The sequence below is a fragment of the Ranitomeya imitator genome, chromosome 9 (assembly GCF_032444005.1).
Source record: "Ranitomeya imitator isolate aRanImi1 chromosome 9, aRanImi1.pri, whole genome shotgun sequence".
Classification (NCBI taxonomy): Eukaryota; Metazoa; Chordata; class Amphibia; order Anura; family Dendrobatidae; genus Ranitomeya; species Ranitomeya imitator.
The window spans coordinates 139,793,010-139,853,957 of record NC_091290.1 but is presented as its reverse complement, the minus strand read 5'-3'; the positions used below and the strand labels follow the sequence as shown (position 1 = coordinate 139,853,957).

Sequence of the window (60,948 nt, the reverse complement as noted above, 5' to 3'; positions counted from 1 at the left end):
CAACCCAATTTAGAAATGACCCAGTGATGATAAACTGATCATCCAAAGTCCAGCAGCAAAACTCCCTGAAATCAACTGCTACAGCTCCTCCGCAGGAGAATAAAGGTATTACATGGTATGCACTTAAATATGTGACTGTGTGAGTCCAACAGAATGGAATTTTGATCTTTGTCATGGCTGTCTGCTCAGACAAACAAGTTTGGCCACACAATATGATTCTTCATAGCACATATGCATTGAGTGGTGACCATTGTACAAGTGCATGGCACCCCAAGACATGGCACAAATCTTCACCTACTTTTACAAGCCTTGGCGTCCTACGAAATACAAAGATGCACACGGTATGACGCTGGTGGTTGAAAATTATGCTTTAATTGAGGAAATAAAAGTTCAATTTATACAAGATGGAAGGCCGGAAAAAAAAAAGTCCTCTCAGTTAGAATATACAGTGGCTCACTTGACTGGAGGAGAACGGCGCCATTTGGGGGGTATCTTGTGTTCTTTCCCCAGGCTGGGAAGAGGTTAATTAACATAATATATCAAAAATGCATCCGGTTCCTCACATTAGCCGCCAAATCAAAGCCGTAAGTCTCTGCGATGTTGAGTTTCCTGGGATGACTCGCCCTGCCTGACGTGTTCCATTCCGTATTTCTCTATATTGCTAGACCTTCAAGTACATTTTCTCCACATATTTGCTTGTAAACAAAGATGCAGGGAAGCTTGGACTTGGAAAAAAAGCTCATTGCATTTTGAGGGACTTTTCGTTGTCGGTCACCAGGGCGTCGTTGCAGTGGACCAGGTCTTCTTCTGGAAGGTCTGGTTGAGGGTAGACAACGTAGCAAACTTTCTGTCCACAGTATGTCATCTTTTCTGAAACAAAAACAGAAAGAACACGTTTATGGTGTGAATGTGGTGGATCTTGTTGATCAAGGATGTCTCTACAGAGAAATTTGCCCTTACTTCCAAAGGGGTCCAAGGGGTCTCAAACTGGTCACGTCAACACAGGAAACAATTCTAGAGGTGGACTTTAGAATAGACCTTATAATTAATAATCCCCTCTTGTCCTGCTCAAAACGCCACAAACCTTTTATCAAGAACAGACCATATGGATTGCCCCCCAACCTATTTTCACCTAAGACGATGTACCCCTCTGGCTCGTATCCAAAGGAAGCCTTGCTTTGGTTTCACAATCCGTGAAGAATGAGTCCAACCTGATTTGTGCCCATGGCCATTATTTTTTTCCACTAATAATCCATAAAATACATTTTTAATTATTGAGGTCCTCTACTAATCATGAGATGGAAGGTTTACGTCTCAGAAGCTAGCTGTAGATCTGAAGCCTCTGTCACTCCAGTTCTACTCCCCGCCCAGTGCCACCTCCTCCTGCTTAACTGATGGCTCCTTTGCCTAAAGTCACACAGCATAGAGGCTGTAAGTCAGGGTAAGGGCTTGTTTCCACATGCGAGAAACATGTCCGTGTCTCGCATGTGGAAACGAAGTTCTGGCGCCGGCACTCCGAAGCAGAGCGTGCGGCCGCATAGCAACACATGCAGCCGCACGCTCCACTCCGGAGTGCCGGCGCCAGAACTTCGTTTCCACATGCGAGACACGGACGTGTTTCTCGCATGTGGAAACAAGTCCTAAAGGAAGCAATGGTGGGTGGGAAATAGAGCTGTAGTGAACAAGGCTTCAGATCTACCATAGCTCTTCAGCTTCATTTGCATATCAATTCAAATGCTGATTTCTCAGTAACGGAGGAACGGACTAACCATGTAAAGGTATTACAGGACTTGTCTTTAAAAGAGCTACATGCACATATAAGTAGTTTGGGATGATGAAATCATGCAGACAGGTAACCTTTAATGCTACCATCAAGCGTTATGGTAACAAATGATCGTACAGTATTGCTATTTGTTTCTTTTGCCATTTTTTGTGGGTACAAGACCCACTCTTCAACCCTGGTGGGTGTACAGGACCTCCATTAAGTGCACAATGACTTACCAATAAATCTATCTACACACTTTGGTTTATTCTTCCAGTAAACTGCCAGGAAGAAGACTGGCACACCCGTTAAAATAATGATGAGTCCGACGCCACACACTACTGGTTCTGAATAAAAGCTGAATATCAGTAGGAACGCCCAGAAACATAGATAAGTGATGGGAATCAGCAGATTCACCTGAAATAAAACAGAAAATGATAACATAATGGTATTTTTTAACGTATATCCATATTTTTACTAAAGTTCCCCTTTAAATAAAAAAACCCTGCAGAATCAATGCGATCCCAGTGTCATACTGAGTGTGCTGCAAAATCTGCCAGAGCTAGAAATAAGTATATTACTTAATAATGCATACTGTCATCTGCCAGTCCTGACCGGGTCAGCATCATTACCAGCGCCAGTAGCATCATGTGCATATTAGGAGGCGATGAGAGGCCTGAAAACAATGCAAATCTATGATTATGATGTATACACCCATATTTCTGTATAGGATTCCTTCATAATTACATTTTATACATGCAACAAGATGACTTATTTTTTTTTCCCAAAACTGCAGTAAAAACATTTTTTTTCCTGCAAATTCCAAAATTGAATCACAGAAAAAAATGCAATATGGTTGCGTAGTGTAAACGTACCATTATCATTAGACTTCTAGTTACAGCATCATACAATATCTGATCACTTCACACGACCCAGATTAAATTTATGCAATATTAATCTAAAAGTGTGTGCACATGGAGACTTTTAATGAAGTTTTTGGCATCAATGCAACACTATAATCCACATTAAAAAAAACACGTAAAATCTGCTTGCTAGGGTATTTTCATGCAGAAATTTTGGGGGCGAGGATATTGAAGTGGATCCACGTCAAAATCCACATCAGTGAGTATTTGAAAAGGTTTTATGTGGATTTCGTAGTTGATTCTCTTCAATATCCACACTTTAAAAATATCTGCGTCAATGTTTTTTTTCCTGTGAGTTTTTTCCACTTCTAAATCATGGCAAATATTTTTTTGGTCGTATTTATTTGTAGGTTTTGATGTTTTTTTCTGGAAATAAATTTTCATTGCTCCAAAAAACATACCCTACTATATTGTAATTAAAAATGCACCGAAAACCGAACTGAAAAAAATGTAAAAAAAATGAATGAAAACAGCATCAAATACTGAGTGTTCTTACAAAACAGAGCCAAAAACCATGTGTTTTTGAGATGTATTTTAAATTGTGGATTTTTCAGCCACAAACTCTAAATAAGAAAATTCCATGTGCCCCTGCACACTGGGTGGTAAAGTTGCTAAGGAGGAAACTTGCAGATGCCAAGCAATGGCGTGTCTCGTGTATCAGTGGACTCCATCCAAGAGAGTACGTCTGCATGACCACTTCAGATAAAAGGTACAATGCCAAAAGGACACTCTTGGGTATCAGTTGGGTCCATAGTGGCGTGTTCAAACATTCATTTTTTTTTGGGGGGGGGAGTTGCATCAATGAGAAAAACTGACTTTTTTGTCCATGTCTCCGTATTTACCATCAGCGTAGTATCCGTTTTATTCCCGGACCTATTGGATTGCATTGATGATAGGCAACACGGATCCAAACTTGACATGCCTCTGATTTTTGAGGAGATACTCGGTACACAAAAAAGAGTAATGGGCATGTGAACAGCTCCATAATCTATACAGAGTATGTGTTCTTTCCCTGAACGTGTAAGTGAAAAACAGATGTCTGAATGAAGTCTAAGGCAGTGGGAACATAGTCATAGCTAGATGATGCAATCATATCTTGTAGAATGGAGTAAAAATATTTGAGCTGCCTTGGTCTAGTTAGATTCTCCATGGCAGCCGGATCAGGGAAATCTTCACTTCTACACCTGGCATGCTGGGTGCCTCTAACATCATGTCACGGGAGAGCTAGTAATGAGGCCTCATGTGATGTCATGGCGTGCGTTGAGACGTGACATCATGATGTCTGGGGGCTTAGCAACGAGGCCTTATGTAATTTCATGACATCCGTTAAGATGTGACATCATGATGCCATGCGAGGTCTAATGTGATGTCATGATGTGCGGTGAGACGTGACATCATGATGTTGGGGAGCTTAGTAACGAGGCCTCATGTGACGTCATGACGTGCGTTAAGACATGACATAATGATGTCATGGGAGGTCATGTCATGAGAGGTCTAGTAACGAGGCCTCATGTAATGTCATGATGTGCATTGAGACATGACATCATGATGTAGGGGAGCTTAGTAATGAGGCCTCATGTGATGTCATGACGTGCGTTAAGACGTGACATAATGATGTCATGGGAGGTCTAGTAATGAGGCCTCATGTGATGTCATGACGTGCATTGAGACGTGACATCATAATGTCATGGGAGGCCTAGTAACAAGGCCTCGTGTAATGTCATGACGTGCATTGAGACATATCATCATGATGTTGGGGGTTTAGTAACGAGGCCTCAAGTGACATCATGACGTGCATTTATGATGTCATGGGAGGCCTAGTAGCAAGGTCTCATGTGATGTCATGACGTGCATTGAGACGTGACATCATAATGTCATGGGAGGCCTAGTAACAAGGCCTCATGCGATGTCATGACGTGCATTGAGACATGACATCATGATGTAGGGGGCTTAGTAATGAGGCCTCATGTGATGTCATGACGCACATTGAGACATGACATCATGATGTAGGGGGGCTTAATAATGAGCCTTATGTGATGTCATGACGTGTGTTGAGACGTGACATCATGATGTCATGGGAGTCCTAGTAGCGAGGCCTCATGTGATGTCATGATGTAATGGGAGGCCTATTAATGAGACCTCATTTGATGTTGTGACGTGCATTGAGATGTGAATTCATGTCAGAGGGGCCTTGTTCCCCAGAGACGCTCAGGAAAGAGAACTGCAGGAGTGAAGACGACCCAGCCAAGGAGGACCGTATTGGACGTCGCACCATTTTATCTAATATGTTTTCTTCCAAAAATGCAATAATGATAGACGACCGGAGAGCGACACATGGTGTTTATCTGCGGAGCTCTTACCTTAATCGGTCGGAACATTTTGGGTTTCTTGAAGCGAAGAACAATTAGCCCCATAATTGTTACTCCATAGCAGAGGTAGTTAATAAAAGACACGTAGTTTATCAGGGTGTACGTATCGCCGACCAGCATGATGATAATTGTCGCTCCGCACTAAGGAAAAAAAACACGGGGTTATCAGGAATGTCCCAACCGGAAAAACTATGCAATTTTTTTACCCCACAAAAACAGTTTCTACATTTGGCGAGATTTGCGCCAAATTTATTCTGAGGTGCCCGTCTCGTAATAAACTCTGCAAATTTGTAATTTATTAATGATTTTACGCATTTTTAGTCATTCATAAAAGTTTAAAATGATGGAAAGTGGCGCAGCGTGAGAATGGGGCGTCTGAAAAATTAAAAAGTGAGATGAAAAGTTGGTGCAAATAGGGTAAATGTGAGTATATGTTCTGCTCATGTAAAAAACACAAACAGAACATGCATAGGAAACATGGAGGTAACTTGCGCAATGTTAATAAAAGACTTTTTCTTTGAGATAAATCTGGTGTATTTTGAACTATCTTAAAAGGGGCTAATTAAATCTCTGCTTATGTGATCACATTTGCACAATTATTTTATTTCCACATAATAAATTTAGCATAGATTGCACTTCCCTTGCTCCATAGCAACCAGAAGTAGGGTCAGTGGCCCATAGCAACCAATCAGAGTTCATTTTACATCTCCAAACCTGCAGTGGGAGAATGAGACCAGTGATCTGATTGGTTGCTATGGATTCAGTGTACAGGATGAACCTGACAGGTGAGCAGCACAGGTGGAGAGCTGCTGCCATTACACACAGTCCTGTCAGGAGCTCCAGTCACAGAAAGAGCAGCAAGAGTACGAGACTGCAAACGTGAGGTGAAGAGAAAAACTAAAATAATAATCTACTTGTGGTCAGTGTCCGCTGCGGGAAAAGCTTCTGTCTGCAGGTGTCGTGCAATGTTCTGTGTCATGAAGGAAATGCTGCGGCCATAGTTACCTATATCTATATATATGGTTGACACTGTGGCCCATGTTATATATATATATATATATATATATATATATGAGGTGGATGTTGCTTTCCTCGTCGTATATATGAGGTGGACGCTGCTTTCCTCGTCGTCTATATGAGGGGGACGTTGCTTTCCTCGTATATATGAGGTGGACGCTGCTTTCCTCATCGTATGTATGAGGGGGACGCTGCTTTCTTCGTCGTATATATGAGGTGGACGTTGCTTTCCTCGTATATATGAGGTGGACGTTGCTTTCCTCGTATATATGAGGTGGACGCTGCTTTCCTCGTATATATGAGGGGGATGCTGCTTTCCTCGTATATATGAGGCGGACGCTGCTGTCTTCGTCGTCTATATGAGGGGGACGCTGCTTTCCTCGTATATATGAGGTGGACGCTGCTTTCCTCGTATATATGAGGTGGACCTTGCTTTCCTCATCGTATATATGAGGCGGACGCTGCTTTCCTCGCCGTATATATATGAGGCGGACGCTGCTTTCCTCGTCGTATATATGAGGCGGACGCTGCTTTCCTCGTCGTATATATGCGGTGGACGCTGCTTTCCTCGTCGTATATATGAGGTGGACGCTGCTGTCTTCGTCGTCTATATGAGGGGGACGCTGCTTTCTTCATCGTATATATGAGGTGGACGTTGCTTTCTTCATCATATATATGAGGTGGACGTTGCTTTCCTCGTCGTATATATGAGGGGGACGCTGCTTTCCTCGTCGTATATATGAGGTGGACGCTGCTTTCTTCATCGTATATATGAGGTGGACGTTGCTTTCTTCATCATATATATGAGGTGGACGTTGCTTTCCTCGTCGTATATATGAGGCGGACGCTGCTTTCCTCGTCGTATATATGAGGCGGACGCTGCTTTCCTCGTCGTATATATGAGGTGGACGCTGCTTTCCTCGTCGTCTATATGAGGGGGACGCTGCTTTCCTCATCGTATATATGAGGGGGACGCTGCTTTCTTCGTCGTATATATGAGGTGGACGTTGCTTTCCTCGTATATATGAGGGGGACGCTGCTTTCCTCGTATATATGAGGCGGACGCTGCTGTCTTCGTTGTCTATATGAGGGGGACGCTGCTTTCTTCGTCGTATATATGAGGAGGACGCTGCTTTCTTTGTCGTCTATATGAAGGGGACGCTGCGGCCATCGTTGTCTATATGAGGGGGACGCTGCTTTCCTCGCCGTATATATGAGGTGGACGCTGCTTTCCTCATATATATGAGGGGGACGTTGCTTTCCTCATCGTATATATGAGGTGGACGCTGCTTTCCTCGCCGTATATATGGGGCGGACCCTGCTTTCCTCGTCGTATATATGAGGCGGACGCTGCTTTCCTCGTCGTATATGTGAGGCGGACGCTGCTGTCTTCGTCGTCTATATGAGGGGGACGCTGCTTTCTTCGTCTTATATATGAGGTGGACGCTGCTTTCCTCGTATATATGAGGGGGATGCTGCTTTCCTCGTATATATGAGGCGGACGCTGCTGTCTTCGTCGTCTATATGAGGGGGACGCTGATTTCTTCGTCGTAAATATGAGGAGGATGCTGCTTTCATTGTCGTCTATATGAAGGGGACGCTGCGGCCATCGTTGTCTATATGAGGGGGATGCTGCTTTCCTCGTCGTATATATGAGGGGGACGCTGCTTTCCTCGTCGTATATATGAGGTGGACGCTGCTTTCCTCGTCGTATATATGAGGAGGACGCTGCTTTCCTCGTATATATGAGGTGGACGCTGCTTTCCTCGTCGTATATATGAGGAGGACGCTGCTTTCCTCGTCGTATATATGAGGCGGACGCTGCTTTCCTCGTCGTATATATGAGGCGGACGCTGCTTTCCTCGTCGTATATATGAGGTGGACGCTGCTTTCCTCGTCGTATATATGAGGTGGACGCTGCTTTCCTCGCCGTATATATGAGGTGGACGCTGCTTTCCTCATCGTATATATGAGGTGGACGCTGCTTTCCTCGTCGTATATATGAGGTGGACGCTGCTTTCCTCGTATATATGAGGTGGACGCTGCTTTCCTCGTATATATGAGGTGGACGCTGCTTTCCTCGTATATATGAGGTGGACGTTGCTTTCTTCATCATATATATGAGGTGGACGTTGCTTTCCTCGTCGTATATATGAGGCGGACGCTGCTTTCCTCGTCGTATATATGAGGCGGACGCTGCTTTCCTCGTCGTATATATGAGGTGGACGCTGCTTTCCTCGTCGTATATATGAGGCGGACGCTGCTTTCCTCGTCGTATATATGCGGTGGACGCTGCTTTCCTCGTCGTATATATGAGGTGGACGCTGCTGTCTTCGTCGTCTATATGAGGGGGACGCTGCTTTCTTCATCGTATATATGAGGTGGACGTTGCTTTCTTCATCGTATATATGAGGTGGACGTTGCTTTCCTCGTCGTATATATGAGGCGGACGCTGCTTTCCTCGTCGTATATATGAGGTGGACGTTGCTTTCCTCGTCGTATATATGAGGCGGACGCTGCTTTCCTCGTCGTATATATGAGGCGGACGCTGCTTTCCTCGTCGTATATATGAGGTGGACGCTGCTTTCCTCGTCGTCTATATGAGGGGGACGCTGCTTTCCTCATCGTATATATGAGGGGGACGCTGCTTTCTTCGTCGTATATATGAGGTGGACGTTGCTTTCCTCGTATATATGAGGGGGACGCTGCTTTCCTCGTATATATGAGGCGGACGCTGCTGTCTTCGTTGTCTATATGAGGGGGACGCTGCTTTCTTCGTCGTATATATGAGGAGGACGCTGCTTTCTTTGTCGTCTATATGAAGGGGACGCTGCGGCCATCGTTGTCTATATGAGGGGGACGCTGCTTTCCTCGCCGTATATATGAGGTGGACGCTGCTTTCCTCATATATATGAGGGGGACGTTGCTTTCCTCATCGTATATATGAGGTGGACGCTGCTTTCCTCGCCGTATATATGGGGCGGACCCTGCTTTCCTCGTCGTATATATGAGGCGGACGCTGCTTTCCTCGTCGTATATGTGAGGCGGACGCTGCTGTCTTCGTCGTCTATATGAGGGGGACGCTGCTTTCTTCGTCTTATATATGAGGTGGACGCTGCTTTCCTCGTATATATGAGGGGGATGCTGCTTTCCTCGTATATATGAGGCGGACGCTGCTGTCTTCGTCGTCTATATGAGGGGGACGCTGATTTCTTCGTCGTAAATATGAGGAGGATGCTGCTTTCATTGTCGTCTATATGAAGGGGACGCTGCGGCCATCGTTGTCTATATGAGGGGGATGCTGCTTTCCTCGTCGTATATATGAGGGGGACGCTGCTTTCCTCGTCGTATATATGAGGTGGACGCTGCTTTCCTCGTCGTATATATGAGGAGGACGCTGCTTTCCTCGTATATATGAGGTGGACGCTGCTTTCCTCGTCGTATATATGAGGAGGACGCTGCTTTCCTCGTCGTATATATGAGGCGGACGCTGCTTTCCTCGTCGTATATATGAGGCGGACGCTGCTTTCCTCGTCGTATATATGAGGTGGACGCTGCTTTCCTCGTCGTATATATGAGGCGGACGCTGCTTTCCTCGTCGTATATATGCGGTGGACGCTGCTTTCCTCGTCGTATATATGAGGTGGACGCTGCTGTCTTCGTCGTCTATATGAGGGGGACGCTGCTTTCTTCATCGTATATATGAGGTGGACGTTGCTTTCTTCATCATATATATGAGGTGGACGTTGCTTTCCTCGTCGTATATATGAGGGGGACGCTGCTTTCCTCGTCGTATATATGAGGTGGACGCTGCTTTCTTCATCGTATATATGAGGTGGACGTTGCTTTCTTCATCATATATATGAGGTGGACGTTGCTTTCCTCGTCGTATATATGAGGCGGACGCTGCTTTCCTCGTCGTATATATGAGGCGGACGCTGCTTTCCTCGTCGTATATATGAGGTGGACGCTGCTTTCCTCGTCGTCTATATGAGGGGGACGCTGCTTTCCTCATCGTATATATGAGGGGGACGCTGCTTTCTTCGTCGTATATATGAGGTGGACGTTGCTTTCCTCGTATATATGAGGGGGACGCTGCTTTCCTCGTATATATGAGGCGGACGCTGCTGTCTTCGTTGTCTATATGAGGGGGACGCTGCTTTCTTCGTCGTATATATGAGGAGGACGCTGCTTTCTTTGTCGTCTATATGAAGGGGACGCTGCGGCCATCGTTGTCTATATGAGGGGGACGCTGCTTTCCTCGCCGTATATATGAGGTGGACGCTGCTTTCCTCATATATATGAGGGGGACGTTGCTTTCCTCATCGTATATATGAGGTGGACGCTGCTTTCCTCGCCGTATATATGGGGCGGACCCTGCTTTCCTCGTCGTATATATGAGGCGGACGCTGCTTTCCTCGTCGTATATGTGAGGCGGACGCTGCTGTCTTCGTCGTCTATATGAGGGGGACGCTGCTTTCTTCGTCTTATATATGAGGTGGACGCTGCTTTCCTCGTATATATGAGGGGGATGCTGCTTTCCTCGTATATATGAGGCGGACGCTGCTGTCTTCGTCGTCTATATGAGGGGGACGCTGATTTCTTCGTCGTAAATATGAGGAGGATGCTGCTTTCATTGTCGTCTATATGAAGGGGACGCTGCGGCCATCGTTGTCTATATGAGGGGGATGCTGCTTTCCTCGTCGTATATATGAGGGGGACGCTGCTTTCCTCGTCGTATATATGAGGTGGACGCTGCTTTCCTCGTCGTATATATGAGGAGGACGCTGCTTTCCTCGTATATATGAGGTGGACGCTGCTTTCCTCGTCGTATATATGAGGAGGACGCTGCTTTCCTCGTCGTATATATGAGGCGGACGCTGCTTTCCTCGTCGTATATATGAGGCGGACGCTGCTTTCCTCGTCGTATATATGAGGTGGACGCTGCTTTCCTCGTCGTATATATGAGGTGGACGCTGCTTTCCTCGCCGTATATATGAGGTGGACGCTGCTTTCCTCATCGTATATATGAGGTGGACGCTGCTTTCCTCGTCGTATATATGAGGTGGACGCTGCTTTCCTCGTATATATGAGGTGGACGCTGCTTTCCTCGTATATATGAGGTGGACGCTGCTTTCCTCGTATATATGAGGTGGACGTTGCTTTCTTCATCATATATATGAGGTGGACGTTGCTTTCCTCGTCGTATATATGAGGCGGACGCTGCTTTCCTCGTCGTATATATGAGGCGGACGCTGCTTTCCTCGTCGTATATATGAGGTGGACGCTGCTTTCCTCGTCGTATATATGAGGCGGACGCTGCTTTCCTCGTCGTATATATGCGGTGGACGCTGCTTTCCTCGTCGTATATATGAGGTGGACGCTGCTGTCTTCGTCGTCTATATGAGGGGGACGCTGCTTTCTTCATCGTATATATGAGGTGGACGTTGCTTTCTTCATCGTATATATGAGGTGGACGTTGCTTTCCTCGTCGTATATATGAGGCGGACGCTGCTTTCCTCGTCGTATATATGAGGTGGACGTTGCTTTCCTCGTCGTATATATGAGGCGGACGCTGCTTTCCTCGTCGTATATATGAGGCGGACGCTGCTTTCCTCGTCGTATATATGAGGTGGACGCTGCTTTCCTCGTCGTCTATATGAGGGGGACGCTGCTTTCCTCATCGTATATATGAGGGGGACGCTGCTTTCTTCGTCGTATATATGAGGTGGACGTTGCTTTCCTCGTATATATGAGGGGGACGCTGCTTTCCTCGTATATATGAGGCGGACGCTGCTGTCTTCGTTGTCTATATGAGGGGGACGCTGCTTTCTTCGTCGTATATATGAGGAGGACGCTGCTTTCTTTGTCGTCTATATGAAGGGGACGCTGCGGCCATCGTTGTCTATATGAGGGGGACGCTGCTTTCCTCGCCGTATATATGAGGTGGACGCTGCTTTCCTCATATATATGAGGGGGACGTTGCTTTCCTCATCGTATATATGAGGTGGACGCTGCTTTCCTCGCCGTATATATGGGGCGGACCCTGCTTTCCTCGTCGTATATATGAGGCGGACGCTGCTTTCCTCGTCGTATATGTGAGGCGGACGCTGCTGTCTTCGTCGTCTATATGAGGGGGACGCTGCTTTCTTCGTCTTATATATGAGGTGGACGCTGCTTTCCTCGTATATATGAGGGGGATGCTGCTTTCCTCGTATATATGAGGCGGACGCTGCTGTCTTCGTCGTCTATATGAGGGGGACGCTGATTTCTTCGTCGTAAATATGAGGAGGATGCTGCTTTCATTGTCGTCTATATGAAGGGGACGCTGCGGCCATCGTTGTCTATATGAGGGGGATGCTGCTTTCCTCGTCGTATATATGAGGGGGACGCTGCTTTCCTCGTCGTATATATGAGGTGGACGCTGCTTTCCTCGTCGTATATATGAGGAGGACGCTGCTTTCCTCGTATATATGAGGTGGACGCTGCTTTCCTCGTCGTATATATGAGGAGGACGCTGCTTTCCTCGTCGTATATATGAGGCGGACGCTGCTTTCCTCGTCGTATATATGAGGCGGACGCTGCTTTCCTCGTCGTATATATGAGGTGGACGCTGCTTTCCTCGTCGTATATATGAGGTGGACGCTGCTTTCCTCGCCGTATATATGAGGTGGACGCTGCTTTCCTCATCGTATATATGAGGTGGACGCTGCTTTCCTCGTCGTATATATGAGGTGGACGCTGCTTTCCTCGTATATATGAGGTGGACGCTGCTTTCCTCGTATATATGAGGTGGACGCTGCTTTCCTCGTATATATGAGGTGGACGTTGCTTTCTTCATCATATATATGAGGTGGACGTTGCTTTCCTCGTCGTATATATGAGGCGGACGCTGCTTTCCTCGTCGTATATATGAGGCGGACGCTGCTTTCCTCGTCGTATATATGAGGTGGACGCTGCTTTCCTCGTCGTATATATGAGGCGGACGCTGCTTTCCTCGTCGTATATATGCGGTGGACGCTGCTTTCCTCGTCGTATATATGAGGTGGACGCTGCTGTCTTCGTCGTCTATATGAGGGGGACGCTGCTTTCTTCATCGTATATATGAGGTGGACGTTGCTTTCTTCATCGTATATATGAGGTGGACGTTGCTTTCCTCGTCGTATATATGAGGCGGACGCTGCTTTCCTCGTCGTATATATGAGGTGGACGTTGCTTTCCTCGTCGTATATATGAGGCGGACGCTGCTTTCCTCGTCGTATATATGAGGCGGACGCTGCTTTCCTCGTCGTATATATGAGGTGGACGCTGCTTTCCTCGTCGTCTATATGAGGGGGACGCTGCTTTCCTCATCGTATATATGAGGGGGACGCTGCTTTCTTCGTCGTATATATGAGGTGGACGTTGCTTTCCTCGTATATATGAGGGGGACGCTGCTTTCCTCGTATATATGAGGCGGACGCTGCTGTCTTCGTTGTCTATATGAGGGGGACGCTGCTTTCTTCGTCGTATATATGAGGAGGACGCTGCTTTCTTTGTCGTCTATATGAAGGGGACGCTGCGGCCATCGTTGTCTATATGAGGGGGACGCTGCTTTCCTCGCCGTATATATGAGGTGGACGCTGCTTTCCTCATATATATGAGGGGGACGTTGCTTTCCTCATCGTATATATGAGGTGGACGCTGCTTTCCTCGCCGTATATATGGGGCGGACCCTGCTTTCCTCGTCGTATATATGAGGCGGACGCTGCTTTCCTCGTCGTATATGTGAGGCGGACGCTGCTGTCTTCGTCGTCTATATGAGGGGGACGCTGCTTTCTTCGTCGTATATATGAGGTGGACGTTGCTTTCCTCGTATATATGAGGGGGACGCTGCTTTCCTCGCCGTATATATGAGGTGGACGCTGCATTCCTCGTCGTATATATGAGGTGGACGCTGCTTTCCTCGTATATATGAGGTGGACGCTGCTTTCCTCGTATATATGAGGTGGACCTTGCTTTCCTCATCGTATATATGAGGCGGACGCTGCTTTCCTCGCCGTATATATGAGGCGGACGCTGCTTTCCTCGTCGTATATATGAGGCGGACGCTGCTTTCCTCGTCGTATATATGAGGCGGACGCTGCTTTCCTCGTCGTATATATGCGGTGGACGCTGCTTTCCTCGTCGTATATATGAGGTGGACGCTGCTGTCTTCGTCGTCTATATGAGGGGGACGCTGCTTTCTTCATCGTATATATGAGGTGGACGTTGCTTTCCTTGTATATATGAGGGGGACGCTGCTTTCCTCGTATATATGAGGGGGACGCTGCTTTCTTCGTCGTATATATGAGGAGGATGCTGCTTTCATTGTCGTCTATATGAAGGGGACGCTGCGGCCATCGTTGTCTATATGAGGGGGACGATGTGGCCATCGTTGTCTATATGAGGGGGACGCTGTGGCCCTCGTCGTATATATGAGGTGGACGCTGCTGTCTTCGTCGTCTATATGAGGGGGACGCTGCTTTCTTCATCGTATATATGAGGGGGACGCTGCTTTCTTCATCGTATACTGTATATGAGGTGGACGTTGCTTTCCTTGTATATATGAGGGGGACGCTGCTTTCCTCGTCGTATATATGAGGCGGACGCTGCTTTCCTCGTCGTATATATGAGGTGGACGCTGCTGTCTTCGTCGTCTATATGAGGGGGACGCTGCTTTCTTCATCGTATATATGAGGGGGACGCTGCTTTCCTCGTATATATGAGGTGGACGCTGCTTTCCTCATATATATGAGGTGGACGCTGCTGTCTTTGTCGTCTATATGAGGGGGACGCTGCTTTCTTCATCGTATATATGAGGTGGACGTTGCTTTCCTTGTATATATGAGGGGGACGCTGCTTTCCTCGTCGTATATATGAGGTGGACGCTGCTGTCTTCGTCGTCTATATGAGGGGGACGCTGCTTTCCTCGTATATATGAGGTGGACGCTGCTTTCCTCGTATATATGAGGTGGACGCTGCTGTCTTCGTCGTCTATATGAGGGGGACGCTGCTTTCTTCATCGTATATATGAGGTGGACGTTGCTTTCCTTGTATATATGAGGGGGACGCTGCTTTCCTCGTATATATGAGGTGGACGCTGCTGTCTTCGTCGTCTATATGAGGGGGACGCTGCTTTCTTCGTCGTATATATGAGGAGGATGCTGCTTTCATTGTCGTCTATATGAAGGGGACGCTGCGGCCATCGTTGTCTATATGAGGAGGATGCTGCTTTCATTGTCGTCTATATGAAGGGGACGCTGCGGCCGTCGTCGTCTATATGAGGGGGATGCTGTGGCCATCCTTCTCTATATGAGGGGGACGCTGCGGCTGTCGTCTATATGAGATGCGTGTATGTGGCTGACGTTGTATGTATTTTGAGGACGCTGCATACCTGGGTATGCAATTTGAAAAAACTGATTTAAGACCTAAATTTAGGGCGTGTGCGCACAATGTTTTTCATGCGGAAATCGCTTCAAGAAACACTTTTGCATGTGGTATTGTCCAGGTGTTTTTTTGTCCTGAAGTGTTTTTGGTTGGCTTTCTGTTAACTTTTTCTGCTGTCTTTTGTTAATGGTTTTTATCCTTTTTTTTATGATTTTTCTCATGTTTTTTGAAGTCTATAAAGCAATGAATAGAACTCTACCGTAAGGTGAAAACGCCTCAAAAATGCATACTAAAATCTCTAAAGAAGTGCCATTTGTGCATCTTCTCTTGTAAAGTTTGGGGCTGTTTCATAGCAGATTACCCCTGAGGAACGGTCAGGTCACTGTTGGCTTTTTTTGAAAACCAGAAGCAAATAACAAAAGACTGAGAGTAAGAATAGCAGTTACTTTACAATAGCGATTCAATAGAGTCTTTCAAACATTTTTTTTTCGGCCGTGTTTTGGATTGAACCGTTTTAAAAGAACTCCTGAGAATACTAGGTGTACACATAAGAGAATGCATCTACAGACCCTAACTACCTTTCGTTATGGCATTAATGCAGAATTGATGACATCTAAAGCATAGATTGACGCGCCTACGATTTCTCCATTTCCAGCAGTGGTCAAGTAACATAGTGGATTTATCCTGCAGCATGTGCATGAATTTTCGGAAAATATATGATGTCTTTGTATATAAGGGGATATTCACATGCATGTGACCGGGGTTGTTTCAGGTCCATATATTTTGTTGACAACATAAATACCGTAATTAGGTTATCAGTCAGTTCTATATTATCAATGAAGTACTTACACAAACCAGCAGAGCAGGTACTGGGGTGCAATATTTAAAATGGATCATGGCCAGTAAGCTGGGCAAGTGGCCTTCTCGGGCTCCGGAGAAGCATAGCCTATGGAAAGAGCAAGGGCAAAAGCTAACTTTTTTTTTTTTTTTTTGCAACCATGAAGTGTTTATTTTAAAGTGAATCTCCACCTTTTATTGCCATGTCATTCTGTGGTCCAAAATTCTGAGCTAATTAATTTCTTAATCTATTTTGCAATGACTGGAGATTTGTTTTTCTGATTTCAATATCACTTGTATAGGTATAGTTATAGCGTTAAATTATACAAATGCCATTGCTTGCAGCCACCACTAGAGGGAGCTTGCTGCATACTGTGTATACATGGAGTACAATATTACACCAGTCTGCAGTCAGCTCCTTCTACTGACAGCTATAGGCAGTCAGAATCTCCTATCTTTTTAATATATAAATATCAGGGTATTCCAGCCAGAAGCATTTATTACTGAGTAACTGATGGAAGTCTAACAGAGACCACCACTTATTTTCAACACAGAGGACTTTTCTCCACCAACCTCTTCCTCCCGCCATAACTTTCTGACTATGGGTATTAGTACGAATAGAGTTGTAGTTGAGCACTTTGCCTGTCGATTTCTGTTTGCACCATAGACTTTGAATTAAGTGTCACAGTGCATGCCGCTGGGGCAAACTGGCTGTTTTTGCCACCCGGTGGACAAGTTAAAGGCTGTGTGCACACGCTGAGGATTTTGCTGCGGATCCGCAGCGTATTTGATGCAGCAGATTTGCAGCAGTTTTCCATGCGGTTTACAGTACCATGTAAACCTATGGAAAGCCAAATGCGCAGTGCACATGCTGCGGAAAATTCCGCACAGAAGCGTTGCGGTTTATTTTCCGCAGCATGTCAATTCTTTGTGCGGATTCCACAGCGTTTTACACCTGCTCCATAATAGGAATCCGCAGGTGTAAAACCGCAGGTGAAATCCGTACAAAAATGCCGTAAATCCTCAAGTTTTGCAGAATCCGTGCGGAAAAATCCACATTGGAATCCGCAACGTGTGCACATACCCCAAAAGTTTTTTTTTCTAGCTGGAAGTATTTCGCACATCATTTTGGACCCATTTGGGATAAAAAAAAAAAGCAAAATGGTGTTTAATGGTGGACATTCACTTTAAGGCCCAATAGCATTTTAGCACATCGGTTCATCAAGGCTGTTTTGATTGTCTTGTGTTAACACAAAAGTATAAAGGATACTGTAATATAAATTAGCAGTGAAAATATTTTAATCTATGTTCCTCAAGATCAGGTTAGAGCGCTATGTTAAAATAGGAAAATTAGTGAAAGTATTGTACAGGAGTCATGGCACCGACCGCCGATAACACAGCAACTTTGCACTGACTATCATTCTAGTTATGCTCCCTGTATGTTACATGGCACTTATTCTACACATGTGCAGTGAACAGTTTTCCTTTTCTGTACCGTGACCTTTGCTGCTTTGTTGCATTCTCTGATGTGCAAATTTTGCACCATGATGTAACCCTCCACAGTTTCTTCATCATGGATCCGCTTAGTGACAGCCTTTAGAGACTCGACATATTCCTACGGGACATTGCATGATGAGTTATCATGCTTCATGCTGATGTGATGGGGATCAGGAGCTGTATTCCCAATTTTGGTAACGGTTCTGCGTGCTATTAGACATTACACTGCACTTTTAGGGCTCATGCAGACATCCGTGCAAATTGGTCCTAGCACGGAGCACAATGCACCCACTGCCTGCAGCTCTCCAGACCTGAGCGTAATAGCTTCATATATGTTTATGAGGCTGCGGTCACACTAGCAGTATTTGGTCAGTATTTTACATCAGTATTTGCAAGCCAAAAGCAGGAGTGGGTGATAAATACAGAAGTGCTGCATATGTTTCTATTATGCTTTTCCTCTATTTGTTCCACTCCTGGTTTTGGCTACAAATACTGATGTAAAATACTGACCAAATACTGCTAGTGTGACCGCAGCCTGAGGCGGTGACACTCGGGTCGGGAGATTCGCAGCCAGTCCATCCATTGCAGTCCGTGCTCTGACCGGACATCTGCATGAGCCCATAGGCCGTGTTCCCATGTATCATTAAAGGGGTTGTCCACTACTAGGACAACCCCTTTGATCTAAATGTTTTGCCCCGATATAAAATTAAAAAAAAGTTTATACTCCTTTCCTATGCTGGCGCCATTCCATCGGTGTCAGCACTTGCCTTCCCAGGGCTCTAGTGTGGTTTCTTGACACATGAGACTGGCACCCAGTGAGCGCTGGCGTCACTGTCCCGGTGCCGGGCACCACGTGTCATAACAACCGCTCAAGAGCCTCGGGACCGCGGGGGCCAGCACGGGAGGTGAGTATTGACTTCTTTATTTTATCAGGGCCAAACATTTAGATCGAAGGGGTTGTCCAATAATGGACAATCCCTTTAGCGTTTTGTTTTTTTGGTGCAGAAAATCTGCTGTGTTTATTAGTTAAAACAAAGTGAATGTCATTCCATGAAAATTTATGTTCACTGTGTTTAAAGATGTTGAACTGTGCATTTTATTTTCTCTCCATGCTTCTGTGGGGGGCTGAATAAAATGCATGTTTAGGAAAAAAAACAAGTGTAGAATTTCTGCACTAAATAAAAAGTTTGAAATAATCTGCACCAAAAAAACATTAGGGCTAGGGTCACGTGACTGTTTTTCTCTCATCCAAGTGCTAATCACAGCATGATCAAAGTTTGATCGGAGTGGGATCCAATTTTCTCGGGTGTAAAGAATTTTAAAAAGGTTCCCAACCTTCTCAATTCTTTCAGTCTGAACATCAGACCGCACTTAGATGTCGTGCAAGTGAGGTCCGGATTTTTTTTTTTCCATATACATGAATGATCGAGTGTGATCAGATGCAACTCGTGCATGCTGCAATTTTTTTCCCTTGGGCCACTTGAAAGAAGGAAAAAAATTGGACATGTACACGGCCCCATAGAATAGTCCAGGTACGAGTGCTATCCGTCACAACGACAGATAACACTCGTTGGCTCTTTACGGACAAAGAAATGTAGTGTTTTACAGTCCCAGCAAAATAAACGACATTTCTGAAATCTCAGACACACGCTGCTAATTTTTCCTTGCGGATTTGAACCCTCAAAGCGTTTTTACAAATCTGCAGCGTGTGGATTCACAACCAATGAGACAACTGAAAAAATGAGAAGAAGCAGTAGTTAGGTTTATCGGAGATTGACTACTGATTGTAGAAGCAGGTGTTAGACGCTAACTCTACAACGGTCAATCACGCAGCATCCAACCTTGATGAGGTAAAGAGGTATCCATTAATCCCTCCGAATGTGGACAGCGCTACTGACACTGGCATGATCCAGGAAAAATATCCCAGTAACTTTTCACCAAAAGTCTAAAGCAACAGAAGGGGGGGAAGGAAGAGGCTGAAAATATATGGATGGAAACAAGACTGACCAAATGTGGTTGATCGAGGGGCTACTTACAACTGCCACCGCATTGGACGACATCAGTTCTTCCGGCGTCATAGCCGTAAAATAAGCTATGTTAGTGAACGTGTAGACAAATGTCACCAGCGGGATGGAGATGAATATGGCGCGAGGTAGATTCCTAGAGGATAAAACAAGATTATAGGGTTTTTTTTTTTTCTCATTTACATTGAGTTAACATTTTTCATTTTTGAGTTGCATTACGACATCTTGCAGTCCTATGCAAAAATATCTCGTGGCTTATTCACATAGATTCTGGCCTCATCTGCCTTTTGTCTACAGTTGATAAGGTAATAATGACCAGATGATGGATCCCCAGTAGCACCCTTTGCCTTTTTAATGGGGTCTGCCAAGTTATGTTGTGAGTTAACGGAGACCCCAATGCCATGTGAGCACAGACTCAGCAGTAATCTTCCATTAAGGGCCCCTTTCCACTTGTGAGAAAAAAAAACGGTCCGTAATCTGGACCGAAAAAACGGATGTAACTTATGCGATTGTCATGTGAGTGCAATGCGATTTTTAATCGCATCATCCGTTTTTACATCCGTATGCAATCCGTTTTTTTTTCTCTGCAACTATTTTTATACAGTCATTTACAGGACTATTTACAGTGTTCTGTGCCACAGAATGGTAAGGTATACGTAAAAAAACGGATGGAATACGGATGGTCCGTATTCCATGCGTTTTTTTTCTCGCACCCATTGACTTGCATTGGCAAGTCTCGTCCGAGACTCGCAGCAAATCGCAGCATGCTGCGATTTTTTTCTCAGCCCGATTTCAGCTGAGAAAAAAATCGCAAATGGAATGTCACCTATTGAATAACATTGGTCCGAGTGCAATCCGATTTTTTATCGGATTGCACTCGTCCGTTTTCCTCGCAAGTGGAAAGGTGCCCTAAAGCTGCATCCCACTGATAAAACTATATCCGCAGAAGGGTTTGCACCGGTCCCTCAGGGGTTACGAGGGTCTTGCTGCTGAGGTTTATAGAATTGAACTGGAAATGCACATGTCCTGTAGTGATGGACGGTAGACGATCAGCAGCGTCTCATTTATCGGGGTCCATTGTGGGCCACATTGTTTTTCAGGAACTTGGATCGAATGTCCACTAAAACAGTAATGAATACAGGATTGTCAGAAATGGTAAACTCACCTTCTGGGATCAACCAGTTCTTCTGTGACATAATTCAGAAAGTTCCAGCCACTGAATGCAAAAGACCCCTGTAAGAATGCCAGAGCCAGCTGTCCAACCGTTGGGGTCATCCAAAAATTAAATGCATTGCTAGGTTTTAATTCTTCGTAGTTTCCTGGAGATAACAGACATGAATTACGCTTATCTCTTCTTGTCAGACTGTGCATTTTAATTCTAAGGGTATGTTCACACGTTCCTGATTTCCATCCTTTTTTTTTCAGGACTGTTTTTAAAAAAACTGCAGCTCTTGGCAGAAAACGCAGGTCCTTTTTTTGGTCCTTTTTTTGTCCTTTTTTGATGCGTTTTTTTATCCTTTTTTTGATCCTTTTTTTATCCTTTCTTTTATGCAGTTACCCCTAACCCTACCCCTAACCCTACCCCTAACCCTACCCCTAACCCTACCCCTAACCCTAACCCTACCCCTAACCCTAACCCTATTCTAACCTTAGTGGAAAAAAAAAAAAATTCTTAATTTTTTTTTATTGTCCCTACCTATGGGGGTGACAAAGGGGGGGGGGGGTGTCATTTACTATTTTTTTTTATTTTGATCACTGAGATAGGTTATATCTCAGTGATCAAAATGCACTTTGGAACGAATCTGCCGGCCGGCAGATTCGGCGAGCGCACTGCGCATGCGCCCGCCATTTTGCAAGATGGCGGCGCCCAGGGAGAAGACGGCCGGACACCGGGACGCCGGGTAAGTATAAGGGGGGGAGATTAGGGCACGGGGGGGCATCGGAGCACTGGGGGGGGGCATCGGAGCACGGGGCGGTGGGATTGGAGCACGGGGGGGCGGGATCGGAGCACGGGGGGGGCAGCCACACTCCGCCCACGCACTTCCGCCCGCTTCCCCGCACTTCCTGCTGCAGCGGTTCGGCACCACAAACCGCAGTAAAACCCGCAGATATTTTTTTCATCTGTGGGTTTTACTGCGGGTTTGACCTCACAATGGAGGTCAATGGGTGCAGAACCGCTGCGGCTCCGAAAAAAGAAGTGACATGGTACTTCTTTTTTCCCGCAGCTATTCAGCGCGGTTTTTTTTTTTATTTTCCGCATTGTGGGCACAGCAGTTCCTGTTTTCCATAGGGTACAATGTAATGTACCCTGCATGGAAAACAGCTGCGGACCCGCAGCGGGAAAATCGCGGCAATTCCGCATGAAAAAAAGGATCGTGTGAACATGGCCTAAATATGTTAAAGGAAATTTATGCAAAGTGCGTTAAAAAAAAAAACAACTTTGCTATTTTTTTTGTAAAAATCTTCCACATCATTTTCTATATTAAAAAAAAAAAGAAAAAAGCTGCACAAACCTTGTACTTTTCACACAGACCACTAGACCTAATGTTAACTTCATCCTTCCTACTCGCATTAGGCAGCAATAGACTGACTGCCTCATTCACTTCTTTAGGAAGGCGTACTAGCATTGTAAATCCTAAAAAAAAAAAACTTCAAAAAAAGGTACTATAATAACTTTATTAATTTCAAATCAATAACATGATAATGGTAGAAAAAAGAATGCACAACAAACAAAATAAAAAAAAAAGAAAAAAAGTATATATATATTTTACATTCTTTTGTTTTGTCTGTTGTGCAATATGTCTTTTAATCGTTATCATGTTATTGTTTTTTCATTAATAAAGTTATTATTGCCTTGTTTTGAATACATTTTTTGTAGGGTTTATATTGTTAATGGTATTTGTAGGCTGTTGCATAATATTTATATTTTTTAACATTTCTTTTCTATGTAGATTTTCATTTCACTTCCTAGCATTTCTCTGATATGGGCACAGGTGCGCCTTTCTGAACACCTTTAAGCCTCATCCTTCCCAGGGAACATACGGCCGTATTACGCTCTTGGCAGGGGCGTACATACCTTTGGTGCAACCTGTGCAAGATGTAAAGGGGTCACTATGACCTCCAAAGCACATGGAATTGTGCATTTTGATGAACTATTGGCAACACATGTAGGGATTGCCTTTTTCCGTGACATGCAGGCTCAGGGACGCAAACATAGTATTCGAGCATGCCGAAGGTACTTGGTTTGCACATGAGCATGCTCAGATAACACCTTATCCGAGCATGCTCAGTCATCACTACTTGGGACCCTTTAATGTCTGCGTTTTGCTCTGCATTGGAACTCCCAGTTCTGGCTTTATGCAACTGGACAGGAGGGACACACAAAGGGTATTAATAAAGGGGGCATCTATGGCCATTAAAGGGAACCTGTCACCCCGTTTTTTGAGATTGAGCTATAAATACTGTTAAATAGGGCCTGCGCTGTGTGTTCCTATAGTGTATGTAGTGTACCCCGATTCCCCATGTATGCTGAGAAATAACTTACCAAAGTCGCCGTTTTCGCCTGTCAATCAGGCTGGTCAGGTCGGGAGGGCGTGGTGACATCGGTGGTTCTTCCTCAGCTTTACGTTGGTGGCGTAGTGGCGTAGTGGTGAAGACACAGCGCGCGATCTGCGCTGTAATCCCTTGCATCGGTGGGGGCGGCCATCTTCCTGGGGCCGCGCGTGCGCAGATCGAGTGCTCTGCTGCACGGGGCTTCAGGAAAATGGCCGCGGGATGCCGCGCGTGCGCATTAGAGATCGCGGCGGCCATTTTCCCAAAGCCGAGTTTGCATCTCGGCTTTGGGAAAATGGCCGCCGCGATCTCTAATGCGCACGCGCGGCATCCCGCGGCCATTTTCCTGAAGCCCCGTGCAGCAGAGCACTCGATCTGCGCACGCGCGGCCCCAGGAAGATGGCCGCCCCCACCGATGCAAGGGATTACAGCGCAGATCGCGCGCTGTGTCTTCACCACTACGCCACTACGCCACCAACGTAAAGCTGAGGAAGAACCACCGATGTCACCACGCCCTCCCGACCTGACCAGCCTGATTGACAGGCGAAAACGGCGACTTTGCTAAGTTATTTCTCAGCATACATGGGGAATCGGGGTACACTACATACACTATAGGAACACACAGCGCAGGCCCTATTTAACAGTATTTATAGCTCAATCTCAAAAAACGGGGTGACAGGTTCCCTTTAATGGTGAGCACCCAGAACTTGCTACCCCACTGTTTGGTGACCAAAGCAATGGAATGGCACTATAAACGTATGAATGTGACCACGAGAGGTCATGATCATTACACCAATCAATAAAAGGCCAGCTGCTCTATGAATGACGGCAAAGCGAAATGTTGCACCTTTAAATATCTGCATAAACCCAACGACTATAATAAGGCCCAATGCTAGAAGCTTCCCGGCAGTGAATATGTCCTGGATCCGCGTCGCCCACCGGACGCTTGTGCTGTTCACCCATGTGAGGAGCACTGCAAAGAAAGAAAGAGGCTAATCAGGCCAGATACAACTGCAGCGCTTCAATCTATATTTCTATATGCTTTCATTCCTGACTTCAAGAACTTGATCCTCATGGATTGCTGGGACTTGTAGTGCTGAACATTATGAATCCTGATTTTTGGATCTATGTATTGACTATTAGACGCTTCATGCAAGAATATTTCAATATGATTATCTGGCGGAATTTTTTTTTTCCATCTGCATACGGTAAAATCATCTATAACCTTTCATAATCATAAAGTATTTTTTGATAATATGTATTTATTTATTTTTTTTTAAATTAAGAGTCACTAAAATACTTTAAAAGAGACATATTGCCAGAAAACCCCTCTTTTTGGGTGGTTCTTTCACTCGAGACCCGATGAGCGGATATGTTCTTACACTAAAGGGATGGCCATTCATGTTAGGGAATGTGTGGCTTCCCCCAGTAAACTCAGCTGATGGCTAGAGGTTAAATAATGGATAGCATCTTTGGAAATAAAACAATGAAAATAATAAAAGTCAAATCAGGAACTTAAAGAATTGGATATTTTCCAAGGAATGTGATCTATCTTTGCTGTAATAATTGACAAGGCTCTTCAGCAGAATCATTTCTTATATCGCGCTGCCATCTGGTGGTAGATATGTGCAGCACACACTATGATCCCATGATGAGTATTTGCTGAGTTTTTGATGCCACAGATTTTGTGCACCATTTCTGCGTCCATTAAGTAAAATAGGTTACTTACATTGTTCTTTTTAGAAAATATGCAGCGTAAAAAACTCATTGTGGAAACGTAGACTGGATTGCTTACAATCCAACACATAGCCTTGGGGTTCATGCACGGCTCCGTATCAGCTCTGCATTATATGGCACCTATACAATTCTTTGAGGTCACATAATATCCCAATTGCATATATTATTTTATTTTTTTTAGGCTGGAATTTTACAGAACATGATTTAATTTTTTTTTTTTTTTTACAAAAATGTGTTGTTTTTTTAATATTAAACTACAGCAGATTCCTCCATAAAAGAGATAAACTGCAAAAAACACACAAACGTTCCCTGACCGATGAAGATGCAGTAGGGAGTCAGTCTTCCCAATTAGTAACTGGGCTGAGGATTTTACAGAATCTGACATGGTTTTATTGGTTTACAAGTGGATTAGCTAAATTAATAAATTAATCATAAGGTGTGTAGATTCCGGTTATAGGTGAGCAACGAGGGCAATTGCATGCAAGCTCCAAATATTTTCGCTGCCGAAAGTCCCCCAAACTACAAAAGTAGGCAGAGGTATAATAAACCATGGTGGAGGGCATAGATTGCCCTATGATGCCTCTGCAGACTGGCGAAACATTGTTGCAAGTAAGGACTTTGGTGACCTTTTGACTTTGGATATGTATCAGTTTTCTTGTTTCTTGTATTACAAAGTTATTCACACGAAACCTTATGTTTCAAGTATATTTGTGCATTCATGCATCCTTTAAAACAAAAGTTAGCTCTTTTTCAAATCCAAAAATAAAAAACTGAAAAATGTATGAACAATATCCAAAGAAAAAGTCTAATAAGACAAAAGAGCAACATTGTGTCATACTCACACAAACAGACCAGAGAAAGAGTTCTCGTGGCATCATATGGCGGTATACAGTCTGGAAATACAGGCTGCAGGACATAGTTTGAGAACGTCAATGCAATGACTGCAAGGCTTGTAGGGTACATAATGAGAACCGCACTCCATAGCAGCAAGAAACTGGAGGAACACAGAAGAAGGGTCATCGGTCTCATTATATAACAACATACTGTATATTAAAGTACCCCCTTAAACAACCCCTTATACAGTCATGACCGAGAGTGTGGGCACCCTTGAAATTTTCTCCAGAAAATGAAGTATGTCTCCTAGAACATTAATGCCATTACACTTGTTTTGTTATACACATGTATATTTCCTTTGTGTGTAATAGAACAGCACAAAAACATTGAGGAAAAAAAGACAAACTAGACACAATTTCACACACAACCCCTAAAATAGGTAGGACAAAATTGTTGGCACCTTTCTAAAATTGTGGGTAAACAACTTTGTTTCAAGCATGTGATGCTCGTTCAAGCTCGCCTGTGGCAAGTAACAGTTGTTGGCAATATGCAAATCATATCTGAAACCAGAAAAAAAGGGGGAGAAGTGACTCTATTTTGCATTGTGTCTGTGTGTTCGCCACACTAAGCATGGAGAACAGAAAGAGAAGAAGAGAACTGTATAAAGACTTGAGAACCTAATTGTTGAAAAAATATCAACAATCTCAAGGTTACAAGTCCATCTCCAGAGATGTTGATGTTCCTTTGTCCACGGTTCACAACATAATCAAGAAGTTTACAACCCATGGCACTGTTGCTAATCTCCCTGGATGGCAGAGAAAAATGTATGAAAGGTTGCAACACAGGATGGTGTTCCAATCAAGTTGGAAAGAAATTCAAGCACTCCTGCTTGGGGTGCATCAGAGTCAACACAAACTATCCATCCACATTTGAATGAAATGAAACGATATGGCAGAAGACTCAGGAGGACTCCGCTGCTGACACAGAGACATAAAAAAGTTAGACTGCTGTTCGCCAAAATATTCATGATTGAGTCAAAATCCTTCTGGGAAAGTGTCTTGTGGACAGATGAGACCAAGATAGAGATTTTTCTTAAAGCACATCATTCTATTGTTTACCAAAAATGGAATGAGGCCTACAAAGAAAAGAACACCATACCTATAGTCAAATATGGTGGAGGTTCAAAGATGGTTTGGGGTTGTTTTGTTGCATCTGGCACTGGGTACCTTGACTGTGTGCATCATGAAATCTGAAGATTACCAAAGGATTTTGGGTGGTAATGTAGTGCTCAGTGGGTCATTTTCTGGAACAATTCCAAGGGTGCCAACACTTTCAGCCCCGACTGTACATGTATAAGTACATGCAATAGCCTATGACCTCTGTCTACATTTACACATTTAGATTTTATCTGTAGCTAAATATAAATGCATTATTTTATCCAATTAGTCATTCATAGCGATCTCTTGAGAAGAGAACAAACAATATTTATAAAGATCAGTTTTAATTTACATACAAATTGTTCATGGACCCTGGCATTTAACAATCTCCTAAGAGACATTTTCACTGCAATGTCCTGGGGCGCTATATGGAGTATAACCTGCTTCTCCAATAAGTAATACTTTGCAGGCTGAGAGATTAAGAACAATTATGAGTATGTGAGAGGTTTTGTTTTTTGTTTTTTTGTTTTTTTGGGGGGGGGGAAACTCCTATTACTTTTGAGTCCACAACATTAATTAGGAAAGTTATATTCATTCTTAGTAAAAGTTGTAAAAGGGAAAATAGAAAAGTCGTAAATAGTAAAGTGGTTGTCATAGTTGATTAAGTGTTAAATCCCTTTCCCCCTCAAAAAAGAAAAAAAAAAGCCAAAATATTGGACTCTAATCCATAGAGAAGGAGATCATAGTGAATGTGGCTCTCCCTTGTGGTGTGAGGGATGTGAAATGCTTATTACTCTTTTATAAATTAAATGACAGCAGATATAGCTTATACATGGCCAACTCGGCTAAAAAAGGGGAGCACTAGGACTCCCCTCATTCTCCAGATATATAGGAATTCTAGAAATAAAATGCAATGAGTAAGAACTGTGTCTGAAATGTCTGCTTTCTATTTATGGGTGTTGCATTTGGATTTTTTTCCCTACCGTTTTCTATGTTAAATTAATTACCTTTATAAGGATTCACCTTGCTGTTAATAGAACCCCTCTTTTTCTTTTTTTCTTTTTTTTTATAGTTATTTGCAGTATTTACCGCAATCCAAACAAGAGTAGCTTTTACTCATAGAGCATTATAGATTTTTCTTTATTGTGTTTAACATTTCTCCAGGGTCAAAAAATCCTTTTTTTTCTCCATCTTAAGCATTTTGCAATATCAAATACAATAAGATATCCATCAATGACAGGGAAGGAAAATTAGAATTGTGATATGAAGGCCGATGACAGCAGCTCTGTGTCATATACGCCACATTACATTTCAGCACCAAGGCCAGGGGCAATGCCGGCTCTCCTCTAACCACATCCGAAGATTAACCGTTCCTCTCCCTACTCCATCAACGGGACCTCCTCCAATTAGCTCATAATCTTAACCAGAACCACAAGAGCAGTAAGATAAATGTACTAGATGGTGGCCCGGTTCTAACGCATCAGGTATTCTAGAATATGTATTTACGTATATAGCAGCCACATAGTATATAGCACAGGCCACGTAGTATATAGGAGCCATGTAGTATATAGCAGACAAATACTACGTGGCCTGTGCTATATACTATGTGGCTGCTATATACATACATATTGTAGAATACCCGATGCGTTAATACAGGCCACGCAATATATAACAGTGGCCACGCAGTATATAACACAGCCACGTACTATATAACACTGCCCACGCAGTATATAGCAGCCACGTAGTATATAACACTGCCCACGCAGTATATAGTAGCCACATAGTATATAACACTGCCCATGCAGTATATAGCAGCCACGTAGTATATAACACTGCCCATGCAGTATATAGCAGCCACGTAGTATATAACACTGCCCATGCAGTATATAGCAGCCACGTAGTATATAACACTGCCCATGCAGTATATAGCAGCCACGTAGTATATAACACTGCCCATGCAGTATATAGCAGCCACGTAGTATATAACACTGCCCATGCAGTATATAGCAGCCACGTAGTATATAACACTGCCCATGCAGTATATAGCAGCCACGTAGTATATAACACTGCCCACGCAGTATATAGCAGCCACGCAGTATATAACACTGCCTATGTAGTATATAGCACAGCCCACGGAGTATATCACACAGCCCACACAGTATATAACACTGCCCATGTAGTATATAGCAGCCACGCGGTATCTAACACAGCCCACGCAGTATTTAGTAGCGTGGGCACCATATCCCTGTTAAAAAAAATAATTAAAATAAAAAATAGTTATATATTCACCCGCCGGGATCCACCGAAGCTCCGGCGATGCACACACGGCTGCCGCCATCTTCCATTCCCAGGATGCATTGCAAAATGAAATTAATTAAATTAAAGTCACCAATGACCTACTAACTGCCAGGAGCAAGCGACACTACTCTGTCCTCCTTCTCCTGGACTTGTCTTCTGCCTTTGACACTGTAGACCACTCCCTTTTGCTACAAATCCTCTCATCCCTCGGCATCACAGACTTGGCCCTTTCCTGGATCTCGTCATATCTGACAGACCGAACATTCAGTGTCTCCCTCCCCCACACCACCTCCTCACTTCGCCCCTTGTCAGTCGGTGTTCCTCAAGGCTCTGTTCTAGGACCCCTACTCTTCTCCATCTACACTTTCGGCCTGGGACAGCTCATAGAATCCCACGGTATGCAGTACCATCTCTACGCCGACGACACGCAGATCTACTTCTCCGGACCTGACCTCTCCTCCTTGCTTACCAAAATCCCGCACTGTCTGTCTGCCATTTCAGCCTTCTTTTCTGCTCGCTTTCTACAACTGAACATTGACAAAACAGAATTCATCATCTTTCCCCCATCTCACTCTACCCCTCCACCACATCTATCCATCAATGTCAATGGCTGCTCACTATCCCCAGTCCCACACGCCCGGTGCCTCGGGGTGATCCTCGACTCTGCCCTCTCTTTCAAGCCACATATCCAAGCCCTTGCCTCCTCCTGTCGTCTCAAACTCAAAAATATTTCCCGGATCCGTGCTTTCCTTGACCGCAACACTGCAAAAACGCTAGTGCATGCCCTTATCATCTCCCGCCTCGACTACTGCAACCTCCTACTCTCTGGACTCCCCTCTAGCACTCTGGCACCACTCCAATCCATCCTACACTCTGCTGCCCGACTAATCCACCTGTCCCCCCGCTATTCCCCAGCCTCTCCCCTGTGTCAAGCCCTTCACTGGCTTCCTATCGCCCAGAGACTCCAGTTCAAAACCCTCACACTGACATACAAAGCCATCCACAACCTGTCTCCTCCATACATCTGTGACATGGTCTCCCGGTACCTACCTACACGCGACCTCCGATCCTCCCAAGACCTCCTTCTCTACTCCCCTCTCATCTCTTCTTCCCATAACCGCATCCAAGACTTCTCCCGTGCTTCCCCCATACTCTGGAACTCTCTACCCCAACACATCAGACTTGCGCCTACCATAGAAACCTTCAAAAAGAACCTGAAGACTCATCTCTTCCGACAAGCCTACAGCCTGCAGTGATCCTCAACCTACTGAACAGCCGCACAGCCAGCTCTTCCCTCTCCTAGTGTATCCTCACCCACCCCCTGCAGACTGTGAGCCCTCGCGGGCAGGGTCCTCCCTCCTTATGTACTCGTGTGCCTTGTTATCTGCTCATGTTTAATGTAATTGTCTATATTTGCCCCGTATTCACATGTAAAGCGCCATGGAATAAATGGCGCTATAAAAATGTATAATAATAATAATAATAAAAAATAATAATAATAAATTACCCAGATGACTTAGTGGTCTCGCGAGACCGCTAAGTCTTCTGGGTAATTTCGCAATGCATTGCCGGGAACGGAAGATGGCGGCTGGCGCGAGCGGCTCGGCGGACAACGAAGGGTGAGTATTGCAGGTTTTTTTTTTTATTATTATTTTTAACATTACATTTTTTTACTATTGATGCCGCATAGGCAGCATCAATAGTAAAAAGTTGGGGGCACACAGGGTTAATAGCGGCGGTAACGGAGTGCGTTACCCGCGGCATTATGCAGTCCGTTACCACCGGCATTAACCCTGTGTGAGCGGTGACCGGAGGGGAGTATGCGGGCGCTGGGCACTGACTGCGGGGAGTAAGGAGCGGCCATTTTCTTCCGGACTGTGCCCGTCGCTGATTGGTCGTGGCTGTTTTGCCGCGACCAATCAGCGACTTGGATTTCCATGACAGACAGAGGCCGCGACCAATGAATATCCGTGACAGAAAGACGGAAGTGACCCTTAGACAATTATATAGTAGATCAGTGATACTGAGGCCGTGGCCTGGGTGCTGAATAGGCATGGAATGAAAAAGGGTTACATTTGGGGCCAGTCACATTTGCAATTTTTAAACCCAGCCTCATATTCACTGGAACCCAGCCTAATTCATATTCTAAAAATGGAATGGTGATTGTCGTTTCCCCCCTGATTTCGGGGACGGGGATGTAAGAATGCAATGTAAAAATCATACAGCATAAGTACTTACCCTGTTAACCCACCAAAAATCTCAGTGACATATGAATAATCACCTCCTGATTTAGGAATCGTGACTCCAAGCTCTGCATAACACATGGACCCGAGGGCGGACACGCCACCACCAAGAACCCAGACAATTAACGCCAAGCCCACAGACCCGCTGTGTTCTAGGACCCCCTTTGGAGAAATGAAGATACCGGAGCCTATAATGTTACCTTGAACAGAAGGAGAGAGATTAAGGTAGGATAGACATCAGCGGCATAACAACAGAGTACTGTGCATGCAAAATATACATGAGCGTGAATTTGAAAGGCATAGTCCAGGTTTGGTGCACTGTATGTGACTGCAGACTTGTGAATCCGCACAACGCGAATTGTCAGGATTCTCCAGTGCCGGCGAGGAGACCGGGCAATCCAATAACCCTAACCCTAACCACTTGCACTTATAAGACACCCCCCCCCCCCATGGTCTCGCCACCAGCACCAGAGAATCCTGACCATGCACTATGTGAGGATTTACATGATAGGGAGAACATCTACACTTCACAGAAATGTAAACGGCTTGTCCAGGTTTGGCACAAAAATCTGCAAATTTTCATGCCGACCTGGACAAACCCTTTAAATTGTTGTGAAATGTATATCCTTCCCCTGTCTGACAACCCATACTACAAGTATCTTTTGGCAATCGTTTCACATTAAGAATTTAGAATTTGCACACAATTCTGCTAATCCTGGTGTCTTCAGTTGTAATGCATAGCATGTAGAATGTACAGTATGTAATTATAAGGTGATGACAAGTCAGCAGCTATGATACAATGGACTGTAGAAGAAGCATAATAACAAAGTGTTTTGCCATTGGATGTACTTAACAGGAGGATTTCCTGACAGATGAAGTAGTATAACCAATAGCATTCATCACCCATAGGTTTTTTTTTTTTTACTTGTTACCTTTGTGTTGAAGATCATACTCAGCTGCACTATTCATATACAACAGATAAGCCAAGCAATACCGGCCTCAATATCGTACTGAGTGATTGTCGAGCCATTGATACATTGAATTAATACCAGTGCAAAATGCAGCGTGAAACCATTCTAAAAGCCGCATTGTCCTATTAAAACTGAGGTGTCACAACCATTTTTGGAATGTGGTGGCGAGATTTTGTATGTATCAGTTTCTATACAGCTCTGGCAAAAATTAAGAGACCACCACATCAAAACCCTGTCATGGGCAGCCCAATCTCCAGACCTGAACCCCATTGAAAACCTCTGGAATGTAATCAAGAGGAAGATGGATAGTTACAAGCCATCAAACAAAGAAGAACTGATTACATTTTTGCACCAGAAGCAGTGTGAAAGACTGGTGGAAAGCATGCCAAGACGCATGAAAGCTGTGATTAAAAATCATGGTTATTTATCGTTGTGGTTTATTCCGATTGTTTTTTTTTTTGTTTTTTTTAATTCTTTTACTATTTCTGTAAAATATTTACCATTTTTTCCTTTCCTGTTATATTATTGAAATTTTCTAAATAAAGAATATATACAAAATAAAATCATGGTTATTCCACAAGATATTGATTTCTGAACTCTTCCTGAGTTAAAACATTAGTATTGTTGTTTCTAAATGATTATGAACTTTTTTTTTTTTTTGCATTATTTGAGGTCTGAAAGCACTGTGTTTTTTTTTGTCTTTTTTTTACCATTTCTTTTCAGAAAAAAATACAATATTTATTGCTTGGAACTTTGGAGACGTTGTCAGAAGTTTATAGAATAAAAGAACAATTTACATTTTACTCAAAAATATACCTATGAAGAGAAAAATCAGAGTAACTGAACATTTTGCAGCGGTCTCTTAATTTTTTCCAGAGCTGTATGTATAGATTTTATGTAGTAGGAATTTGCCCCTTGACTATGTCTACTGCCTTTCCCATACATATGAATGGATTTTCATGTATTTTCAGTGGGGATAGGGAAGAACACCTCTAGCAATAAATTTATTTTCAAGGAGAACAAAAGGATTGGCAATATAACTTAAGCTTCCCGATCCTTTTCTCATAAGGTATCATCTGCCTAGATTTCGGCGGCCCCCATACACATCAGATAGTCAGCCCAAGCTGCCATATAATTAGATTTATCTGACTGATCTAAAGTGACCTTCAGGCCAATAAAATCAGAATTGAAGGTGTGATGAACCCAATGCATTGGAAACATAAGTGGTGCCCAATGTCCACATAGTTTTGTAGTATTTCTGGAAAGAATATTGCTGCACGCTTTGCAGTTTTTGCACTGGAGAAGATGTGAACACAACAAGACAGGTTCATAATTTAGTGTAAATTCTAGTGGAGGCTTTGATGTTACAGAAATCTTTTGCTATCGTTGTATTACATAAATACATTGTACAACTTTTTTTAAAATCTGTTTTCACAACAAGTTTCAGGTTTGAGGTGTAAAGAGTCTTCATGCATCATCCCTGTTAATTTTATACGTGCACATGACTGAGATCTTTCTTGCCCCTTTAAAAGCCTTTTGTGCCAGGATCAGAGAGGCCCCGTGCACGCTTCTATTGTGACTGGCATTTTCCCCTGCGCTGGCTGCTTTGCATGCAGAAAGATCCCAGTTTTAACTCCAAAGTTTACTCTCATGATGTGTCAGCAATGTTGTCAACCCAGACTAGCTACACCGAAGACAAGGGGCCTACAACCCAGCCAGAGGGAGACCCTCCGATCGGACAAATTCCGTTGCTGGAGCATTAGCCATGCAAATGACTTACACGGAAAGGCCACATGTAGTCTCAAAGAACAAAGGCGGGCTATCTCCCAACGCAAGGCAATTGAATAATCCGCACTAATGTTCCTTTCGGATAGGAAATCTCATTCGTAATTTGCAGGACCTCTTTATTACCCATCAAACGTCCTTTAGCTCTGTGGCACCGGGTCAAGCTAACACCCCTGCCACATTCAGTCCCTTCTCCTCTCCCCCCCCTGCAACCACCTTGAGAAGTTGTGCCCCTTTTCTCCCAAGTGCTCCCTGCTTGGCATGCAGAATTACAGCCAGACATTCACGCTTGTGCTAGTGAAAAGTCAGCCAGAACCGGGAAGGACATCACTGGGCACTTAACCCACTGAAAGCAGCTCACTAAAAACTGTTAGAAGAGTGACTTAACTCATAGTGAATGTTACTAGTAAATATGCTCATGTGATACATCTGGTTCTTGTGTGTATGTGTGTGTGTGTATATATATATGTGTGTATGTACGTATTACTTGTACCAGCCGTAACTATAAAATTCTATTCCAGCATGGTTTATGTCACTATTTGCAAGAAGAAACAGGAAAACGTAATGGTTTCTCTAAATAATTGAATTCAGGTGTTTAATTCAGTCCCGTTGCCCCTGTTGTATGACAACCGACCCCATCGCTCTCAGTGTATATCCTCCGGCCCCTCACCTCCGGTGTATAACTTCCGGCCCCCCGTCATGCTGTCTACCTTTACGAACATGTGACAGAACATCCGGTGGTGCAGAGCTCACTGATACCAGCGCTGGTCCTGGAGTGGGCCACCGGAATAACAAGTCTGTCCATGACATATTTTCCCTCCTGAAACTTACTCCATCACCTGTGAGTGATATTATTGAGAAGTTAAGGTACCTTTTAGAAACGGCAGCAACTCAGCCGCGAAGTGGAGACCCCCTAATATTACAGATTGGGGTGGGGGGGCGAGTGCTTGAGGAACAGAGGACAGAAAAGTCACCACTGCTATGCTGACTCCATAACTGCAGAGTCCAGACCTCCTCTGGTATAACATTAGCACAAACACTGCGCCCCCGCCAGGAACTTCATGGCTGAGCAGTTGCATGCAGCCGTACATCACCAAGCACAGTGCCGAGCTTTGGATGGAATGGTGTAAAGCTGCCACCACTGAACTCTGTAGGATTGGTGCTATGTCTTCCTGTAAATACTGTTGTTTGTTTGTTTGTTTTTTGCTGACAGTTTACCTTTGATTCCAATCTAATCTGCCCATCATAATCTGAAATCTTTTTAAAGGGAACCTGTCACCCCGTTTTTTGAGATTGAGCTATAAATACTGTTAAATAGGGCCTGCGCTGTGTGTTCCTATAGTGTATGTAGTGTACCCCGATTCCCTATGTATGCTGAGAAATAACTTACCAAAGTCGCCGTTTTCGCCTGTCAATCAGGCTGGTCAGGTCGGGAGGGCGTGGTGACATCGGTGGTTCTTCCTCAGCTTTACGTTGGTGGCGTAGTGGCGTAGTGGTGAACAAGCAGCGCGCGATCTGCGCTGTAATCCCTTGCATCGGTGGGGGCGGCCATCTTCCTGGGGCCGCGCGTGCGCAGATCGAGTGCTCTGCTGCACGGGGCTTCAGGAAAATGGCCGCGGGATGCCGCGCGTGCGCATTAGAGATCGCGGCGGCCATTTTCCCAAAGCCGAGTTTGCATCTCGGCTTTGGGAAAATGGCCGCCGCGATCTCTAATGCGCACGCGCGGCATCCCGCGGCCATTTTCCTGAAGCCCCGTGCAGCAGAGCACTCGATCTGCGCACGCGCGGCCCCAGGAAGATGGCCGCCCCCACCGATGCAAGGGATTACAGCGCAGATCGCGCGCTGCTTGTTCACCACTACGCCACTACGCCACCAACGTAAAGCTGAGGAAGAACCACCGATGTCACCACGCCCTCCCGACCTGACCAGCCTGATTGACAGGCGAAAACGGCGACTTTGGTAAGTTATTTCTCAGCATACATGGGGAATTGGGGTACACTACATACACTATAGGAACACACAGCGCAGGCCCTATTTAACAGTATTTATAGCTCAATCTCAAAAAACGGGGTGACAGGTTCCCTTTAACTAGGTGTTTTACGGTTTTCACAGGTTAGTTTTATAAACATGCATTTATGGGAAAAGTGCTACTAGATCTTAAAGGGAACCTGTCATCAGATTTATGCTGGTGGTGTTTGCAGTCAGGTATGTTTTACACTAACATACAACTTCATTTCAGAGAAAGGATGCATCTTGAATCAGGCTGGGGACTAATCCGAGACCAACTTCTCCCCATTCCTATCCCTTAGGGAGAGACCTGTCAATCAGCTGCATTGGGCAGGTGAAAAAGAGGTCGGGGACCTACCTTGTGTTAGTTAGCTGGTTGGCTTTTAAATGTATTGTTTCTTTTTTTTTTTTTTTGTAAAACCTTCCCGACGGTGCAGCCAGTGACTGATTCACGATGCCTGTGGTTTGGGCAGCATGAATCTCATGCCCAGTTACCTTCAGTATTAATAAAGTTCTACACATGTTTAATCTCCATAGTATTTTCCGATACCCCTCCTGAGAAAAGCATCAGCAGTTTTCTGGATATTAAATCAGTATTGGTGATATAATCTCGGTGCTGATTCCCCAAATGACCTAGTGCCTGCATTGTAGCGGCCGCTCTCCCAGACTCGGACTTGTGCATGTAACGACATGAACCATCATTGTGTGCAGTAAGTCTGACATTCCTCAAAGGCTTTTTTCCAAGGCTTAGGACCTCTAAGCGGATTATGCCACGTACAACTGTGCAGGTTCCTAAATGAATCTGATAGTCACTCATTCTTCACAGCTGTGTAGTAGAGACACCACGATGCCATGAACCGCGCAGGGGAGATGATTAGGAAAAGTCAACCCGGTGTGTAGTAGGGGTTCGAGTACAACACATATTTCTACTCTTGTCTTCATTCACTGTACATTTTGGTCTTTAGTCTAGGGTATATAGTGTACTAAAAGGCACTTCATCCATTTATAAGCTATAAAACAACATTTTAGGGTGTAGAAGGGCGCAAAAGAATGATAAAATGTGCACTAATTGGGAGATAAATGTGGCTGTTCTGCCAACTGATGCAGGTCCCAGCGGTCAGACTCGCACCGTTCATAAGTTATTACCAATCATCATCAGACAATCCCTGTATGCCCTCCACAAACAGTAGTTCAAGTGGGTGTTATCATTTATTACCTTTTTTTGCGGGGTGTAAATGAAATGCATGCATTTTTGCAGATTCATTAAAAATTTTCGATTTTTCATACATTCCTTGCTGTGGAATTAATTAATAAACAATCTGTCAATGAGCTTGTTCTTTAGAGGAGTTTGTAACTCTTTTCTGTCTTTTTCTAAACTCCTGTCATGTGTCTTTATGACCACACCAAAGCTCTCCCTTGATGTGGTCTGTGATTATAAATCCGCAAAGAGGAGTTCAGAAAAAGACAGAGTTACAAACCCCAACAGTGTCCATATTGTTTAGTAGAGTAAGAGCTTAAGAGACTGTTTTGTTACCTCTTATCTCTGTTATGATCCGGTGACCTTGGAGCTGCATGAGAACTTTCACTGGAGAAAGTGGCCACTATACTGACCGCAAACCTGAACTTAACACCGTAACTAGAAGTAGCCGTGGAGTGTACCTAACAAAACCTAGACACCTCGTCACAGCCGGAGGACTAAATACCCCTAAAGATGGAAATCGGAATACTGTCTTGCCTCAGAGAAAATCCCCAAAGGATAGACAGCCCCCCACAAATATTGGCGGTGAGTCAGAGAGGAAAAAACATACACAGGCAGAAAAAACAGGATTTAGCACAGGAGGCCACTCTAGGTAGATAGGACAGGATAGGACAGAGTTCTGTGCGGTCAGTATTAAAACCCTTCAAAAAATCCACAGCAGAATATACAAAAAACTTCCTATATCTAACTAAAGATGTAGGAGCGTATATCTGCAACTCCAGTGAAACCAATCAGACTGAGAAAACACAGACACAGTCTAATCTGGACAAAAGAAAAACAAACGAACAGTACTGAAAATAAGCACACTGCATGTGTGCCACAGGAAAAGAAACAAACACTTATCTTTGCTGAACTGGCAGATAAGCAGGAGAGGCCAGGCAGAGATCCAATACTTCCAGAGAAACATTGACAACTGGCAAGGGCTAAAGGATCCTGCACACCTAAATATCCCAGTCAGAATTGTAATTATCTGATACACCTGGCCAGGACTGCGAGTCAGAAACAACTGCATTCCCCCCAACAACCACTGGAGGGAACCCAAGAGCAGAATTCACAACATATCTCCTAGAAGTATTGGTATTGGACTAAATTTGACCTGTCAGATCAGCTCCTTTCTCCTCACTTCCCAACTTGCATTATGCCTGCCACGTCTAGTGACCCCTACTTTTGGAATGTTTTTTTCTTGGTAAGACAACATAATTTTTAAAGTGATTTGCAGATTGTCTATTAATCACATTATTTGTATTTATCATATTCATATCCCAAGAATGGAAAGTTCTGCTGCTACATCACACAGGTACATAATACTGTTCTCATAGGTCAATGATGAGTTCCTCGGACAACATGCTTTTTCTGCTTCTGATGCCAAACATTGCCCTTATATTTAGGTCTTGTGCCACAACACATACACTTACGTGACAGCATTGGGCCCTTGTTGGCATCTCCTCTTACAAGACAAACTACGAAACAATCATTCCTTCTGCCCAGCTACTACCGGTAGTCCTTGAAACATGGACCACAAAGGGGCACAGACACAGTACAACACAATCTATAAATTACATACAAAGCACATACACAGGGTAGTAATATAAGATCCTAAATAAACATGCTCTTAAAGTGGCAGAATGGACCTGAGAGATAAGAGGCAATGACGTTCCGTTCTTCGGTCACCTGATAGCTGAGGCTTATGATTGACCGGAGCAATTAGCAACGTCCTCAAAGTCACCCTCAGAGGCCTCTGTGATTAGGAGACCAAAGAATGGGATGCCATTGCCTCCTGTCTCTCTGGAGCAGACTACACTGCAGCTTAAACCGGGTAAGTATACATTGTACACTCCTCAACATTGAAATTGCAACACCAAGAAATTAAAGTCATGGAATTGTGGAAATCACAGGGTCAATAGACATGGTAATGGCATGCAAATTATGAAAAAATGGAAACAAATTTCTCAAAACATCTTGATTTATTCAGTAGTATAGTAAGTATGAGCTTAGAAATCCCGACAATTCCAGCCTTGGCTGCTACCAATGAGGTAACTTGAGCAAATCGTCTGACGTTTCCTCATGAAGGCCTCTTCATTGTTTTGACCATGTGGTCTTCAAACAAATCTCTGGCTATGACTGCATTCAAGAAAAAAGCGGTATTCATCGCTGAACAGCCTCCATTTCCGTCTTGCTGTGCACCATGATGGCCTTTGAGGGCATTGGTGTGAGGTCAGTGAAACGCCTGTAGCTGCTCGTCTGGCTTGTAGCCACATGTCATGCAACCACGTTCTGATGGTTTGCCTACTCACCGTTTGATGCTTTATTCTTGGACCAAGGATGTAAGCGCATGTGTTTGTACGCAACGGGCTCTTACCCCTTATTGAATAAACCAGGATGTTTTGAAAATTTTGATTCCATTTTTTTCTTTACCATTTGCAGATCGGTGACGTCTCCATCCTGTTGTATTCGGCATTCCACGGCTTTTCCTTCTTGGTGTTATTTCAATGTTGAAGAGCGTATATACCATATACATTTACTATGTTTTTCCATTCTTCTTTAAAATTCCACTGATGTCCCTGCTAAGGTGGGAGCAATATTTCTCGTGGCATATCGCCTTCTTAACACAAGAGTGCATAAATCACTATGTAGTAAAGGAATCGGATATAATCACACTTCTCATCAGTCCCCTTTAAAGTTCTGCTTTTTTTTAACTCTTTTATCATGAGCCTACTATCTGCTTACGGTTATTAAATCGGGCCGGTTTAAAGCGTCCCCGCTGGATCCAGTAATTGGATGTTATCCTTTCGCTCAAGTGAAAGTTGATCTGTAACAATGCTAAAAGACTGCCGAGCGCATCCAATTACCGCTCGGAGCCCTGCTAGGGACGGTGCGCTCGCTTTATGGAGGGTATTAAATATGTGATTTAAATAAATGGCATTGTGCTCTGCTCCATAACACACCGCCGCACTCCTTGCCCTGCCACCCAGCTGTACAATTTACTACGACCAACAATGCCTATTTATTATGGTCATTAATGTTACTATTATTATACATGTTTGGTATAAAAAAAGGATTACTAAAGGTTGGAACTAGGATGAAATCCATTTTTTTTTTAAACACCAAGGTTGTTGCGTTTTCCAGATAATACAAATTTAAAAAAATGTAATTTGTAAAGGTAGCGTTGCAAAAAGTTGTCAGCCCCAAAAATATATTTTACAGATGCAAGTTGAAGTATGTGCATGGTAGTCTTTCTGTTTCTCAACTCTCACAACGAAAAAGATGTAGGAAAATCCACAGTGGTAAATATAATGGTAAACATACTACCCAAGCCCATTTTTTTAAAAAGATGCAGTCTTTATATTAAACAATGAGACAAGGCTTGCACAATATCGAGACTACGGTATATTACTGCGTGTTGAGCCACATCACAAGGTGCCGTCAGTATATCGCTAATGTATTGCGGTTATAAAAAGCATCTAAAGCCCCAAGCCATACACATATTACTTGGGTCTGCGCCGCTCCAAAAATACTCTTCCCAGTGGCACGCTGAACCTCCTAACCCCACAGTTTCTCATCTTTCTCGTAGACTGGTGGCGTGGGAGAGCCCAAGTGGAGTAAACCTTTTATGAAGCCAATATAATCTAGTAGATCATCCATATCACTATACTTTCAATTCCTGCTTGACTGACAGCCTCTTTTGCCGTGTGACTTCAGGCATGGAGCCATCAGTATATCAGGAGGAGGGGAATAGAGCCGGAGTGACAGAGGCTTCAGATCTACCATAGCCTTTCAGCCTCATTTGCATATCAATTCAAACGCTGGTTTCTCACTAACGAAGGAACGGAACGACGATGTAACGGTAGCGCTGGACTTGTCTTTAAATGGTGCTGGGTGTAAAATCCATCTGATAGACTCCCTTTAATAGATCGATAGATGGATGTTAATTTATGACTGATATAATCAGAAAAAAAATATAGTAAAATGTGCAGATAAGTGATGGAATTGGAAAGCTAAGTATTTATCATTGAGGCATATGTAAAGTGTAACTTCAGCCCATTATAAGGGCTTCAAATAAAGAAGCCATTGTCCCAATATTAATATTATATCTGAGAGGGTTGGTCAGTGCTTCCTATAGTGCTGCCGTCCCCATGGTGGTCAGCAGCTTACTGGTCTTAGAGGATGATGTTCTCCCCTCTGACTGGTGATCATGGCGCTACAGCCCAGTAATGGACCAGCCAACAGGTCACAAATTTCTCCAGTAACACCATACAAATCGCAACCTAGAAGGTCTCTGCTGCTTCTACTGATGGCACCAGCTGCATTTATACCCATGGAGAAAATCCAACATTACTGCAGCCTGTCCGGGCATGCTGGTCCTTGTAGTTCTGCAACTGCTAGAAAGTCACAAGCTGGAGATCAAAGCCCTAAACTCCTTAAAGTCTAGCATGCCATTTTTGCAACTTTTTGTCTTGAACGATCGGTGTCATTCAAGAGCATGGCACGGTTTCTATCCGATTCAGTCTGGATGTTTTTGCTCCCCATCCACCAACATTCTGCATTAGATTCATAACAATCTCACCGCCACAGAGCTGGAAACAAGCGGCCGCACAGCAACCCAAAGAACTTGGGGCCTTGCCAGGCCAGACTAAAACTGCAGATTTATGTGATACTGGAGGAAGAATACCTCTCAGAATGCGATGTCCGAGTTCACATCCGCTGATTATTCCCCGGAGATCTGTATTCTGGTGTGGACACAGGGGGCAGGTACCTGGTCCCCACCAGCAAAAGGACCAATGACTTATTAATGAGCCGCACACCAAGAAGCCTTTCTGCATTCATTGTTGCCCATTCATCCACACGCAATTAAACCTCAACCCTGTCCAAGCGTAGCAAACTTCCTATCTTTATACCTCCATTGCTACAAGACGTAACATTGTGAGGTTGTGATACAGGGTATGTAACGGAGAATATCATTCACAGGCTTATGACACACGATGTAAATATTTGCCATGAGCCTAAAGCTTTATTTATATACCCTGATCATTTGGACACTAGCAAATCCGCCTTTGTATAAACTTGTCTGGAATACACACAATATATATTAGATAATGGGTCGGCCAATTATATATAAATGCATAGCATTCACTAAATAATTTTGCCATTTTCTGCAATTAGCCATGAGTACCTTCTCCAAAATTCACCATCTTTTGTATGCATGCATACATCCAACATGGCTGCCTCCAGAAGCACAACCTGAAGCTGCCGTGTGTATTAAATCTCTAACTGACCCCCTTTCTCCAACCATCATTCATTTTGGCAATAGAGTAAATAATATCCCTTTTAAAGGGCTCAGGCAGATAACCGTATTTTCAGTATGGCAAAACATTGGATCGAGCTCGGACTATTATTATTCTATGGGGGCGATGCATATGTCCGATTTTTTTTCCTTTGCCCAATTTTTGCACCTGTGAATCGGATGGCACTCTGACCAGCGTCTGATTAACAATCTGATCAATTTTATCTTACGAGATAAAAATACACGTGACCCTAGCCAAAGGGGAATTAATCTGGTTACAAAGAGTAGTCCTATATTGTCACACACGTGCTACTTGTTTAATGGCGGGGATTCAACTAAGGTAGACTCCACCACAGCACCATTCGCAGAGGAATCTGGTGATTGCTGGGGTTCCTAGGGGTCGCCCACCCACCAATTTTCTGGTTATCACTTGGTCCATTTAAACACTCTAGAGTGTCCCTTGAAGTGGCAGAGAGGCCATTATTTCAGTAGTAAAGTGTAAGTGACTTTTCTAGTCTTCGCCTCAGTGGTTAGGGCTATACAGCAACTTTGGTCATAAAGAAAAGGTTTGTGTGACTTGTCTATGGCTTTTAGATAAAATTTAGCTGTAAAAAAAAAAAGCCAAACAGCAGACAGGTCACATGGAAGCTATGTACATTGGACAGTATCGGGGCAGAGTCACGTGGAGTGGCCAAGAATCCAATACAGTAGGATCTTTTTGCAATGATTGAATGGAAATCACAGGTCACAACATGATTCTACTAAAGATCATCAGAAGCAGCACCCGAATGCAACCCTGCAATCTTCATGTTATGCAATTATGCAGCTCGAGTTTTGCCATCCGGAGAGGTCACTAACGGCAATGATAATACTAAGAAAGGATCATCAGTCATCGACTGAGAGCACATGTATGGCCACTTCTCTTGGTATTGTGTACATCCCAATGATCTGACTGGTGTGGCACGATCCTGAATAGGAAGATTTGATAATAACCAATCATCTGGTATATGTCCTGACGTGGCCAATGACGCCACTCAGAGACCATCTTTTCCCTTTAAACTGGATATACATAGCATGAAAACGCAAAATTTTAATTCCACAAAAGTTAAGATTTTATTGAATCTTATGATGGCGTGGCCATATATGCATTTGTCCTAATGGTAAAGCAATGGTTAGTGAGGCCACTATCCTTAATTTTCTACAAGTGAATGGTGAATTAAGCAGAAATCTTCCAACATATTGGAAATCTCCTTGTCTGATATTAAACAGCTCTGACTGTGAAATCCCTTTTGTAATCTTGCCTCTTAAAGGCCCAATTCTTGGCCCAAAAGTCATTCCAGGGTCATAACACTGACCACATGCGGAGAACATCACCGGCTGATGTCCAGTCTAGTATATTCTACCAATTCCCAGTAGTTTTAAAATAAACTCAGTAATCACGTTCACACGTTCAGTATTTTACCTCAGTATTTGTAAGCCAAAACAAGGAGAGCGTGATAAATGCAGAAGTGGTGAAGTGTTTCTATTATACCTTTTCCTCTGATTGTTCCTCTCCTGGTTTTGCCTTACAAATACTGATGTAAAATACTGACCGAATACTGAACGTGTGAACGTGGCCTTATACTGGTCTGAAACAATCGTACAACCTGTTTTATTTCAACTCCCAGCGTGGGCTACCTGTAGTAAAAGTACAAAGGACGAAGCAGGTCTGAAACATGCTGCCTGGGAGCACAGCAGATATTTATTGTCTGTTTTTGTTTTTAAATTTTTGCTGTTTTTTGTGCCTTTTTATACTACTGGATCAATAAAGCCATTTTTTTTTTTAAGAAGATGTGAGCTATTATTCGGACTGTTGCTATTACTGGAGTATTTTGCCGTGAACCTGGACAGGTGAGCCGATTGCTCTTTTTCACATTAAAAGTATAAATGTCAATGGAGCCAAAGATTGCCCGTTTCGCCCCAACGTAATAAGCATAGAAATGGTTAATATATGATCTGCTGCATTAACAGGAAGATGGTTCTTACCTATGATGATGGCGCAAGCGCTTACGAGGCCTATCTCTTTTTTAAGGGTGACTTTTTCTGTGGTGGCGTCCTGGCTTGGCGTGGCATTAGGAAGGTGCGGTGTGGGCTCCGGTGGCCCATGCCCCGGACTAGGGCTGCTGCAGTTGGCGTTTTTGATCTCATTCTCCCCTGCCATGTCTCCCGTGTGTCCTGGATTCCTTCAGCCCAGCTCAGCTGCCAGCCAAGACCCTTGTGCAGCTCAGGGTGAACGGTCCCGGTCTGTTCTTGCAGGGGACCTTGCGTCTACCAGGTACCCTCTCTCCGCTGCACCTGCAGAGCTTACAGTGACACCACACAGACGGACACACAGAGTACACTTTACATGCTGCTTTCCACAATCAGGTCCAAGAGGAGGGGGCACGCTTTCTCCGCTCTTAAAGACACAGAGCCTTCATCCAATGCCCACCCCCTCCTCCTTTTTTTTTTCTTCTCCAGCAAAGGGAACAAAAGAAAAAAGTTCATTATAATCTTTCAGCTGTTAATGCAAATATTTTCTGCACTTAGGCATTTAACCACACCGCAGGGTTCCTCCTGAAAATCCCTGTTAATCTTCATTATATTGGTCAGACCCATTTTTTTTCCAGCATCGCGTGAATATATTTTTTCTTGTTCGGGGTAGTAAAGAGGAATGCAAGCATCTAACTTGACGGTCCATTGCTTTACATGAAGATGAAACGCGTTACATATATGTATTTCTATAGGGGATACCTCTTCTTGAGGTTAATTGCATGTAGATTTTATTTCGTGCATATTTTCTTTATTCGTGCGTTTTTTTTTTTGGTTGCGAAAAATGCAATAAGGCCATCAGTTTCAATTTGGTGTCTTATTGAAATGAATGGGTAAAATCCCCCCAAAAAAGTGCGTTTCTGCAACAGAAATTGACATACTATGGATTTATTAAAAAAAAACAAAGACTATTAATGATCTGATTTTTGTACTCAATCACAACCACTTGATGCATTTTTTTTTATGTTAAGTCATCCACTGTGCCGGTACTGTAAAATGCTGTGGATTTTACACTTGGAAAATTTACACCAAGGACAGAACATGAGGACCTAACTTTAAGGGCTCCTTCAGATGAGCGTATAAATCAGATGTGTTATCTAATTGCTATACTAGCAATAGATGAGTCCTGTGCACCGCTCTATTGTCCATGCACGCTTGGTACAACCCTCCACAAGGTTGCAGCAATGCAGAGAAATCCAGGAACTAGAGCACCCGACGTCACCTTTATCTTTATTAGTACAGAAAGATCACAACAGTTCGGCCTCCCAGGGCCTTTATCAGGCAATGGAAAGAAGAGCGAAATCCAGAAGCCAGGGCACCAGACATCCTCCTTTTGGTATCTTTATTAGTGCACAATAATCACAACATTTCAGCCATGCTGGGCCTTTATCAAGCAATGGAAAGACGAGAGAAATGCAGAAACCAGGGCACCAGACATCCTCCTTTTGGTATCTTTATTAGTGCACAATAATCACAACATTTCAGCCACGCAGGGCCTTTATCAAGCAATGGAAAGAAGAGAGAAATGCAGAAACCAGGGCACCAGACATCCTCCTTTTTGGTATCTTTATTAGTGCAGAATAATCACAACATTTCAGCCTCACAGGGCCTTTATCAAGCAATGGAAAGAAGAGAGAAATGCAGAAACCAGGGCACCAGACATTCTCCTTTTTGGTATCTTTATTAGTGCATAAAAATCGCAACGTTTCGGCCATGGAGGGCCTTTATCAAGCAATGGAAAGAAGAGAGAAATGCAGAAACCAGGGCACCGGACATCCTCCTTTTTGGTATCTTTATTAGTGCATAAAAATCGCAACGTTTCGGCCATGGAGGGCCTTTATCACGCCATAGAAAAAGAGAGAGATACAGGAACCATTTGGTCTATGGGTGTGTGATAAAAATCAGATCCCGCACAGACCATCTGCTTGGCATCCGATTTTTGCAGATATATTTCTATTATAAACCTAGAAAACTGTATGCGATCATCTATGTGGTTGTATGAAAACGGATTGCATTACATGGACACAGGGATGCATGTTGATGAAAATCTCATGAAAATGAGAAAAAATCATCCTAGTTTTTCGGATGAAATTCAAACAACTTTTCACATGCTCGTCTGCTGCCACCTTAAGGGTTAACTCACCTTGCGGTTGTGTCACCACTCCACAGGTGGTTCATGTGTGATAGTTGAGGGTTGGTCTGCTGGGAACCCCTCACTAATCTTGAGAATAGAGTCATTGTGCTCATACATGGCCAGAACCCTATTCACTTTGTGGGATTAATGGGACAAGGTGTCCATCGCTCCTATAGACGTGAATAATAGAGGTGGTCACTCGCACGGACTACCACTCCGGTCACGGAGATTATTGGGGCCCATGTTGTTGGCATTAAGCAATTTAACCTTTATTGCCTGTCCTGTACATCAAGGGCCGTGGTCTGAAAAGTCACTATGAGTGTAACCCTCTAATGGAACCAGATCTACAGTGATTGTATGTGCAGATTGTGTGTGCTACCCCTATAGCTACATCACTAACGTGGTTTGTGAAAGCATACACCTCTGCGATCCTGGCTCTCCATGGATACATGTTTAATGAAGTAAGCTTTTCCTAAGTAAATCCCTCTTAATATACTTAAATACTACATATTAATCCCATGTGGAAAACTCTACTAGGCTCCACACTCTGCAACGAAAGGAGCAATCCCTGGGTAAATGTTGTAACATTTGATCACAAATACTTATTGTGCAGATATGTAATATTTGCCAATATACAAAGATATATCACTTATTCCTATGGCAAAAGAAGAGTTAACAATTTTCCGCTGGTTCATAAATGGCACAAATGTTGGCACCCCCACCAAACAAAAAGCCAGAATGAATGGCCACTATTCTCCCGTCATATATCTCCTCCTCGATTTATGAAGACGTTTTGACTCTCTGGGATCCGACACAATTATTCTTTTGTTTTCGGGATGGTGTATTTGCGATGACAAAAAAAATAACTTTCATCAGAGTGTACCTTGATAAGACAGAACAGGGAGTGAAAGTCCCTTACATCAGCAGAGAAGCCAGAGAATTCACAGGGAGATAGCCATCTTCCGGGGACAGCCGGGGTAACTGGAAGTCTCCGAACTTCACAGCAATATCTGAACGTTTTCACCCAGTAATTAAACTTTTTCTTAAAACTTAGCATAGGGTGGTATAAATTGCAGTGATGGCCTGACGCACCAAGATACATCAATACTTAAGGCCCTGTATACATTATAGTCAGCCGCCCTCCCCTAGGCTGTCCATCTAATGATATAGGAGTCCCTTGATGCTCCCCTGGACGATGATGTCATTGGAGAGAATGATGGACCCTGCTGAATTTTATGGCCCGATCCTTTAGTTTTTGCTGGAGATAAGTTTGTGGCAATGGTTTGGGGCGACATTTGGCATTTCAGTGCCGCTCACCCTTTCATTTTTTGTCATAGACTGTACAATATCTTCAGAAATAAATGGAAATGTACCAAATTATCTCCTTAGGATTTTTTAATTAGTGGTCCAAAGTAATAACAATAAAAGAATGTTTTTCAACTTACATGTTGCAATTTAAAAAAAAGAAACAGAATAAACAGCATGAGCAGCAATAAAGGCACCCCTAATTAATACTTTGGCATTGATGAGGATGACAACCTCCAAAAGTTTCTTATAGCCATCTATAAGCTTCTTGCACTTCTCAGCTGGTATTTTCTCCAACTCTTCCTTTGCAGTTTGCATGTTTTTTTTCCCAATAACAGATTTTAACTGACCCCAAAGATTTTCAGTGGGATTGAGGTCAGGACTCCTATATAGCCATTTTAAAATAGTCCTGTTTTTCGCTTCCAACCATTCCTTTGTACTTTTGCATGTGTGTTTTGGATCATTGTCTTACTGGAGGACCCATGATCTTCGACTCAAACCAAGTTTTCTTACACTGGTAAGACACTCTAAATAAAATCTCTTGATGATTCTCTGAATTCATGATTCCTATGGTACGGTTAAGGCCTCCAACCCCACAGCATTATGGATCCTCCACCATGCCTAATTGTTGGTAGGGTGTACTTTTCCTTATAAGCTTCATTGCACCATCTGTAAACAAACTATTGCTTTTTTTTTCATTTTTGTTTCATCTGTCCACAGAACATTTTCCCAGAAGGATTGTGGATTATGATGAACATACTTTTTGGCAAAAATCAGTTGTTACTTTTTATGCCTTTTCTTCAGCAATGGTTTCTTCCTTGGCCTTCGCCTATAAATCTCTGTTTGGTTTAGTGTGCGGCATATGGTACTTGTTGAAGCAATTACCCCAGACTGTTCCAGGTTGGCCTTCTGGTCTTTGGATGTTTGATGTGTTTTTTTCCTCCATTCGCACCAACCTTCGAAGATATCTCTTGTCAATTTTCATCTTTTCCAAACTTCTAGGGAGGTTTCTGGCAAACTCCTTAACATTACATATTGTTAAAACTAGGATGCTTATCCCTGCGCTGGTCAGTTCTGCGTCAGGGGGTGAAGGTCACCGGGTATATCCCATCTGCAAATACGTTCATGCAGGTTTTGTACAGCAATTTTTATTTGTAGTGTAATTTAAAATGTAGGTCCGACCTCGTATATTTATGGTGTATTAATAAGATGTTAGTCCCACTAATGGGACATGTTTCTACAAGAAGGAGACCCTGTTGAGCAGAAAGGTGGTCAGAAATCTTATACTAATCCATGGGAATTCCAACTACAGCGATGTGTCAGGTCCTCCGTTTTCAAGATACTTGAAGGTCTCATTTGTGAGATCTGCATCTGTAAACATTTTAGCATTGAGACTTGCCTATTCAAATGTATGAGTGCACACAAAATGGATCCCACGTGGATCGGCCACCAAAACGAATGCTGTACGGATTGCATATGAATGACACTACAGATGAAAAATTGTCGCCTTCATCTGGACGGTCTCTGTGCGGACCATGAAACTCAGACATGTGATGTCGACCTTATGGCACATTTGAACAAGGCAATAATCGGCTTTTCCACATTGTAACTACTTGTCTGTGCAGATAATGAAGCCAACAGATCATAGCATGCCGACCACCGCTCGTATCATCCCGTACATACAATGCAGAAGTTTTCTTTTCTTTTTTTCCTTTATTAGAATTCCTTTTTTCCTTTTTTTATTACATTTTTAATAGTAGTGAGCGAATGTGCTTGAATAACGTGTTATCCAGTATGCTCCAGTGTTATCCGAGTATCTTGGGTGTGCTCAGTTATGTTCGAGTCCCCGCGGCTGCATGATTGGCGGCTGTTACACCGCAGCAACACGTGTCTGTTTGTTAGGCAATCCCTGAATGTGTTGCGGCTATCTAACAGGGACTCCAATATATTATCCGAGGACACCCAAGATACTCGAATAACACATTACCCGAGCATGTTCGCTCATTTCTAATTTTTAATATTATGAAATTTAGCCAACATCTTTGTATTTTTTACCACCTTGATCCCCCTGCTCTATGCATTTAGGAGCTCCTTTAATTTCTCTCTGTCTGTAGTTTTCTACCTGCATTCACCCAGCAGGCAGCTCTACATTTCCCATCATGAGATAGGTAATTTTTGATAAATGGGAATAATACATTAGTTTGTTAATGCAGAAGATAGGAGTTTTCATATACCACTTTAATTTATATCACACTATTATCTGTGGGCTTTCTACACATTGCAGGTCCTCGTGCAACTTATCTATATTCTCTATAAGTAAAGTCCTCCCCTACACATCAGACTAATGGAGGCTGAATGTACAGATAATGACAGGTTCGATCAACAGTGTTAAGGTACCGTCACATTAAGCGTCGCTGCAGCGATATAGACAATGATGCCGATCGCTGCAGCGTCGCTGTTTAGTCATTGTGTGGTCGCTGGAGAGCTGTCACACAGACAGCTCTCCAGCGACCAACGATGCCGAAGTCCCCGGGTAACCAGGGTAAACATCGGGTTACTAAGCGCAGGGCCGCGCTTAGTAACCCGATGTTTACCTTGGTTACCATTGTAGATGTAAAATAAAACAAAACACTACATACTTACATTCCGGTGTCTGTCGCGTCCCCCAGCGTCAGCTTCCCTGCACTGTGTAAGCGCCGGCCATAAAGCAGAGCGGTGACGTCACCGCTGTGCTCTGCTTTACGGCCGGCCGGCGCTGACACAGTGCAGGGAAGCTGACGCCGGGGGACGCGACAGACACTGGAATTATTATTATTATTATTATTTATTGTTATAGCGCCATTTATTCCATGGCGCTTTACATGTGAGGAGGGGTATACATAATAAAAACAAGTACAATAATCTTAAACAATACAAGTCATAACTGGTGCAGGAGGAATCAGGACCCTGCCCGCGAAGGCTCACAATCTGCAAGGGATGGGTGAGAATACAGTAGGTGAGGGTAGAGCTGGTCATGCAGCGGTTTGGTCGATCGGTGGTTACTGCAGGTTGTAGGCTTGTCTGAAGAGGTGGGTCTTCAGGTTCTTTTTGAAGGTTTCGATGGTAGGCGAGAGTCTGATGTGTTGTGGTAGAGGGTTCCAGAGTAGGGGTGATACGCGAGAGAAATTTTGTATACGATTGTGGGAAGAGGAGATAAGAGGGGAGTAGAGAAGGAGATCTTGTGAGGATCGGAGGTTGCGGGTAGGTAAGTACCGGGAGACAAGGTCACAGATGTATGGAGGAGACAGGTTGTGGATGGCTTTGTATGTCATGGTTAGGGTTTTGTAGTGGAGTCTCTGGGCAATGGGGAGCCAGTGAAGGGATTGACAGAGGGGAGAGGCCGGGGAATAGCGGGGGGACAGGTGGATTAGTCGGGCAGCAGAGTTTAGAATAGATTGGAGGGGTGCGAGAGTGTTAGAGGGGAGGCCACAGAGCAGGAGGTTGCAGTAGTCAAGGCGAGAGATGATGAGGGCATGGACTAGGGTTTTTGCAGATTCATGGTTGGGGAATGAACGGATTCGTGAAATATTTTTGAGTTGAAAGCGGCAGGAAGTGGAAAGGGCTTGGATATGTGGTTTGAAGGAGAGATCAGCGTCAAGGATTACCCCGAGGCAGCGAGTTGTGGGACTGGGGAGAGTGGGCAGCCATTTACTGTAATGGATAGGTTCGTTGGGGGGGTCGCGTGAGATGGTGGAAAGATGATGAATTCTGTTTTGTCCATGTTAAGTTTCAGAAATCTAGCGGAGAAGAAGGATGAAATAGTGGACAGACATTGAGGGATTCTATATGTAATGTAAGTATGTAGTGTTATTTTTTTTTTACATTTACAATGGTAACCAGGGTAAATATCGGGTTACTAAGCGCGGCCCTGTGCTTAGTATCCCGATGTTTACCCTGGTTACAAGTGAAGACATCTCTGGATCGGCATCACACACGCCGATTCAGCGATGTCAGCGGGTGATCCAGCGACGAAATAAAGTTCTGGCCTTCTAGCTCTGACAAGCTATGTCACAGCAGGATCCTGATCGCTGCTGCGTGTCAAACAACGATATCGCTATCCAGGACGCTGCAACGTCACGGATCGCTATCGTTATCATTCTAAAGTTGCTCAGTGTGAAGATACCTTAACAACTGTACAACTGATTGTCAGGGGAGATAAGGGTCTGACATGTCCGATTTTAGACTGCAAATGCTTCTGATTTCCTAAGATAAGCTGCCACCAGAGATGTCTACAGGGCTCTCTGTGTACGGGGGAGATGGCCGAGATAGCTGCCAGCAGAACGATCAGCTAAACCATTCATACCATACGAACGATAAATGATCTTTTCATCAGTCGATTGATTCTATGATTGTCACCTCATGTATATGGCCGCCTTTAAAGCCCCATACACATTAGATGGCTTTCGTCCACCAGCCATCTCAGCCGACTCTCCCATACACAGGAGTGCTCATTTAGCTAAGCTCTCTTGTGGTCTTTATGAGGGCAGGAGAACAATGCGGTGGGCAGGAGAACAATGCGGTGGGCAGGAGAACAATGCGGTCGGCAGTCTGAAATCGGACATATACAATCGACATCTCCCTCGACCATCATTTTGCCGGTGCACCCGTGCACATCCGATCCTCCTCTTCATCTGTTACGACCGTTCTAAAATAAAACCTATTCCATATACAGTAATGGAGATCTCTATATCTGTCAGATGGATTGGAGGACAGACTTTTAAAAATTACAGATCAGTTTTCTGGCAGATATCCTATTTAGATCAACTGGCCATTTACACACCCCAATATGGATTGAAATAGCTTTTTTTTTTGCATACGAGCGTCCAATGTAAAAAATGGTATAAAATACGCACATAGATGTAACATGTCCCCTGCACAAAAGAAGCGCCGCTATCTACTGCAAAAATCAGGTTTGCAAACACTACTAATTGTGATTGTGTGCGTGTAACGATCAGAGCCTGTCCTTCTAGAGGTCCAAGCATTGCCGGGGAAGGTTGAATGAATGTATTAGCCGGCAGGAAGGCTAGCGTTCTTTGCAACTGAATGGTCGCTGCATAGCAACTAGACAGAGGATGCAATGAAGCTTGTACCGTTTAACTTCTCAGGTCCGCTCTGCCCAGATTTTCTCAATGAGTTCAAACATACCACCATAATTGCATATTTTCAAACAGACTATTGCTTTAAGGAAAGTGCCAATAGAGGACCCCCACGTGTCAGGTGTGTCGCTTTAACAAGAGACACAAGTCATATTAATAAAGGTGATTTTGCTCTAATGTAGAGCCGGGTTTCTGGAGTCAGATGATTCCGGGGTCTTTTATGTCTCTGCCTGCAGGACGGAAGTCAACGACCCTGCCCATTGACACAGAAAGTCACTTGCCATGTTCCTGCATGCATAATTGAAAAAGTGGTGCCCCCCTCGTCTATTGATCAGCCTTTATCATGGCGATTATAAAGCCTTTTGATTTTAGGTGATTCCACCAAGACATGTTATACGTGCATACAATTATCTACCAGCGGTTCTTACTACATACTGTTTTGCTATTTTTGACTTGAAATGCTTTTTTGGCAACATGGGCATAGCTAAGAGCAGGCAGGTCAAGTGCACGGTGTGCCAGGTCAGGTGCCAGCGGATGGCCGTAGTATTTAGATGCAGGACTAGGGCAGCAAACCCTTTTCCAAAAATGGCAGCAGATTTAGAGACTTAGACCGCAGTCATAAAGTTATGGCATATTCTACTGACATTTTTTATTCTAACCTTTATAGCATACTAGTCATTTCACGTGATTTTTCAGAATAAGCTGACTATGTAGGAGTACACAAGGAATAACACTTATATGACTTGTATCCTGCATTTTTCACCAGTTTTTCCCTCTGCAGATTCTAGTTCTAATTGTCGTCTCTGAGCTGGTGGGTAGAGAAAAGCTACTATAATATCTCCCATACACAGACATGAAGGATCGCTGCTCACCTGTCTCTATATAGCACATATTGAGCAGATGCAGTAACACGGAGCGCATTATATAGCGGTACTGAGCAGTGTAACAGTGATTCCAGCAATAGGGTGAGATCAAACACTTACCAGAAAGCAGCAGCCCCCATTTATGTATGTTCCTCCATGTTTCCCTGCTTCTCCCCTTCAATAGGCAGCTGTGACCCGCTTCCTTAGTGAGCTGACAGTCTGTCGTGTTTTTAGTATTTATAAAGTGAATTCTAAGTTCAGGAAGCAAGCAGAGAAGTGACTCATAAGTGGAGAAAGAAGCAGATTTCTAGGATATTTTACCAAGTCTTTTGGATTTTCTTGTGCTATTGAATTTATACAAAGTTTTTAAGCAACCACTTAACTGTATAGCCCAAGCATAGTATACAGGTCCTTCTCAAAAAATTAGCATATAGTGTTAAATTTCATTATTTACCATAATGTAATGATTACAATTAAACTTTCATATATTATAGATTCATTATCCACCAACTGAAATTTGTCACGTCTTTTATTGTTATAATACTGATGATTTTGGCATACAACTCCTGATAACCCAAAAAACCTGTCTCAATAAATTAGCATATTTCACCCATCCAATCAAATAAAAGTGTTTTTTAATAACAAACAAAAAAACCATCAAATAATAATGTTCAGTTATGCACTCAATACTTGGTCGGGAATCCTTTGGCAGAAATGACTGCTTCAATGCGGCGTGGCATGGAGGCAATCAGCCTGTGACACTGCTGAGATGTTATGGAGGCCCAGGATGCTTCAATAGCGGCCTTAAGCTCATCCACAGTGTTGGGTCTTGCGTCTCTCAACTTTCTCTTCACAATATCCCACAGATTCTCTATGGGGTTCAGGTCAGGAGAGTTGGCAGGCCAATTGAGCACAGTAATACCATGGTCAGTAAACCATTTACCAGTGGTTTTGGCACTGTGAGCAGGTGCCAGGTCGTGCTGAAAAATGAAATCTTCATCTCCATAAAGCATTTCAGCCGATGGAAGCATGAAGTGCTCCAAAATCTCCTGATAGCTAGCTGCATTGACCCTGCCCTTGATGAAACACAGTGGACCAACACCAGCAGCTGACATGGCACCCCACACCATCACTGACTGTGGGTACTTGACACTGGACTTCAGGCATTTTGGCATTTCCTTCTCCCCAGTCTTCCTCCAGACTCTGGCACCTTGATTTCCGAATGACATGCAAAATTTGCTTTCATCAGAAAAAAGTACTTGGGACCACTTAGCAACAGTCCAATGCTACTTCTCTGTAGCCCAGGTCAGGCGCCTCTGCCGCTGTTTATGGTTCAAAAGTGGCTTTACCTGGGGAATGCGGCACCTGTAGCCCATTTCCTGCACACGCCTGTGCACGGTGGCTCTGGATGTTTCCACACCAGACTCAGTCCACTGCTTCCTCAGGTTCCCCAAGGTCTGGAATCGGTCCTTCTCCACAATCTTCCTCAGGGTCCGGTCTCCTCTTCTCGTTGTACAGCGTTTTCTGCCACATTGTTTCCTTCCAACAGACTTACCATTGAGGTGCCTTGATACAGCACTCTGGGAACAGCCTATTTGTTGAGAAATTTCTTTCTGGGTCTTACCCTCTTGCTTGAGGGTGTCAATGATGGCCTTCTTGACATCTGTCAGGTCGCTAGTCTTACCCATGATGGGGGTTTTGAGTAATGAACCAGGCAGGGAGTTTATAAAAGCCTCAGGTATCTTTTGCATGTGTTTAGAGTTAATTAGTTGATTCAGAAGATTAGGGTAATAGGTCGTTTAGAGAACCTTTTCTTGATATGCTAATTTATTGAGACAGGTTTTTTGGGTTATCAGGAGTTGTATGCCAAAATCATCAGTATTAAAACAATAAAAGACCTGACAAATTTCAGTTGGTGGATAATTAATCTATAATATATGAAAGTTTAATTGTAATCATTACATTATGGTAAATAATGAAATTTAACACTATATGCTAATTTTTTGAGAAGGACCTGTAGATAGAGCTTGTTTTTTTCTCTTTTCTTTTTCTGCTTGCCTAATTGCTAAATTATTCCAAATGGAGAGATCTCAAATCTATTATTCTGAGGAGGGATGAGAGTGATGATTTAAAATATTAAATGACAAAAAAAAAATTTTTTTTTTCACCACGTCTTCAGCTTGTAATTCTGCAATATTTTATGCAGCCGTGATGGAAAGTCTCGTCGTGGCCAGAGCAGCTCTCTGTTTGTCCTATTTGCAAGAGTTTTGGCTTCTAGAAGGATTGTCGTTCTACATGACGGCACATGTCACATCGTATCCCCCATCATATCTGCTGATTATCTGTCATTGGGAGAAGACAGGATGCCACCACTGCCATAACTGAGTCTATTCTCAGCTTGTATTGTCTTCTGAAGTCCAGAGGAACTCTGCAATTTTCCTTCTTCCAGACACATCAGTTTCAACCTGAACTATGCAGAATGTAGCGGCGATGGTCATCTAACTCACAAACCGCTCCATCAGGAGTAATCCTGTGCCCGTTTTTGGACTAGAATGTACTAAAAAAGGGATCAAACTTTTATCAATCAAGACATCAAGCTCTTCTAAATGCAGCCTGTAGCATATTTTGCAAAAATAATCATAAATATGGCCCTTGAAGAAATGTATGCAATGCATTAATTTTTTTAAAAGTTATAACGTAAAGATGTGTAACTTTCTAAAACGCTTTTAATTTTCACCACGTTTGTAAGATCTCTGCTTGCTATCGGTCAATGGATGCATTCATTGTGCACATACAGAAGCTGAAAACCAGCAGAGACCTGATACCTGAGCTGCATAATTGCGGTCTGAAGCTCTGTATCACTTCCGAAAAAATATATTCTTGAAGATCCTGCCAGCGACCATGGCCAAAGCCCAGACTAGACCAGCTCCTACCCTGGTCGATTCTTCCTACACTGCTAAAGGTGGTTGGCAGGTCCCTCCCTATGTGCAGGCGAGGGAGAGACCTCTCAATCACCTGCAGCGATACCTGGAAGAGCCGGATTCACAGTATATTTTCTCTGAAATGCCGCCACACTTCAGAATAATATACCCGGCTGAGATTCATGCAGCCCGCAGTTTGGGCAGTATATCACCAGACAGATCCACTGTATGGGGTTTCAGCACCTGGATGTTAATGACAAATGGATTCATTGACAGCAAGCAGAGATCTTGAAAATGATTTGGGAGCCGAAACTAAAAGAATATTGGAAAGTTACAAAACTTTTTTTTTCCCTTTAATTTGATAATGGAGATAAATGTGCACCGTTCTGCCAATCGATGGGGGTCATAGTGGTAGGACCCTCACTGATCTATGTTATCACCTATGTAGTAGATACTGTAGGTGATAAGTTATCTTCACTGAACAATCTTTTAAAATCAATAGCATAGGAAATGTTAACACATCTTTATCAGAAAAATATGCTTCTTTTCCACTTTTCCACGGAGGGGTCTGCTGCTTTCTAGTATGTGTTTATCTCAAACCAATGCTGGATTCACAGCTACAATGCTAAGCAATGTGGTATAATGTCATCTATGTTGCTGCTGCCTCTGAACATAAACTATAGGAGAACAGGAATCCCTAATGTCTCTGTGTGCTGTGTATGGGAGACACCATAACAGCTAGTCTACACTCACTATTCTATGCATCGGTCCTGAATCTGTGCCCTGGCTCTTTCACCCAGTTCAACTAGACTCTGTTATACTCCATGTTGTGCTTTGCAGATGGCCAGGCATGATCCCATGTGAGCATCCCCTCGGGCCTGTATATAAAGCTCACCAAAACACACACCTTTGTCTTGGTATTAATACTTCAGTGTTACTACACCTTAACCTACTCGGCCGCTGTCTGCATCCTGCCTGCCTGTGATTTCCAAAATCCCACCTGTCTGCCTCCAGTCTCCTGTACTTCTGTCACCATCTTGTGATTATCAGCATCCCGCCTGCCTGCTGGGGGTCTCTTGGATGTCTCCCGCCTGCATGTGGTTTTCAGCATCTCACATGCCTGCGTTCTCCTGGATGTCCCCCGCCTGCCTGCGGTTTTCAGCATCTCACCTGCCTGCGGTCTACTGGACATCCCCCGCCTGCCTGCGATTTCCGGCAACCCACCTACCTGCAGTCTCCTGGATGTTTCCTGCCTGTGGTTTCCAGCATCCTGCAGAGAGGAAAACTGTTAAAAATGCAGGATACAAGTCATTTAAGGACCAGAAATAGTGTTATTTACAGTGCCTTGCGAAAGTATTTCCCCCCTGGAACTTTTCAACCTTTTCCCACATATCATGCTTCAAACATAAAGATACCAAATGTAAATTTTTGGTGAAGAATCAAAAACAAGTGGAACACAATTGTGAAGTTGAACGAAATTTATTGGTTATTTTAAATTTTTGTTGAAAATTAAAAACTGAAAAGTGGGGCGTGCAATATTATTTGGCCCCTTTAACTTAATTCTTTGTTGCGCCACCATTTGCTATGATTACAGCTGCAAGTCGCTTGGGGTATGTCTCTATCTGTTTTGTACATCGAGAGATGGAAATTCTTGCCCATTCTTCCTTGGCAAACAGCTCGAGCTCAGTGAGGTTTGATGGAGATCGTTTGTGAACAGCAGTTTTCAGCTCTTTCCACAGATTCTCCATTGGATTGAGCTCTGGTCTTTGACTTGGCCATTCTAACACCTGGATACGTTTATTTGTGAACCATTCCATTGTACATTTTGCTTCATGTTTGGGATCACTGTCTTGTTGGAAGACAAATCTCCGTCCCAGTCTCAGGTCTTTTGCAGATTCCAACAGGATTTCTTCAAGAATGGTACTGTATTTGGCTCCATCCATCTTCCCATCAATTTTACCCATCTTCCCTGTCCCTGCTGAAGAAAAGCAGGCCCAAACCATGATGCTGCCACCACCATGTTTGACAGTGGGGATGGTGTGTTCAGGGTGATGAGCTGTGTTGCCTTTACACCAACCATATTGTTTGTCATTGCTGCCAAAAAGTTTGATTTTGGTTTCATCTGACCAGAGCACCTTCTTCCACATGTTTGGTAGGTCTCCCAGGTGGCTTGTTGCACACTTTAAATGACACTTTTTATGGATATTTTTGAGAAATGGCTTTCTTCTTGCCACTCTTCCATAAAGGCCAGGTTTGTGCAGTGTACGACTGATTGTTGTCCTATGGACAGGTGTCCCACCTCAGCTGTAGATCTCTGCAGTTCATCCAGAGTGATCATGGGCCTCTTGGCTGCATCTCTGATCAGTCTTCTCCTTGTTTGAGATGAAAGTTTAGAGGGACGGCCGGGTCTTGGTAGATTTGCAGTGGTATAATACTCCTTCCATTTCAATATGATCACTTGCACAGTGCTCCTTGGGATGTTTAAAGTTTTGGAAATCATTTTGTATCCAAATCCGGCTTTGAACTTCTCCACAACAGTATCACGGACCTGCCTGTTGTGTTCCTTGGTCTTCATGATGCTCTCTGTGCTTCAGACAGAACCCTGAGACTATCACAGAGCAGGTGCATTTATACGGAGACTTGATTACACACAGGTGGATTATATTTATCATCATTAGGCATTTAGGACAACATTGGATCATTCAGAGATCCACAGTGAACTTCTGGAGTGAGTTTGCTGCACTGAAAGTAAAGGGGCTGAATAATATTGCACTCCCACTTCTCAGTTTTTGAATTTCCACAAAAATTTAAAATAACCAATAAATTTAGTTCAACTTCAAAATTGTGTTCCACTTGTTGTTGATTCTTCACCAAAAATTTACATTTGTTATATTTATGTTTGAAGCATGATATGTGTGAAAAGGTTGAAAAGTTCCAGGGGGCCAAGAACTGTCGCAAGGCACTGTATCATGTACACACAAGTAGAAGGTACAGTGAGGCAGAGAGCAGTTTTTTTAATTGTTTTCTCACATTAGTTAGCAATTATGGGAACAAAAAAAGGTTAATTTACAATTAGCGTTTTAATTGTATCTACTTTATGTCTGTTACCGGACAGTCAGTTTGTAGAATTACAGTTTGCTTGGAAATACTCTGTAACTCTGCTCCCGTTACAGCTTCAAAGATGTTTTCATTTTTTTCCCGACAACGCTTTGTCTGCATTCATATAGCAGAGCCGCTTTTTCATTGAGCAAAATGGGCAAGACATGTAAATTTGTAGAAAATAGATGAAATCCTGAGTTATTACCGAGGAGCCGAAGAAGACGTGCGTACTCAGATTAAGAGAACAGGTAATAAGGAATCACTGTAAAGTCTCCGGGGAATTTATAATCCTTGCAAGAGAAGAAAAGCAACAAGATTATAAAACGATAAAACTTTCTGCAGAGGCGAAATAGGTTCTCAAATCTATCAGGAAGAAAAAAAAAAGACGAAAAGAAAGGACACGGCGACTTCAGGAGATAAAACCTGATTATATAGGATGTGAAATCAGATTTCTTTCTTTT

The 60,948-nt window shown here is 43.6% G+C and overlaps 1 protein-coding gene across 1 annotated transcript; it reads right to left on the bottom strand.

The window, feature by feature from the left end:
* Positions 1-352: 352 nt before the first annotated feature.
* SLC7A10 (solute carrier family 7 member 10) lies at positions 353-45,337 on the bottom strand. Its single transcript, XM_069739232.1, has 11 exons — positions 44,986-45,337; positions 31,654-31,858; positions 25,969-26,120; positions 24,237-24,362; positions 21,003-21,156; positions 19,850-19,973; positions 19,655-19,758; positions 16,329-16,425; positions 5,046-5,195; positions 2,002-2,179; positions 353-870 (listed from the first exon to the last, which is right to left on the bottom strand). The coding sequence occupies exons 1-11, from the start codon at positions 45,158-45,160 to the stop codon at positions 740-742; spliced, it is 1,596 nt and encodes a 531-aa protein (XP_069595333.1). The 5' UTR covers positions 45,161-45,337; the 3' UTR covers positions 353-739.
* Between the last annotated feature and the right edge of the window lie 15,611 nt (positions 45,338-60,948).

Bases quoted from the DNA above. Each gene is read 5' to 3' on its own strand.
- SLC7A10 (XM_069739232.1), bottom strand. From the start codon at position 45,160: ATGGCAGGGGAGAATGAGATCAAAAACGCCAACTGCAGCAGCCCTAGT. The intron at 19,759-19,849 runs GTAAGTAGCCCC...CTGTTGCTTTAG, and splicing joins CGTCCAATGCGGTGGCAGTT to ACTTTTGGTGAAAAGTTACT. The intron at 5,196-16,328 runs GTAAGTACTTCA...TTTTTTCCTTAG, and splicing joins TACCTGCTCTGCTGGTTTGT to TGCGGAGCGACAATTATCAT.